Source organism: Physcomitrium patens, chromosome 1 (assembly GCF_059467195.1).
Source record: "Physcomitrium patens ecotype Gransden chromosome 1, ASM5946719v1, whole genome shotgun sequence".
Taxonomy (NCBI): Eukaryota; Viridiplantae; Streptophyta; class Bryopsida; order Funariales; family Funariaceae; genus Physcomitrium; species Physcomitrium patens.
The window spans coordinates 10,032,770-10,104,858 of record NC_143410.1 but is presented as its reverse complement, the minus strand read 5'-3'; the positions used below and the strand labels follow the sequence as shown (position 1 = coordinate 10,104,858).

The window sequence follows — 72,089 nt, the reverse complement described above, 5'->3', positions numbered from 1 at the left end:
TTGGAGCTGTAATAAAAACTACCTTCAAATCTTGAAAAGCCTTTTGTACTTAGGATCTTTATTTCAATTTATCTTTGGATATCAACAAAGTGAGGAGAGTAGCAACTTGGAAGTAATTCTTGATAAATATTTGATAAAAATTCAAAAATTTAAAAAAAAATATTATACATTCCATATTATCTTTAGAATTTTTTATTCTATTACAGCTTGAATTACTTTTGGATCCATCAACAAGCCTTCATTGGATATAATATATCTAAAAAATTATACTTTTGGTTGATGGAATATAAATTTTTTTAATTTGGCACATAATCCTATATCTTATAATCTTTGCAACGCTAATTATAATTAGCATTATATAAAGATCTATTTTGGTATAGATCTTAATTTGATCAAGTTACTTCAAAAGCTTTAATATGAATAATAATGAGTAATAATTTTTTATTTTTAATTTATTCATGCTACAATAATCAATACATATTTACAAAGTTCCATCTTTTTTTTCACAAAAAATATTGATGTATGTGTTGGAGATTTAGAATGTCAAATAAAGTTCTTTTGGTTGATGGAATATATCTAAAAAATTCTACTTTTTGTTGATGTAATCCTTGAATGCCAAAAACTTGTTCTATGATAGGTTGTGGATTAGACCAAATAGTCATTGAGCCTCTTCTTGAAGATTAATAGAACAATCACATGATCAATGCTTTAATAATATGTTAGCATTTTTTTTTTCAAAGACATTTTGAAATTCCTTATACTGCTTTGAAATAGCTAAAATCAAGCTTACTTCTTCACAAGCTAAAACTATATAAATAAAAAAATGACATTTCTTTTTTAATTGTCTTTATAAAAGCCTTTACATCCAAAAAAAAAAGTTGGGTTATTGATGACTTCTTGATAGATTCTGTCCAAAGGGATTTTATAGGAAATTCAATCTTATAACATTTCTAATTTATAGATGGAATATATCTTTGTAATCATAGAAGTCCTAAAATAATAGGATTAGATGGTATTTTAATAATATTAAATATTATTTTATTAATATTACCTTCAAATGATATTTTTAATGGTATAATCTTAAGAATAAAATTACTTAAAGATAAAAGTCAATCATCTATTACTTCTACATATATACATTTTGATTTTTGTACATGAGGAATTTTATGAAGTTTGAAAAATTATTTGTCTAAAAAACAAGAAAATATTCATAAATCTAATAAGGCATTTATTTGAAGTTTTTGTGGCCCAAGAAATAAAAGTATAATAAAACAACAAGCTCGTTGGACAAAAAAAAAAAAAAAAAACAAAAACAAAAACAAAAACAAAAAAAAAATGATGAATTGAAGTATTGAAATATCTGCATACACAATTTGTATTGTGATTGGAGGTCCTTATTTTCCAAAACAATTCCACTCCTAGTCCTAGTTGTATATTGTTTCTTTAGAAAATTCTTAGATTTGTGACCTTCTCTTCTATATTATAGATATAGGCCTTATTGAAATTAATGCTTCTTCTCTTTTATTATAAGAAGTTTAAACTATACTATATCAATTTTTATATCGTCAACTTTAAAATGTAGAAGTAAAATATTTATTGAAGCAACAGAGTATAAATTTCTAGTATGTTGTTTTATCAAAATCTACCAATGTTGATCTTGATAGTGTTGAAATAATCAATTATTACACTTCATATCTTGACTAATAGCTTCATTGAGTATTTAAATATTAAATAATGATAGCAATCTCTTATTTTTTTAATAGAATTTTTTAATACAATTATTTATACCAATTGATATCATATGCTAATTTCTTAAAATTAGATACATAAACTAATGCAAAGTGTGATCTTTGATGCAATAAATAAATCTTTATTATTTTCCATTGGACCTTATCATATTTTTTAAAAGCTTCTATACTTCTAAAAAAGCTTCAAAGTTGCTTAAGATTACAGAACTCTTTTTAAATAAAAAAGCAAACCATGATAAGGCTTATCTTGTAAAGAAGGTTCCAACTAAATTAATCCTCAATTCTTTTGTTGGATAGTATTTAAGTTATAAAAAAGCTACTTATTGAATTTGATTTAAAAAATCCTTAGAACTTTGAATGTGTGCCATCAAAAAAAATTCGAAGACTAATTTGAGGTTCTTTATATTATTGAACATGTAAATTTTTTTATTGAAATATAAATGCCACCATCTCCTTGGATGTAGAAACTTAAGAAAACATAGACTAACCAATTCTAAATCTTATATCACCATGAAATCTTGAAACAAATTTTTTAATTTTAACAATTTTATGAAGTAAAGTATTTAGTGTATTTATAATAATAACTACCTTAGGCTCAAGAGACTCAACCATATTAACATCTTTACTTCTAGCCATTTTGAAATATATATAAATATAATATGTCACGGCCATAATCATGTAAGCTAATAATTACATATACAAATAGGTAGAAGTAAGTAAAAGTAGATAAAAGTAAGTTAATTCTATAATATTTAATATGGAAGCTTCTTAGAAACTTCTTAGATACTGCTTTGACTTCATAGGTGTCTTTAATTAACTTTTTGGATTAGAAACGTGGTCAACAAGTTGGCCATGTGCCACACATGTTGTTAGCTTGAAGATCAAGCTAACTATTTGACCCACACGTAGAAAAACTTGCCTTGTAAGTCAAGGCATGTGCCCTACAAAGTCAACACATATTGGAGGTCCTATAGAACGTCGCCACGTAGCCCCTAATTAGATAGTATATATAGAGACAAGAGTGAAGGCTTCTTCACTCTTGTCAACTCCTTTCTTGCTTCTAGTCTAGTTTCAAGGGTCTCTAGTTTTCTTGTCTTTTGGCAATAGCCATTCGAGTTTCTCTTTCAATATATATACTTGTTTATATATATTTTGTTACCTCTCTTTGAGTGAAGGCTCACTTGTCTGAATTGTTTTTTCATCGAGTTCTTGTCCTTGACATAATATCATTTTAGAGGAGGATACTTTGTAATTTCTAAAGTCCTTAAATGCCCTCAAGATGAAGAATAATCAACTCTCTATGAAGAAGGATCAAGCTCTTGTATTGATAAGAAAGTAGTCTTGACAAACTATTATGGATATATTATATCTGAGACCAAATAAGAAGTTGAATAAAAAAGTTTCAATATGAAAGCTAATAAAGACTTTAGTAAATCAAATGAGCATATGATCTATACCAAGAAGATGAGCTAGAGCTCCAAGAGATGTGTTGTTGAGACTAAAGATCCTCTCATCCTTGATTCTTATATATTAGGTATTAGAAAGTTTTTCAAGAAGTTTCTATGTGGCTTGAAGATAAAGCTATCTTAGGAAGCTTCTTAGATAACTTTTGTCACGAGTAGATAATTGAAGAAGGTTCCAAAAGGTTTTAAAAGATCCCAAAAGATTCTAAAAGATTTCAAAAGATTCTAGAAGGTTCCAAAAGGTTCTAAAAGATACCATTATGTTCTAAGAAGGTTCTTAAAGATTCTAGGAGGTTCTAGAAGGTTTTGAAAGGTTCCAATAGATTCTAAGAAAGTTTTAGAAGGTCATAGGAGGTCTTAGAAGGTTCTAGGAGGCTTTAGATGACTTAAGAAGTTGTTGAAGAAGGATCATAGGCTTGCTTTGTTCTCAAATCTTATAGAAATTTTTGAAGAAGCTTCTTAGGACCTAATATATATAGGAGTTGAGGTTGAGGGGATCTTTAGTCTTAACAACTTACTTCTTGTAGTCTAGTCAAGACCTTCTTGCTTTGTATCTAGTTATTATTCTAACGTCTAGCTAACTTCATTTCTTGCACTTGAATCCTTATCTTGTATATGGTCCCTAACAGTTTGTCAAGACTTCTATAAAATAATATTAGGAGCTTGATCTTTCTTAAAAAAGAATAGATTAACCCTCTTTTTAGAAGTACTATAGCATTTTAAAGGTTGCGGATTACCCTCCTCTAGACTAATATTATTCTTTTTTTAATATTCTTTTAGTTTCTTGTCTTTATATCATAGATTATGTTTTTTTTTTTTTTTTTTGAAGTCATGTATTTTTTTGATTTACTATAACAAAAAGTAGAAAAGTCAATATGATAGACTCTAAAGAGATCAAGTTAGATTTTATTATTCATACTCTTAAAGCATTGAAGATTAGAATAGAGACTTTTTTAAAGCAGATTAAAGAACTATATATAACCATACATAATGGCTAAAGAGCTAGAGTGCCTCAACTATCACATCAAATTATAACAGAGGTTTCAAATTCTCAAATGACAATATCTACTTCAAACATAGAAGGTTCATCTATTCAAGGCAATGAATTGACAACAATAACAATAAACGAACCAAGGATCAACCTTCTGAAAAAGTTTGATGGCACTTGCTCAAAATTTTATAGCTTTGTAAACCAAATACAACTAATCACCTTACTTTAATATCAATAATATTCTACTAAAGCATCTCATATTGGTTTGGTTAGAACCTTGCTCTCAAGTCAAGCTTTATCTTGATTCATTCCATTATTTGAAAAGAATTCTCATATATTGCACAATTTTGAAGCATTCTTGGCAGCATTTACAAAAGCATTTGGTAAACATGATAAGGTTTATTTTTCAATAACTAAAATTTGAAGCCTTTGATAAAGAACATGCTTTATATCAATATATGCTTCAGATTTTTGACAATTAGCATGTGATATAAATTGAGGAGAAGTTACATTGATGAGCCAATTTCATTGGAGATTAAGATATGATGTCAAAGGCTTATTGTTGTCTATGCTAGATCTTCTAACACTCAATGAAGCCATTAGTCAAGTTGTAAAGTGTGATAACCATTTATTTCAATGATGACAAGATGAACATTCTTCAATTATGTCACATGTATACACCAATTATTTTACAATTTTTTTACCATCCAATTCTAATGAGTAATTGGAAGCAGAAGATATATAGATTGATGCAATTTTCTTCAAACCTCTTTTTGAGTAAGAAAAAAAGCATAGAAGGGAACTTAGAGTATACTTATATTGGAGAAAACTTGGCCATAATACTAATAATTATTTATAAAAATACTAGCATATATATCAAATATAAAGTACAACCATATCATCAAAAGCGTTGCAAGAAAATGAAGGTTTTTAGCCACAATAGGAACCATATGGCTAGATTTTTTACTATCACAAACCAAAAAATGTCATGTACTCTTTATTAGCCCTTTTTGTTGTTTTATTATACCCATACGATTAGGAGTCACAAAACTAGAATGTCATGCATTACTTGACTTGGAAGCCTCTGCATGTTTTATTGACAAAAAATTTTCTAAATCACTTAAAATCTGTATGGTCAAAAAATCCAAAGTTGTATATGTAGAAATAATTGATGGTCAATCTTTATCCTGTGGAGACATAATTCATGAAAAAATTCCATTAAAAATAATCTTTGATAATCATAGTAGCGAAGTAGTATTCAATGTCATTAGATTACTATCAAGTCCAATCATTTTAGGACTCTCATGGCTTAAAAAAATAATCCACAGATAGATTGAATATCACGAAAGTTAAAATTTCTTCTAACAGATCATGCAACCCCTAGATCTATGAAAAAGCTTCTAACACCTCATAAGCCAAAACTTAAATAATATTTATTTATTGAAGCTAGAGTATTTTTTAAGGCGGCCAAACAAAGTACTATGTTTGTTGTTTATGCAAATCTACAATCGAAACCTGTGGTTGCTATAACAACAATTCCAGAGGCCTATAAGGATTTTACAGATGTATATGAAAAAAAAATGTAGATATCTTCCTAAAGCATCGCCCTTATGATTGTGCAATTAACCTTCAAGAAGGTGCTCAACTACAGTTGATGGAGTAGAGAGAATTTGCCTCAAGAAAGCACTAGGCCCCTGGCTACCACTAATTACTCAATCAAGTCTTGAAATAAGAAAGACCAAATTTATATATATATATATACATTTATATGTAATACTTTTAGGTGCTATTACACCAAATATACAAGTCTTAAGTTCCCAAAAATACCCAAAATATGATAAAAACTCTAAATCCTTAAATATCCTTATGGGATATTATTTCTAAACTTCAAGAATTCATATCATCTAATTGGACCGTTCAAATACACTCAAATTTTATATGAAGTATTGATGTACTTCTAACAACTATCAAAACAAATTTCAATTGCAAATTCATCATGGATCTTAAGATATCACAAAAATCCTAACAGTAGCTTCAAATCCTAGTTTTTATACACATGCATACAATTTTCTTTATATCTCACAAACTAAGCACTCAAATGCCACTAAATTTATATATATATAGCTTTTTAATATAATAATATATTTTTTCCAAAAGACTTAAGCCAAAAATTCTTCTAAAAACTCAAGATATGGCTCCAACCATTACTATAAATAAAATCACTTACTTACTACCTTTGATTTGGATGCACTGATTTTAACTCTCTATAACTTCTTTATCTAGACTCCAAATTTATTAAATTTTATATAAACAATATATTCAAAAAATTCCTCTCTCCAATCCTAGTCGCTGATTCTTTGTTGCTTTCTGTAAACGTATGTTATGCTCCAAAGAGTGACAATAGGTATGAAATTGACACCTTAACTTTGAGTGCGAATAACTCCTTCATAAAAACTCCAAATTACACAAAATTTACACCCAATCCGTACCTAAAAACCTAAACTTGTTGATTCTAGCCTCCAAATCTCAAATGACCTTAAAAAAAACCCTAATTTCTATAAGGCCTCGGACAGCCTCCTTGAAGCCCATTGAGTATGGCCTTCCACCAATAGGAATGAAGATCCTCATTCCTTGCCTTCATCCAACCATAACTTACTTTCATCCCTCCCAATAAGCCTCCTACTAGTTAAAATTTTATTCTTTAGGCTTTAATCTCCTCTCAAGGCTTCATACTAAATATTTAGGTTCTATAATTTTATTAAATGCTATAATCAAAATAGATAAAATTTAAAATAAATTTTTTTATATCCACTCTCTTTAAAATAATCTATTAATCATTCTAACATATATCAAGACTTATAAACATATTATATGTCATAACTAATTTTTACATATTATAAGTAATTACAATACGACACCGTTTGGACCCATCTATAATTTATCTCAGAATGAGCTTACGAATTTAAAAGAATACATTGAGAAAAATTTGGCTAAGAATTTTATTTGATATTCCAAGTCACCAATTGATACTCCAATAATATTTGTAAAGAAAAAAGATAGATCCTTACGAATGTGTGTTGATTATTGTGGTCTTAATAAAATCACAATAAAGAATCAATATCCATTGATGTTGATATTTGGACTTCTTGATCAACTTAACCAAACAAAGATCTTTAAAAAGATTGATCTATAAGGTGCATATAACTTGGTATGCATTAAGAAGGGACATGAATAGAAGACAGTATTTTGCACCAAGTATAGACATTTTGAATACAATATCATGCCTTTTGGACTTATTAATATTCCAACCATATTCCAATACTTAATAAAAGAAATATTTTATAAGTATCTTGATGACTTTGTTGTAATCTATTTAGATAATATTTTGATCTTTTCCAAGAATCTTGTAGATCACAAAAAAACATGTTTGCCTTATGTTGGAAAAACTATGAAGTCCTAAGCTATATGCAAAATTGGATAAGTATCTATTTCATGTACCTCAAGTCAAATTTGTTGGATATATTATTTCCAACAAAGGCCTTTTTATGGATCCAAAGAAGGTATAAGCAATCATCGATTGGACAAAGCTAAAAATTGTATATGATATTTAATACTCTCTTGGATTTATAAACTTCTACAAGATTTTTGTTAAGAATTATTCCAAGATTGCTGCTCCACTTACACGATTGACATGCAAGGACAAATTAGACTGTGGCTCAAAAGCAAAGAAAGCTTTTCAAAGCTTAAAAGATACTTTTATAATAGTTCTAATTTTGATACATTCAGATTTCAACAAGCCCTATTTTATGGAGATCAATGCCTTAGACTTTGCATTGGGAGCAGTTTTGTCACAATATGAAGAAGATGACAAACTTCATCTAATTGCATTCCATTCTAAAAAATTCTCAGTGGCAAAAATCAATTATAAAATCTACAATAAAGAGCTTCTTGTTATTATAGATTCTTTTTAATAATAGTACCACTTTCTTGGAGACGCCTCTCATCAAGTAATTATATATACAAATCACAAGAATCTTGAATATTTCATGTCAGTTCAAGTATTAAACCGTCACCAAGCATGTTGGAGTATATTTTTATCACAATTTGACTTTTGTATCACATATCAATTTAGGAGCCAAGAAGGGTTATCAAATGCATTATTAAGACGTTCCTACTTCTAATTAAAAGAAGGTGAAGTAACATATGATCAATAATAGACAACCTTGTTAAAACTTGAGTAATTTCATCTTTGAGCAATCAATGTATCAATGCTTGTGGATTTAGTATTTCTTGATTAAGTTCGTAAAGCTTCAAACATTGACCTTCTTGTTCTTAATATCAAACATCTTACCAACAATCTTCTTGAAGAGTCTTCTAAATTCAAGTATGAAAACAACATCTTAGTTTATGGGCCACAATTTGTATCAAGGTTTTAGAAGGCACTTTTCAAGATTCTTAAGGTTGACATCAATCTTTTCTCTGCCTTCCACTTTTAAACTGATGGGCAAACAGAGTAAGTCAATCAAATTCTTAAGCAATATTTGAGGTGTACTATCAACTATCAACAAGACAATTGGACTTCCTACTTGTCGTTGCCAGAGTTTGTATATAACAACACAATCCATGCATCTACATAGTAAATTCCATTCTATACAAATTATGATCATCATCCAAAATTGGATATAATAGAGTCTTCAAAGTCGGTGTCGGGATAGAGAGAGTTTGCTTCAAAAAAAGCGATGGGCCTCTGGCTACTACTAAATGCTCAATGAAGTCTAAAATATAAAAGTACCAAGTTTATATATATAATATTTTCCCTTTTTAGGACAATTATATCAATATATAAGTCCAGGTATCAAAAAAAACATCCAAATGTATGATAAAGTATCTTAAAACCTTATATATCCTTATGAGAAATGTTTTCCGAACTTCAACAGCTTATAACTCACAATCGGACTATTCAAACAACCTGAAACTTTACATAAAGTACTAATATACTTTCAAAAACTACCACAAAAAAATTCAACTACAAATTCGATATAGATCTTGAGATATCACTAAAATCCTAACAGTAGCTTTAAACCCTAGTTTACATACACTTGCATACTATTTTCTTCATATCTCACAAAAGAAGTACTCAAATAACATGAAACTTTGATCTATAGCTTTTTTATCTAATAACTCAGACTTATAAAAAATTTGAGTCAAAAATTTGTCCAGAAACTCAAGATATGGTTCCAACTATTACTATCAACAAAATGTCTTACTTACTGCCTTTGAATTACATGTGTTGTCTTCAATGCCCTATAACTCCTTTATCTAGACTTAGAATTCATCAAAAAATATATGAAAAGTATAACAAAAAAAAATTTCTTTCCAACTCTAATTGCCGATATTTCATTGCTCTCTGTACGCATATGTTATGCTTCAAAGAGTGATAGTAGGTACAAATTTGACACCTTAACTTTGAATACCTATATCTCCTTCACAAAAACTCGAAATTGTACAAACTCTTCATCCAAATTATATTTAAAACCTTGAACTTGCTGATCCTAGCCTCCAAGGCTCAAATGCCTCCAAAAAAGATACCCTAATCCCTAATAAGGCCTCGGCCAGCCTCCTTGAAGCCCATTGGGCATGGCCTTCGACCAATAGGAATGAAAATCTCCATTTCTTACCTTCATCCAACCATGCCTTGCTTTCATCCTTCCCAATAAGCCTCCTATTAGTTAAGAATTTCTTCTTTAGGCTCTAATCTCCTCTCAAGGTTTCATACTAACATTTAAGTTTTATAATTTTTTTTAAATATTATAATTAAAAAGATAAAATTCAAAATAAAGTTTTTTAAATCCACTCTCTTTAAATTAATCTATTAACCATTCTAACATACACCAAGACTTATGAACATATTATATGTTCTAACTAATTTTTATATACTATAAGTATTTACAATATGACATCGATAAATCCAATAGTATAGGAATTTACTATGAAGATGGCCGAACTTCAAGCAACTATGAAGACTCACGTAGAAAGGACTCAATAATGTTATAAGATATTCACAGATGAATTAATGAAAGAACATCTTCCATTCCAAGTTGGTGACAAAGTATGGCTTCTTTGGTACAATATAAAAACCAATAAGTGTCAAGGACAAGAACTCGATGAAAAAACAATTCAAACAAGTGAGCCTTCACTCAAAGAGAGGTAACAAAATATATATAAACAAGTATATTATCAAGGACAAAGACTCGATGAGGAAAAATATACACCAAAAGGCTATCTCGATATAATAAGTCAAAATATAAACAAGTATGTATATTAAAAGGAAACTGGAATGGCTATTGCCGCAAGACAAGAAACTAAAGACTCTTGAACCTGGACTAGAAGCAAGAAAGGAGTTGACAAGAGTGAAGAGGGCTTCACTCTTGCCTCTATATATACTATCTAACTAGAAGCCACGTGGTGATGTTCTATAAGACCTCCAATATATGTTGACTTTCTAGGCCACATGCCTTTGCTTGCAAGGCAAGTTTTCTATGGATGGACCACGTAGTTAGCTTGTTCTTTAAGCTTCCAACATGTGTGGCACATGGCTAACTTATTGACCAAGTTTCTAGCCTAAAAATCAACTATAGACTCCTATAAAGTCAAAGCAGCATCTATGAAGCTTCTAAGAAGCTTCTCTAGAAGATATTACACAATTAACCTACTTTTATCTACTTTTACATACTTTGATCTATTCATATAGGTAATTATATGTATGTCCGTGACATTACCCCCCCTTCTAGGGACGAGTTCCACGAGGAGCGGTGATTATATATTGAGAAAATCTAATATGCGGCGAATTGTATTTGCTACATACTCTGATCTTTGTTCTCTTCGAAGATAGTTGATGGGTCCTCTTAGCCATCAATAGTGTCCCATTCCAGGGCGAGAAGACCACCCTGTTATTTGATCACTGTTGAGGCCTTCATAACTTCCTTCAAATAATACATTTGAAACACCATCAGGAGTCGTTCCTATCTCCAATAATATCACCAAACATCGAGAATCTCTTCCAAGGTCGTGATACCAAACGCGTTGTATCTCACCATCTATTCGAGGAAGAACATGTCATTCTTGAGGGTCTTCATCTCGGTTGCGTCGTCTTGAAGGTTGTGACAATCGCAATGTCTCATCCGGTAAGTCAGCAAACGAAGGTTCTTGAGTTGAATCCGCTGGTTGTTGGCTCTCCATCTAATTAGCGTCACAAAATGCAAAGAAGTTACAAACAAGGATAGGAAATTAAATGTTATCTTGCCTCAATCTTGTCTCTTTTATAAAAGAGGTTTTCATCTTGGTTTTGATGGATGTCGTTGATGAAAAACTTTGACTTTAGCTGATGCATTTGCTAAATTCCTGGATGGCTCCCATGTGCGCTCACTAATATCATATCCGCGCCAATGAACAAGATATTCCAGCTTATTTTGGCGCCGCCTTGAGTCTAATATCTCTTCCACCTCAAATTCTTCATTATTATCTACTTCTATAGGAGGCGGTGGCATTTGTCTTCTTCCTTGTATATCCACTGTCTTATATGGTTCAAGAAGAGATACGTGGAATACAGGATGGATCTTCATTGACTCCGGTAGATGTAACCGATATGCAACTGGGTTGATCTGTTCAGAAACAGAAAAGGGGCCAAGCCTACGATAGTCCAACTTATCACAAGGTCGAGTAGTCTTGATATTGCGACGAAGTAGCCATACCTTATCACCCACGTTGATTTGTGGTTACTCCTTACGATATAGATCTGTGTTTATCTTTTATCGTTCTTGAGCTTCCTTCAATTGTGTCTTCATTATTGCATGTAACTCTGACAACCGATTTGCCATATCTTCTGCTGTAGGATTATCAACTTTTGAAAAATCAAAAGTATCAAGTCGTGGATGATAGCCATAATTGGCAAAGAAAGGTGTTTGTTGCGTGGAAGAATGTACCGTATTATTATAAGCAAACTCTGCCAATGGCAGAAGGGTTGTCCAATCATCTTGTTAGTAGTTGATAGTACACCTTAAATATTGCTCCAAGACTTGGTTTACGCGCTCTGTTTGTCCATCAGTTTGAGGATGGAAAGCCGAAGATAGCTTTATGTCCACTTTTAAAATCTTGAAAATGGTCCTCCAAAATCTTGACACAAATTGAGTTCCCCTATTCGATATGATATCTTTAGGTAATCCATGATAGCGATAGATATTATCAATGAAAAGCTTAGCTGTTTCTTCACCTGTGATAGATTTTGTACATGGCACAAAATGTGCCATCTTGGTGAAACGATCTACTATCACAAATATAGAATCATAAGATCTTGAGCTTGGAAGATCTGTGATGAAATCCATAGAAACAGAAGACCATGGTTGTTCTGGTATAGGTAATGGCTGAAGAAGTCCGTAAGGTCGATGACGAGGAATTTTTGATCTTGAACAAATATCACATGATTGTACAAAGTCTTTGACTGACTTCCACATTTGTGGCCACCAAAAATCTCTTGATATGAGTTCCAAAGTCTTATTATATCCAAAGTGTCCTGCTCCTGGAAAGTCATGACGTGCTTGAAGAACACGTAAACGTGCTTCTCCTTCTGGAACATATAGGCGTCCTTCAAAATATAATAGATTATTCTTGAACTCAAACTTAGAAGGATCATGAGACTTGGAAGAATTATTCTCGATATCATAAACAAGAGGGTCTGAGGACATACTGGACTGGATTTGCTTGAGAAAAGTTGAATCAACAGTCAATGTTGATTTCATTGCTCAGAGATGAAATTGCTCCGGTTTCAAGAGGACCATTCTTTGTTGCTCAAAAGCTGCATCTCCTTCTTTTGGTGCAAAATAAGAACGTCTAGATAGGGCATCGAATAAACCTTGTTGTTTTCCTGGCCGATAAGTGATAATGAACTCGAATCTTGACAAAGACATACTCCAACGAGCTTGACGACGATTCAACACGCGTGCTGACATGAAATACTCGAGGTTCTTGTGATCTGTATACACAGTGACTGGACTAGAAGCGCCTTCTAGATAATGACGCCATTCTTGAAAGGAATCCACGATCGCAAGAAGTTCTTTATCGTGGATCTCATAATTGATCTCGGCTGCTGAGAATTTTTTTGAATGAAAAGCTATCGGATGGAGTTTGTCATCTGTTCCCATTTGTGATAAAACTGCACCCAAGGCAAAATCTGATGCATCTGTTTCCATAAAAAATGCCTTGGAAAAGTCAACACGATATAAGACTGGTGCAGAGACAAATGATGTCTTCAAGGCTTCAAATGCTGCTTCCGCTTCTTGATTCCATTGAAATTTATCTTTACTAGTCAAGCGTGTAAGTGGAGCTGCAACTCGTGAGAAATCTTTGATGAAGATCCTATAGTAATTGGCAAATCCCAAGAAACATTGGACATCTCTTACCGTCCTTGGAATCTTCCAATCCACGATTGTTTGGACTTTCTTAGAATCCATCATGAGACCATCATTTGAAATGATGTATCCTAAAAAATCAACTTGAGTAGTGTGAAATACACACTTTTCCATCTTGGAGTACAATCCTGCATCTCTAAGTTTTTGTAATACTTGACGAACATGTATTTCATGTTCTTCGACGTTCTTGGAATAGATCAGGATATCGTCTAGATAGCAGACGACAAAATTGTCTAAGAATTCACGAAATACATCATTCATGAGATGTTGAAAAGCAGCTGGTGCATTCGTGAGTCCAAAGGGCATGACATTATATTCGAAATGTCCATACCTGGTTCGAAACGCAGTCTTCCATTCATCTCCTTCTTTGATCCGTACTAGATTATATGCTCCTCTTAGATCTATTTTTGTATAGATCTTAGCTTGATTCAACTGGTCAAGGAGTCCTGATATCAAAGGTAATGGATACCTGTTCTTGATTGTGATCTTGTTGAGTCCTCGATAATCAACACACATTCGTAAAGATCCATCTTTTTTCTTTACGAATAGAATTGGAGCTCCTGTTGGAGATTTTGAATGGCGTATGAAATTCTTCGCTAAATTCTCGTCAATATATGTCTTGAGTTCAGCCATCTCATCTTGCGATAAACTGTAAATTGGTCCAAATGGTGGCTGAGTTCCTTCCTTGAGGTCGATTGAACAATCATATGGACGATGCTCAGGAAGAATATCTGCATTCTTTTTCTCAAAAACGTCTTGATACTCCTGATATTGACTTGGAATGTCACTTGAAGTCTTTACGTTTTCAGAAATAGGTGCAGCATAAATAGCAAAAGTTGATCCTTCTTTTGCTGCGTGTATAAATGCTTTTGCACCTATCAGTACGGGTTTTACTGTACTAGACTTATAATTTTTTACTTGGTTTATAGAAGTATTAATAATGCTTTTGGAAAAGTCAAGTTTACGCAAATTCCAATCTATTCGAGGGTTATATTTTTCTAGCCAGGATAAACCTAAAATAACTGGATTGGACGGGGATTTAATTATATTAAAAGCTATGTAGCTATCATGACCGTCTATTGTTACTTTTATAGGATGAGTTTCATGAGTGACATCTCCAGAAGACAAGGGACGACCATCTATGACTTCTACATGTACTAGTTTAGGTTTCTATACAAAGGGTATTTTACGACTTTTAACAAATTGTTCATCTAAAAAACATGCTGAGGCTCCCGAATCTAATAAAGCAGAGGCTTTGTAATTCTTAGGTCCTAAATATAAGTCTATTATAAAATAAGGAGAGGGTTCTGAGGAGAGGATAGGACCTTCATAAGGAATTGTACAAGGTTCCAGCTGCACGGTCCCTATTGTAGCTGGACGAATCCGTTTTCCGACATGTTGTCTTCTTTGACCGTCGTATCCCTCATTTTATAGTTGCGTCATTTCTTTGGACAATGTTGAGCAGTGTGCTTAGGTTCTCCGCAATACAAACATAATCCTTCTTGACGATGACGAATCTTTTCTTGCTCAGTTAGAGGTTTAAAACGTACCGCGTTAATTTGCATGTCTTCTACTTTCGAATGTACGTTTGGCAAAGATGTTGATGTTGCCATTAAGTAATAACATTGAGGTTCCCATGAATGATTCTCAGATCGAAATTCAAAAAGTCGATTATCACATTTTACCGCAAAATCGATTGCTTGACTCAAAGTTTGAGGATCAGGTAAGTTGAGCATTAATTTCTTTACTTTGTATTGCAATCCATAAAGAAATTGACTGATGAGTGCAGCATCATCCCACTTGATGTCAATTGCAAGTTGTCAAAATTGTGAAGCATATACTGTTACTGAGCGATTTCCTTGTCGCAGAATTCGGATCTTATTTGTTGCAACACGAGTTGCATCGTGTTCACCATACATAGATCGAAACTCCGCCAAAAAAGCTTCCAAATTGTCCAATATTAGATTTCGTTGTTCAAGAAAAGACGAAAACCACGATAAAGCAGAACCAAAAAGTAGAGTGCCAATAAACCTGACTTGTGATCCTGGAGTTGGATAGCTTTGCGGTTGAAGTTCAATTGCCAATTGTACTTGATTGATGAATCCTCGAAACTTTGATCTCGTACCATCAAATTTCTCAGGTAAGGCAATTCTTGGTTCTTTAGTGCTTATAGGGTGTTGTACAATTGGAGAAGGAACGTGATTTGTTGTAGATGTTGAAGCAGCTCCGATCATCTCTATATCTCCACTTTTTGCTATTCTTGTTCTTTCCTGTGTTGGTGAATTGAGTTGATGCATCGCAAGCATTAACTCCCTCATTTGCTCTTGCATTTGTGCCATTGCACTCTTCATTTCAACAAGCTCTGCCATAATGACACTAAGAAGAAAAATTTGTTTGATATTGATCAAGACAAAAGAAAAGAAAGACTTGATAACAAAGAAGATACTAAGAACAATATCAGTTTAGAAGTGGGTAATCCGCAAACTTCTAATACGCTTATGTCTTGTCAAGAGAAAGGGGTAATCCACTCTTACTCAAGCAAAAATAAAGCTCTGATATTGTAAGTGCACTCTTGTCAATCTGTCAAGGACAAAGACTCGATGAGGAAAAATATACACCAAAAGGCTATCTCGATATAATAAGTCAAAATATAAACAAGTATGTATATTAAAAGGAAACTGGAATGGCTATTGCCGCAAGACAAGAAACTAAAGACTCTTGAACTTGGACTAGAAGCAAGAAAGGAGTTGACAAGAGTGAAGAGGGCTTCACTCTTGCCTCTATATATACTATCTAACTAGAAGCCACGTGGCGATGTTCTATAAGACCTCCAATATATGTTGACTTTCTAGGCCACATGCCTTTGCTTGTAAGGCAAGTTTTCTATGGATGGACCACGTAGTTAGCTTGTTCTTTAAGCTTCCAACATGTGTGGCACATGGCTAACTTATTGATCAAGTTTCTAGCCTAAAAGTCAATTATAGACTCCTATAAAGTCAAAGCAGCGTCTATGAAGCTTCTAAGAAGCTTCTCTAGAAGATATTACACAATTAACCTACTTTTATCTACTTTTACATACTTTGATCTATTCATATAGGTAATTATATGTATGTCCGTGACATATACATATTGAAAGAGAAACTCGAATGGCTATTGCCAAAAGACAAGAAAACTAGAGATCCTTGAAACTAGACTAGAAGCAAGAAAGGAGTTGACAAGAGTGAAGAAGCCTTCATTCTTGTCTCTATATATACTATCTAACTAGGGGCTACATGGCGACGTTCTATAGGACCTCCAATATGTGTTGACTTTGTAGGACACATGCCTTGACTTACAAGGCAAGTTCTTCTACGTGTGGGCCATATAGTTAGCTTGATCTTCAAGCTAACAACATGTGTGGCACATGGCTAACTTGTTGACCACGTTTCTAATCCAAAAAGTCAATTAAAGACACCTATGAAGTCAAAGCAGTGTCTATGAAGCTTCTAAAAAGCTTCCATATTAAATATTATAGAATTAACTTACTTTTATCTACTTTTACTTACTTCTATCTATTTATATATGTAATTATTAGCTTACATGATTATATCCGTGACAATAAGCCATGGAATAAATTCGAATACCAAAGGCTGGGACCATTTGTAATTCAAAAATAAATTAATTACATATCTTATCGCTTGGAGTTACCTTCATCCATAAAAATGCATCCAATCTTTTATGTTTCACTTTTGGAAAGGTATAAAGAATCAAACATACCAGGTCAAAGATAACCACTACCTCCTATAATTGAAATCAATGATCATGTTGAATTTGAAGTAGAGGAGGTATTAGATTCAAGGATAAGACATAGAAGGCTTTAATATCTGATCCATTTGTACAGATATGATATCAACAATCACACGTGGGAACTAGCTTGCAATCTTATAAATGCACAAATAAAGGTTTGAAGGTTCCATGAACAACATCCATCTAGATTTAAAGTAATAAATTCAAAAACAGTAGCTTAGTAAGATGGCTTCACCATAAAGATTCTTAGTTCTTTGCTTCATAAAGAAGGAAAAGAGGCAACCTTTGAAGAAACAATTGTTGTCAAATGGTTAGAATAATATAAGTTAATAGTTTGAGTTCACAACCATAGCTTATTTATATTCTTTTGATCTTATTTACTTTATATGATATGGATAGTCAAGAGATAGATGCCTTATTGGTCATACCATCTCAACCAAGTAACTTGCAAAGATGATCCCGAGATGAAGAGCCACCTGAATTACAAAGATATCAAAAGATACCTAGTAATAGATCATTGATAATTATGTTTGAAGTAGAACCTGCCTATGAAGGATGTCTAAAAGGAGTGTTTGTAGGATAATTCCATAATGAAGATACTGAAGTTTATACTTGATCACAAGTAAAAGGCTTGAGGTACTATTGGTGGCTACAAGGACCTATTAACCATTTACTTTGCAAAAAAAAACTGAAATATATAGTAGACACTATGTGACAAATCTTCAACCTCTTGTGCATATATTAGCTTACTGCAACATTACTTCTTAGAGACCTCGAAGCTAGAAAAGGAGGTGATGTCATGGACATACAATTGAAGAAGGTTCCAAAAGGTTCTAGAAGGTCCTATAAGATTCTAAAAGATTCTAAAAGATTCTAGAAGGTACTAGTAGATTCTAAAAAGACTCTTGAAGGTTCTAGGAGGTTATAAAAGGTTTTGAAAGGTTCCAATAGATTCTAAGAAAGTTTTAGAAGGTCATAGGAGGTCCTAAAAGGTTCTATGAGGCTTTAGATGATTTAAAAAGTTGTTGAAGAAGAATCTTAGGCTTGCTTTGTTTTCAAGCCTCATAAAAACTTCTTAAGAAGCTTCTTAGGACTTAGTATATATATGAGTCAAGGCTAAGGGGATCCTCACTCTCGACAACTCATTTCTTGTGGTCTAGCCAAGACCTTCTAACCTTATATCCAATTGTTATTCTAATGTCTAGTTAACTCTATTTCTTAGACTTTAATCCTTATCTTATTTATGATTTCTAAAAACTTCTTTAATTTCTAAAATCATCTTATTGGATGTCTATAATACTATATGCTTTTATTTTAGCAATAGCATCAACTTTTTTGAAATTAGCTTTTATACTATATCTTCCTTATAAGTGTTTAACTACCACAATCTCATCAACTCCAAACTTGAATTTTTCAATGGACAAGGTTAGATCTACCTCTTCAAGTCTCTTCAAAATCTTCTTTACATCTTATATATAATCTTTTATAAACTTTTTGTATCCATCAATATTAAATGTCAAGTTTCTAGTCTTTTTTTGTAATCTTTAATAAGTATATCATCTATAAAAAGAATAGTCTTTTTAAGCATAAAATCTCTCAAGATTTGATTCATGGCATTCTTCATATCAGCTATTGAATTAGTGGCACCTTGAAATAAAGTATACATCCTCATAAGTCTCAATAGAGTCTTTATAGTTGTCAAATGTTTATTTTTTGATGCAAGCTAAAAATAATCATAACCAACATAAAAATCTCCAATATAATAGATGGCATGTCTTATAAAAGCTTTAACAACTTCATCTACAATCAATCTCAATCCTTTGTTTTTTATTGTCATCTTATTGATTGATTGCATGTCTTGAATGAATCTCAAAGCTCTAGACTTCTTTGACATTATGATCCATCAATTAGAGTATAGAACCATAGATAATTTAAATATTTCTATTTATATTTTTTTAATAGATTCACTAATTTAAGTAATAAAGCTTTTCATACAAGAATTTTTTTTGAATCCCAAGATATATGTAGAATAGTAAAAATGACCATTGGTGCAACAATCCTTAAATGAACACATCCAATCTCATTTGATAAAGAGGAAAAAAACTTATTATACCTAAAAATCATTTTTAGAATCTTTTCTTCTTAAATTTTTTTAAGAACTCACTTCTTTCAATGTTTAGCTTAGCCAATATCTCTTCCATGAAATTGTACCCAATATTTCTTATTTTTCTTAATTTAGGCTCTTTTTTATCTTTTTTAATATGATCTTTGAAGTCTAGTAGTAGTTGTGTTGCCATTGGCATCACCTTCTTTGTAACAGTCTTATACTTGGTATTCACTATTGCTTCAATCTCTAAGACATAATTCTCAATCAACCTTACATTAGTAGCTATCTTCAATATTATTTCCATCTAACTACATTAGTAGCTATCTTTAAGGCTCTATTTGAAAAACAAACGGACTTAGAGATTCAAAAATTATATAGTGACAATAGTAAAGAATACACATTTAAGGCCCTCAAATAATTTTATTTGCAATATAGCATTGAAAGATAATTTTTGACACCTTATATGCCTCAATAAAATAGAATTGTAAAACACAAGAATTAAACATTGTTTGAAAGTGCAAGATGCATGTTATAACATAAGCAACTTTCAAATGCATGGTGGATAGAAGCCATCAATATTGTAATATATGTTGTTGTGAGCTCTCAATTATACTCTAAAGTTTAAATTTTTATTATTTCATTATTTTATAATAATTGAGTATATTAGATTAGAATTTATATAAATAAAATTTAATTTTATAGAATTTTTAGGAGTTTAATCTTTGATGGTATAAATCATACCTTAATTCCTTAAATTAGATTAATTAGGACCAAAGTGATAAGAGTTAGAAAATTAGAATAGCAATTTAGTTAGTTTTAATAATTTAGAGGTTATTAGTCATTACTATGAAGGTTGACTAAGAGCCTATGAAATCATCTACAATCATCTCATATGATTTAGAGTGAATTAGAATTATAATTTTTTAAAAGATCTATTGAAGTTTAGCAATGATGGTTTTGAAGATTTTTTCCAAATTCAATAAATTCAAGTACCAAAGTGGTTCTTCTAATTAATAGAAACCTTTTGAATGCAATGGTAGCATTGGATGCACCTCATGGAGTGAAGAAGAAAAAATCAGCACCCTCTCTTTCAAAATATAAGAGGAGAAATGAAATTCTCATTTTTGAAGAAATTTACAAGAATTGTCAAAATTCTTATAGATAAAAACCTTCATAAAAATTACAAATGAACATGGATTGAAGCATGTGAGTAATTAATATTAGCATAAAAAGGTGTTTTGAATACAATAGTGAAGTTAGATTTACCAAAAAAGTGATTTTTTTGACCACTCACAAAAGCCATCAGCCTTAATAACGAAATTAGCTCTTAGATGAATGAAGACCATAGATCTACATTAGGGATCTTAGAGATCAAGGGTAGAGATCTGGCCGCCCTTCCACAAGCCACCACTCAATTGTATAAGAGTGGCTTGGTTTCTCAAGCCCTCTCTCTCTTCTTTGATGAAGGACAAAGCCATATCAAATTTTGGCTTTAAATCCTAATTTTAATCTCATTTTGGATTTTAAATATCATTGTGAATTTTGTGGATGTGTGCGCATAGATTTTGAGTAAGAATGATGGTCATTGGAATTTTAGACATACTTCATTGTAGTGGATAGTTTCCTTGGCCTCCGAAATATTCCTAGGATTTCAAGAGTTTAAGATTTCCCTCAATGAGTCTTTTGATTTTTTTAGTTTCAATATAAAATATTTTTTTAATTATAGCTTTTGGTGTTATCTTTCCAACAAGATAAGACTCACTCTTTTTAGAATAAGGATGATTTTTTGGTAAAATTTTGAATGCGAGGGGATTGGTTGCCTTGGTAGTTTAGATCATCCACCTTTAAAAAGGTAGTTCTCAGTGCTTTATAATTGGATTAGTATGAAATTTAAAGAAATAAGTTTATCTTTAAGTTGAGCTTCTAATGGAATAGATTTTATTAAATTTAAAGACGAATTGAGTTTCTTGCAAATTTCCAAGTAGAGGGAGGTTGCTTGCTAAAGTAGTCTTTGTCACTCAACTTTGAAGGAGTATTTCTCGTGGCTTAGATACTAGATTCAATTGAAATTTTTTGGAGTAAGAAAAACTTCAAGTTAAATTTGCAAAAAATAAAAAATATTTAATTTGAAGCTAATTAAACATTTTGAAAAAAATTGGAGTAGAAAGAGGTTGCTACCTTCAATTCTAGGACATTATTAAGATACCTTTTCTTTTATCTCTCTTTAGTTATATTTTTACTTTCATTTTTATATTAACTTGTAACTTTTATATTTCAAATATGGATTTTTAATTTTTAAATTTTAATCTTTAATATTTTCTTTTACTTTTAATTTTAATTTAAAATTTAAAATTAAAAGATTTTATTTTTATTATAATTTAATAGTAAGAAATTAATTAATTAATTTTACCATAAATTATTTAATAAGTAATAATTTATAAATTTTAATTATGAAATCATACAAAATTTAGTAGAGACCATGTGAATGGTCTTGAATGCTTTGTGAATGATCAAGTAGGAACCATATAAATGGTTTGAAGGATCTAATGGTGTAACAAGGTATAGATGAGATATATATATTGTTGACACATAAGAATAGATAGTTGGAACCATATTAAAGAAATTATGGAAGTTTCTAGAATTGAGGCTAGGTCAATGGACCAGATAGAATCCACTATAGAACATTCTAAAAAGAGTTTAGAGCAGTTATTTAAGTGATGCCCACTATGGAACTTTCTAGAAGGAGTAAGATAGTTATTTAAGTGGGATCTATCATCTAAGAATATTCTAGAAAGTCTAGGGTGGTAGAATAAAGTATAAATAGGACTAACAAGGACCTTTTAGAGTATCTGGTGAAGTATGGCTTTGGACCTTCTTTCTTAGTAAAGTTTAGTTTTGCATCTTTCTATTCAATTATTTTTTATTTTATTTTTATTTTCACAATTTTGTCTTTTGTATTCTATTATATTTAATTTTGTTCAATTTTGTTCTGGTCTATTTTGTAGTACTTTGTGATGAGGTTTTATATTGCTGTGGATTAGAAGAGTCTTAAACACTCAAGACAGACTAGTCCTATTTCAAATGGCATTTGAATAGACACCCTATGAATGGTGTTGAAAGAACAACCGTAGTTAAGTAGAAGTTATGAAAATATTCTTAAATTGTGTGAAGTAAATCCTAAAACAATCAACTTTCTTCTAATTAATTTTTTTCTATCTTCATTATATGTCTCTTTTGTTTTTTCCTTATTGAAAAGTATTGTGGGGCTTTCATAAGTTTTATTTATCTTCTTATTTCTTATTTTTATTGATAAATTAAATTATAAGCTTAATAAATAGGAAATTTAAGTAGAGATCATATAAATGGTCTTGAAAGAATCTATGGCATTTAAATAAAGACCATGCAAATAGTCTTAAAAGACCATAGTGAATTTTATAAAATCTTTTTATTTAATATCAATAATTATTATTTAGATGGCATTAAGTTAATTGAATTACATCCACCAAGATTTAAATTAACTTAATAATTACAAAATTGGAAGTTCCTCCACTCTACCTCCTAAACCTATTGTGTAACATCAATTTCATCAAGTAGTGAAATTTAAGCTTGCAATTGTTAATCAAGCTCCTACTGCAATTGTGGAAGAAAAAATACTCAAAGAAGTTTCTTTAAGTATAAAATCTTTAATACAACATCTTTGTATCTTTAGATGTGATATCTATGGACATGTTTTAGATGAAAAACACACAAAATTTGACTCTAAGAGTAAAAAATGCATATTTCTCGACTATGTTGAAGGTACTAAAAACTATCATTTAAAAAATGTTGACAATGGCTCCATAATTAAAAATAGTAATGTTAAGTTTTTTGAGTGTCAAGACTTTAAACAAATAGAAAAAACTTTGAAAGCTTCTATTAATAAACCTTAAGAAATAAGAGATAAAATTGAGCCTATGGAAACTTCATCACATTTGAAAAGTAACAATGAGAATACAATAAGAGATTTGGACATTGACAAAGGTCACCAACAACTAATTTTGGAATATTTATCTTTAGTTTGAGATATTCAAATACAAGCTCAAGCATTTAGACAACAACATGTAGCTTTAATCCCACCTTTAATCTCACTTCCACATCTATCTTTATTAATGATGATGTGTGTAAGAATCCAACTTTTGGTAGAACAACAAGCAATTGATGAATGAGCATTGGCTTGTATTCTTTTTAAATTATTCATATCTTCAACATATATAGCAGATGTTTGTTTATACAAGCATTGAAGAATTAGCTACTATTACTAAAGCTATGAGAAGGAATGATAGTAAGAAGTAAAAAAAAGCAATGGATTCAAAGTATCAAAGTCTCATTGACAACAAGACTTGGACTTTGATATCATTACCAACAAACAAAAAATCAATTTCTTGCAAATAGATTTTTAAAATCAAATATAATATAGATGGATTAGTGGAGCACTATAAGGCAAGATTCATTGCAAAAGATTATGCACTAAAAGAAAGCATTGAGTACAATGAGATTTTTGCTCCAATGGCAAAATTTTCCTTAATTCATATACTTCTTGTAGCATGAGTAGCTGCCACTCTAAAAAGTCCATATAATTAGACATTGGACTAGTAGTATAAAAACTCAAAACAGAAGCTCATTTTGGCAAGAAATTTTAGTTCTCTTTTCTTTATATATTTGTACTTCTATTCTAACAATATACTTCTTCATATTTTATTACACAAAATATTTTAATGAATTTATTATTTTAAATTAATTTTAATTCAATTTTAGCATATTCAATATTTTTTATAAAAAAATACATCTTTAAATCAAATGCCAAAATTATAGATATTACTTATTTTAAAATATTATAAAATAATTTATTATATATTTTATTATTATGAGCTTGTAATTTGAGGTAAAGTAACTTCGAAAGACCATTGTTATATCTTCAAAAATTACCTAAAATTTAAAAATTCCTTCAATTTGATTTCAAAATTTTGTTAAATTATTTCCGCTTAAAAAACCATAAAATCATAGAAGTTGTACTTATTTGGATCTTCAAAATTTATCAATCTAAGTAATTTACATAACTAATAGCATGATTTTGGATCTTTTTTTTTGAAATTAATAGTCTTATTATCAAAATAATTATATAAATTTTAAAATATATATATATATACATAAATCAAAAAATAATGATTTAATTTCTTAAATTTAATAATAATTTATTATTGAAAAATATAGTCTTTATCAAATATATGAATATGATATAAAAAATATAAAAATAAAAAGATTATATTTAAATGTGTCCACAATTTTCTTATATGAAGTAAATTTTAATATACTTTATTTTTTGTTCAATATTTTTGAAAGAAAAAAATAATAATTTGAATAAGAAAGAAAATGACAGATATTTTATTGATATAATATAACCAAATTTTTTTACTTTTAAATTATAATTTATATCAATTCTCATTGAGGCATCTTTAAAATCTATCAGTGATTATTTATATAATCTACATATGTTTTATATACTGATTAACATTTGTGTCAACTTTCAATTTTGTTTCATATATTTTTTACTTCAATCCTTAAAGAGCCTTTGGCTAAAACTGGAAATATTTTTGTAGTTAATTTTTTTTTTAATCTAGCATTACAATTATCATTTAGAATAAAAATACTATCAACTAATCCATTCCAACCATCATGAAGAAAGAAAATGTCTTCAACATTCATTTCTCTACTATTTGACCTGGAACTAATAAAAACCAATTACATTCATCATGATTACCATATTCTTCACCAAGTGTGAATCTATTTAGTAAAAACATAGGTCTATTTAACATTCTCTCTAAAATAAAAGTAAAAATTCTACATACACTTTTCTTGGTTTATATAAAAAAAAAAAAAATCACATAAAATATATCCTAGAATCACTTTCAATAAAAAAAAAAATTAAAGTATTTTGTTCTTTCTTATTTGTAAATTTTTTTTATTCTTTTAATTTTTTAATTTTCTATTAATATAGAAGTTGGATCTAATTTCAACCAACTCATCCAAGAAAAGAAAAAAAACAATAATTTTTTCTTTAACTATTATTTCAAAACTTAAGATTTTTTATTTTATTTTTTTATTGTCTTTAGATTCTATTGGTTTTCTAAAAATTACAAATAAACACATCAAAATAGGCCTCAAAACACTTAAAGCCTCAATCAAATTGCCACCAAGAATCAATTTCCAAATATAGCATTGGAAAATTTTTAAAACTTAAATCTATATTCATCCAAATGAATAGCTAGTGCAAGTCTTAAAACAATTCAGCATGTTTGCTCAAGTGAAAGTACCTACACAAAGACATATTTTCAAATATTATTGCTAGATTTGAAAAAGCAATACATGATAAAAATTCAAATTCAATCCCAACTTGGGTTAAATCAGAAAATTTCCAACGCTTTGAAAAGAAAAGAAAAAAACACAACAAACACACATAGCAAGTGCACAATTGAAGAAGAAAGAAAGAAGGGGGGGGAAAAAAAAAAAAAAAAAAAAAAAAAAAATCCCTTTTAATCCTTCACCAAACACCAGGTCCAGCAAGCGGGAGGCCATGTCACACTCCACACACGTGAAGTCCCCGTCACCACCCAGCATGAGGCACACACACAAAAACAGACACAGCCATGCGCAAAGAGAGCCTCACATGGGCAAAGCTATCTTTCGGGGCCCATTCCCATGCTCATTCTCATTCTCGCCACACCGCAATGGAATGGAACGGCTACGCCATAATCAGAATCAGATGGATGAAGATGAAGCAACGTTAGTATGAGAAGCAGCAGCAGCAGAAGAAGAAGAAGAAGCGGAAGAGGAAGATGCCCAATCGGAAGAGAAAGGCAGTGAGAGAGGTTTGAGCGAAGGGAGGGCTCACGGTGGTTATGCGAGAGCGGTGGAGTGGGGCTTACTTTGCAAAGGACAAGAAGGACAAGGAAGAAAAAGGGGAGCGAAGGGGGGGAGGGGGAGTCTTTACTTACTGATGGAATCCTCCTCATCACCACCACCACCACCATCTTCACCATCATCATCCACACGCAATTGGGTGCTTCCCTTTCGGATCCCCTCCCTCCCCTGGCGGTCGGTCCTCCGTCCACCTACCCACAGATCCACATCGAGGCAACTTGCGCAGATCCGTCACCAGCTTGTTGTTGAGGATCAATCTACCGGCAGGTTTTCCCGATTCGGTAATGGGAGTTGGAAAAAGCTTGGGCAGTCTGAGGGACACAGTGCTGGGATGCGTAGGTGTCGCTCCCGGAAAAAAGCTCACATTAGACCGGTCGACACGGAGTTATTTGAAGTCGTGTGGAGCCAGGTTGAGCTACGATGAGTCAGATCAACAGGGTCGCGGTTTCAGCGATCAGAACCAGGTCACGGAGTTGCTTGGTCAGATGTGTTCCTGGCGCACTACATCAAGGCCCAACACTACAGACCAAACGGAGCAATCAAAGCGATTCCTGGGATCGATCGCACCGACCAACTCTGCATTCACAAGTTCAGCAACCATGCGATGTTCGATTTGAGGGTGAGCAGACAAAACTAAGGCAAGGGACTTCAACTGGAGCACACTGCAGCAACAAATCCTGGTGCACGAGCGGAGAAAATTCCACTTTCGCGTTGGCTCAGGTCTAAATCCACCGTGAAGAGACTCTGTCACCGCCTCCAGCGCAAGTTAAGTTCTCAACTAGGCACATCTGATGTGATGGGAACCGGGTGAGATCCACGCCACCCTCTTAGATTTTCATACAGTTCGCTGATTGCTTCGTTTCTGAGTTCAGTTGCATGGGTCCGATTGCATCGGAGTTCATCGGCTGGGGATGGATTCAAACGCCGATGCGAACCACAGTGAACAGATCCGCCGTGGTTTGCACAGTTCTTCGATGAGGCCAGACGATGGATCTGATCGTTCCGGTTTTTGTTGCCATTGCTTCGTGAATGGCTTTCTGTTTTGTTGTAGAGCTTCCCAAGTGCACCTTCACAAGACTTCTGTTTGCGTTACAACACAATTTGTGTGTGTCTACAATCTACCGGCGGAAACTTTTGTGCAGTTATGAAACTGTGTGTGTGTGTGTGTATATATATATATATACATATATTTTGGAGATGTGCGTGGGCTAGAGTTCATACATTTCAATCTCGAATATGTTCAAAGGAAAGTTGATGTTCCAGTTGATGTAAAAGTAAAATTTCGGTCATTGAGGGAGAGGGTTAGTTTATGGTTTCACTGTTTTTATGTTTTTCATATAAAATCCTTCTTTCCATTTTGTGTAGATTGTAAACATCATACAACAGTTAACTTCTATTAAGTCTCAAATACTTTCAAAACTTCAATTTGTAGAAGTGTTAACTAAGTCAAAATGTTATTTTGTATTGTGATTATTATAAGCAAAAGAATTTAGTATAAATAATTCTAAATTGATTACGAGATCTCATCGTCTTTGTCAGGCTAACATTCAACAAAAGACAAGTGAATATCATGTTTATATCTTAACGTGATTAATTAAACCAAAAAATATGGTACTGTTCTGACATGGTTTTGAACATATCAATAATATGAAAATGGTGTAATTGTGTCAATTTTTCTATTAACATTATAATTATTTATTTCTTAAGATATTATAATTACAACATGTATTAAAATCTTTGAAAAGATCATAAAGTTTAACATTTATAAGCAAAAGCATGTGTCATGTTGTTAAATATAAAAATAGTTTTTATAAACTTTATATTTTATCTTCTATAAACACCATTTAACATTTGATAAAAACTTTTTTATTTTACAATTTAAATTATTAATGATATTATGTTCCAATTTAAATTACTAATGATAAAAATTAAAAATTAAAAATTAAAAAAAGTTTAAAAATTTGACCAATAAGAAGATTTGTTTGTATCTATGTCTTTCTCTTCAATTTTTATCTCACATTAAACCATTACACAAGAGCTGTGCCTTTTCAAATCTCTTTATTATTTGTCTTTCATGTAAAACTCTCATCCCTCTCATCTTTATGATACAGATAGAACAATTTGTTTGGAAAAACATACTTAACACTATACTTGTAATCATGTTAAGTATGTTTTTTCAAATTGCAATACTATCTATATTAATATATTATAAATTTAAATTAACTTGTGTAGAATTACTCACAAGCTCTCTTCCAATTAAGTTTTACAACATTTTAGAATATGCATGTACACCTTTTTGGATGATCTTGTATTGATAAAAAAAAGAGTCTCCACACTTGCAAAAGAAGGTGAGAGATCACAACTTATTAATTATTAGATTTGTTGAAATTAAAAACCTTATTTAGTTATTTTATATTCAAGAAAAAGCACTTTCAAGGCCATAAAAGGCAAATATGAAATTCAATACATTGTTTTTAGAACATAACACCAAAAGTGTTGTCCTTCAAAATTTGCAAGCCCTTTACAAAAGTGATATTTACAAAATTTTAAAAAAATTATAAATTCTTTTCTAAATAACCACTAAAATCAAATTCTGATTTTGTATGTTTATCTTAGTTGTTAGGATCAGCATACAAATTAACATATTGGAATTTTTAATTAAAAAAACAATTTGGTCAGTTTTATAACCTCTTCTCACTTTATACCATTCTCAAAAATCAATACTTCTAAAACAAAGTTTTTCCACACCAAGTGTAGGACTTTTGTAAGATTTTTATACCATAACCTTTCAAAAAAGACTTCTAGATAAAGATTTAATTTGAAAAAAAAAAAAAAAAAAAAAAAAAAAAAAAAAAAAAAAACTTTTTGAGATTCTGAGATTTGTGTCACCTTTAGCAAATGATATTATGGCACTCAAGCTGCTGAACCAATTTCACTGCAGGTCAAAAGTGGGTTTTGTCAGACGGCAATTCTGATTGGAATAGATATCAAGTCATTGTGCTAGACTGCTGAGTGCAGGAAGCATAGTTTGGCAATTGACCTTACTCGATTAGCATCAGCTAAGTGCTCACAGTTGTTGCGATTTCTGCGGGTTGTGACTGGAATTGACCCATCTCCGAAGCCCTACTCGATTGTGCGGAATCTTCACTAACCATCTTGATAGAGCAGAATCAAAATTAAACTACAATGAAATATTGCAAGTTACAATATTACCACACAGATGCATTCCAAAGAATGCGTCACGAAGGGCTTGCCAAGTGAGAACCACTTGATAACAGGACATGAACACTGTAGCAACCTTCTCATGAAATTTAGGTAAATTCCACTGCAATTCGAGATTCACGAAAAGAAAAGAAAAGAAAAAACAAAAACAAAAACAAAAACAAGCAAACTAACTCAAAATTAAAATAAAATAAGCGTAAGCCACATAACGCTTCTAGGGATATATTTTTGGTTTCCTTCTGCCTCATACCTTACAAGACTGGAGATTATATTGCGTCTCAGTGCTGGCATTCAGATAACTTGCAACCGAAGTAGGTTTTTATCTCTAATCAGACACCTACTGTCATTTCACGAGAGCACTTGGATCACATCCTACAAATTAACTGGCACGATGTTGTTGTGAAAGGGAGCTGTAGTCTTCAAAACTCCATCCAAACCATTTGGAACTACTTATCAAACCAACCAGTGTCCAAGAATCTAAGCCCGCCAATACTGTATCCTCAACACTAATTCTAAGTATCAGATGACACAATTACGATATACTAATTCCAGTCCCAGTATTCTTCATTAAAAATATCTACCGTCTAAAAGACTAATGGCTGGAAACCCCCCTATGAAGTATCTGTCATCTACCATTCTCACCGGAAGAAAAGCCTTGTGGTTTCAACTATGAGCATGACGAGTGTGATTCAACACCTTGGCTACCTGACACATCCATATGTGTGTCACCGGACTCCTCCCCATTAGGTACTACACCAGTATTTGCGTGATCTGTAAAATAAAACTCGATCCAATGAGTAAAGAGAATGTATCAAAATTTGCAATAGAAACCGAAACTATGGCATAACTGATTGCCAAACAATAAAGCAGCACCCTGAAAACAGAAGAGACTAGAAGACTACCGCTACTGTCAAACACACTTAGAAGTACAGACTACTTGAAGTATCAGGACATTTCATAAACCCTTAACGATGATGTCAGTTCCGTTTGTTTTAAATGATAATAAAAATGAAAAACAAAACTTCGTTACTAAGTGAATCCTCAATATCAATCCCTTCAAAGACCAAGATTCAGCAATTGAGTGTGTTTCCAAAGTATTTGCAAAAGAACACTAACAAAGCAATTTAAAGAAATGAGAAACATACAGGCATGGCTGCACCAAATATAATGAATTATATCTATCAACGTATTCCCTACAAGTGCTCAGACTTTCATTTGCTTTCCAAGTAGAATCACACGAATTATCAACTGATAAACAAAAGGATACATAAAACGTACCAAAGATAGAGACAATAGACGGTCTCTTAGGTTGGGGTTTCTTCTTAAGCTCAGCTGCTCAGAAAACACAGCATGAAGTCAGTGATATATTTATTTATTTATTTATTTATTTTAACCGTTCAAGTACGATCGTCGCACATCCAAATAGGATATCAAGAGATCCGACACAATTAACGAGATCCAAGACTTCAATGCAGGACTACAGTACATTGAGGTTGAGTTATCATACGTATTGGCGAATTCAACATCCCCTTCAATACATCCGAGTTCTTGTATGTGTAGCCCACAAAATTAGCATCCTTTGAAGTCAGCATCTGATGGCATCCAAGAAAACAAGATTCCATTAGATAGATGTGTGCGATATACCCAATCAAATGTATCAACCACAACAAGATGCTTCATATACCAAAGTACAGAGAACCTCAGGTCAAGTTGATGGGGAAAACATGATGTGAATACCTTTCGCCAGGGCCCTGGTTTGGAAGAAGTATGAGGCTGAGAATTCACCTGTAATTAACAACAACGTATAAGAAAATGCCCATGTGGGATAATTATAATGAATGAGACAGCATTCACATAGATTAAAAATTGAGCATATGCCATCGATAACGAAGAGTAGCCAGGAGTGCTTAAGAAGACCTTGAAAGCTCGAGTGCGATGAGAACCAGAAGTACCTCATCAAACTTCTCGAAATTTTGGGTGTCCAGCTCTCCATTCACCTCTGGTTTGTACGCAGCCTCCATTTCATAGAGCTTGTCCCATTGAACCCCCTTGAACCACGGGTGTGCCTAAACGAAAAGGGGAAAATGATGAGCAAAAATACAAACATCAATGCCACATTTGGATATTCACACCATTAAAGAATCAATGGGACCTCAATCAAATTTTCAACAAGATCGTTCAGCGTGAGGTCTCTAATTAGACTTCTGCTATCAATTTCACATCACTGAAAATCTACGAAAAACTACAAGTTCGAGTCAAAATATGTGGATATTCACCTTTATATCATCTCCACCTCTACTTCCTAAGCGATGGTCTACATCACAGAGCAATCTGCGGATCAGATCCTTAGCCTCGGGAGTCAACTTAGCTTCATCTGGAAACTTGAGGTGTGTTCTCCAATGCACTATCTGCGACACACCAAGAAATCAATCCATTTATACCAACTACTTAGACGAGGTAACTAGAAAATTGGACCACCTTTCGGAATAGTATTGAAATACACTCTTTTCTCCCCAAAGCTTTAATCATAATTTACTGATAGCCTCACGTGAAATATTTAAAAGTAAAATTTAAGGTGTATCAAAACAAAGCATCGCACACCTTTCTGCAAGTATGCATAGGGTCATCCGAGTAGAAGGGTGGATAACCAACTAGCATCTCAAACATGATAGCTCCAAGTGACCACCTGCAGAAATATGTCATTATCACAACGTCACGAAAAAACTCCTTTCTTCAATACTCTTTTTTGTGAATCATGATCAACTATACAGCTACAATCCAACGTCCACGATCTCTCGAGGAAACCATTCAAGTTCCTGTTCACAAGAAAATTTTCGTTAACAATACAGCAAAACATGTGAGGTATGCGATGTAATAATGATAATCATAGCCTCCGTTTCCGGCTGATAATCAGCGAAGGCGAGAACCCACCAGTCACACTCCATGCCATAGCCTTTTTTCAACAATACTTCAGGCGCAATGTAGTCCGGAGTACCAACTGTGGAGTATGCCTGCAGTTGTTCGTGAGCACACTAATTCAGTGTACGTGCGATTCACTAATGATAGCAGTCTACAACCACACGTTTTTTGAACGTGGTAGTTTGAATATATCTGAACATCATAAAGCACAATTCCAAATTCACTGCATGACCCAAGAATTACAACTCAACATTATCCTGAATGTAAGGCAGCCTCAGCCCAAACTGTAGCTGCACAAATCGACAAATCTTCCTTGAATGTATTATCAAAATGACCAACTCAATTTACAGCGATAAGACAACTAGAGGCCGTCTTTAAAAAAAAACAATATTTATCCAGCAAACGCTATAGGAAGGGAAGCATTGTACCAAATTACGCCGATTCTGTTGCCAATGTTGCAATTGCTCCTGCTGACTACGATGAGGGTTCCCACGCGTAGATGGTTGTAAGCGACCACCTTCTATGTTCATAGGCATAGGCTCCCGATATTCCTCGTCAGTACAAGGCTCATGTTCATGCAACGTTGTTAACGCACTACAATCTAAGGGTTTGCATAAACCAAAATCCGACAATTTCATATGTCCATTTTTGTCTAGTAACAAATTGTCGGGTTTTATATCCCTGCCACACCAAATGTAAAAGTATGACCACACCGTAAGATATCTTCAGAAAAAGGATTCAGAGAAGGACAGAGGAGGTGGACAGGATTTGAACTGACATCAACAAAATATAGAAGCTTTACAGACAATATACGTTGGAAAACTACTTGATCTGGAAGAGGACTGACCGATGGATGTAGTTGTGCCTATGGATAGACTGAATAGCCAAAACGGATTGAGCGACATAGAAACGAGCCTCGTCTTCTGTTAGGGTATCCTTACGCATCAGCAAAGTCATCATGTCTCCTCCAGGTAGGTACTCCATGATCAGGTATAAATATTCCGAGTCCTGAAAACTGTAGAGTAACTTTACGATGCAGTGACTGTCTACCTCTGCTAACAAGTTTCTTTCAGCCCTCACATGTTCAACCTGCATTGATATTGAACAGAAATCAACAACAAAGGTATAGATACACTAAGGTATTCCTTGCAGAAATGGAAAGTTACTAATCGAAACAACGAGAGAGGACGTCAACATAAAGTGTATCTGGTCCCTCGCGCCCGTACGGGCGGCTCTTTACAAATTTGCATAAAAGGCGAACAAGCAGCCCTCCCTACACAGTTCTAGGCAAGCTTATTTGCAACTTGACAAGCTATAGCTTCACTTTAAGCTGTCACAAGCGTACAATCCATCCCTGGTCGTATGATATTCTGAACGCTAGATAGACGATTTTGTCAATAAGTGGTTCTGTAATGTGGGGACAAGACTAGTCTAAGGTATACCTGCCCTCTTAACAGCATCTCTGATTTCTTCAATTTCTTCATGGCATAAACTTCTCCTGTTGCTTTCGCCCTGCAGAGCCTTACCTGCGACCCCAAGCTATACCGTCAATAAAGATCTCTTTACATACAACAACAAGCAGCCGTAGCATTCAGTATTACCAGAACAAGCAAGTGTATCAAACAAGTATATTTGGTGAGTACCAAATGAGCAAACCTGAACTGCTGACAACATCCAAAAGAAGGCAGATAACGCTTCATAACACAACCTTTCAAGAAGTAAAGGAAATGAGTGCATGAGATAAAAAGCTAGAGGGGGAAAATTTGTGAGAACGAACGGATGGATCATTTGAGAACATCTACAGTAGTAGATAACCAGAATGAGTGGATAAGCACATATGGCCTCAGGCCTATGACAGGCACTAGTTAGACTGTACGAGATAAAGGCTCGATTGGCCGGAATTGATATTTCCGAACCATCCATACCAGCTGAAATCGTTGGAAGTTATAAGTGTCATAACTCATCCAAAAACAATAATAAAACGTAAAAGAAAAGCAGAAGAAAAAAAAGTAGTTATGCTCTTGAAAAAACTGCACCTCTCCAAAGGCGCCACGTCCAATGATTGTTAACAGCTCAAAATCCTCCACCCCCATTTTATGACGTTGTAACCGCATAAACTCTGTCTCTTTACGCTCAAGATCCTTTAGCAAGTTATGTTGGTCCTCTGGGGACACATCCGCATCTTGTAATCTTCGCTCCAGGGTCCAGCGCCTGTCAGTAAAAGAAGAACGATGACTCAATGCTGCTGTTCTCCACTCTTACCTTTCGGATCCTATCTCTGGCACCATTGATGTGGCCCTCTCAAGCCAATTCTACCCCGAAAGAGGTCTAGAACCAAGTGCAGCTGTGCACGACATGACCGTAACTCCTTAGCATAACATTGCAATCAATGCCTTCAATTCATCTAAATGGTTGCATAACACATTTCGGCAGCATCGCATTTATGTCGAGTTGAAGGCAAGTGAAGGATGCCAGATAAATTGAGAAGCTGTACAATCCTAAAGGTGAACGAATTCTTCGTCGGCAGGATAAAAACTGAAGTTGACTAGCTCGATCAGAAATTCGGACGGAATATGATGACCACGGTCAGATCCGATCAGAAACTTGTAGGGTTTTCCATTGGAATGCGTAATGAGCTCTACTGCGCAGGGTGGGGAACCCGCCAACCTACGAACCAACTGGCTTACCACTGATACCAAATTCCGCCACGAAAATTCCCTCAATCTGCAACAATCGAGACGATCCACAGCAAACGAACAAACAGCAAGCTGCTCAAATTTTGAAGATGTCCAAATCGCTGTCTCTAAGCAGTATCGGGGTTTTCAAACATGTAGATACCGGTGAACTCATCGTTTCCTCTTCACGCTGTCCAAAGCCTACCAGCGGTAGGAGAAGGAGAGCATCAAATAGTAAACGAATCAAAAATCAAAAGTTGACAAACATATGACGCCATGAATAAAGACTAACGTCGTGAGGATTCGACGGAGACTACGAGATCTGATTTTCAAACTGCAATTGAAAGTGACGTCGCGGAAGGCTTCAAATTTTAGAATACAGGGTTAAATCTAGCCACCTGGAATGAACTCAACTTCCAACTACCATTTGATGACTGAGAGCACAGAAACTAACAAGAACACTTCCAATCGTTTTCAATCGTCACAAACTGAGTTCCATACGCTACGCGAGTTCCGCTCGGAGTTCACACCCAAATTGCAGTGTAAACAATTACATACTAAAAGGCTTTACCGGGCACTATGAATTAGGTCACAAAGACCCGTGACCACCAAGAAGATAGGTTGCACTAAGGCATATCCTGCAACTGCCAAATACTCGACGAAAAATTTGATGCATACGATTTAAACCACCGGGACAGACCAATCATGAGCACCGCCTAACCTCATGAGTCCTCACACACAAGGAAGCATAGAGAGAGACCAGGTACTTCACTAAATTCTTGTAATTCAATGAATGGCGATGTAGGGAGGAGATATAGAAATTCAAGCGAATAGTAGCACAAAGAGAGAATCAATCACAATGATAGCCAAAGACACCTTTAGCTGACACTGCAAATAAATACTGAATCGAAGTCATGATAGCAAAACAGAGTGAGGGATGAGTCGTCCACTACCTCTCTCTCCGCTCTTGCAAGCTCTTCATGTGCGCCTTGTAATGGTTCTCAATGTACTGTTTCGCTGCCGCAACTTTCTGGCGTGTGATGCTTGAGGCGAGATTGTCGTCGAGCTGCAAACCATCCGTATTTCCACCTTCCTTCCCCTCATCCGATCCCACGTCCAAACCTCCCATCCTGTCCTGCGCCGTAGACAAAACTGTCTTAAACGCCTCCGCTTGGTTCACAATTAAACCCCCTGCTCCTCCACCTCCTTTTAACCCCTGTTCTCCTTTCCAACCCCCGTCCTTCGCCGCCATCTGCCTCGTGCCTTTCCCTTGATCAACTATCCCGGAAACCACAACCTCAAACACGACCTCATCTCACCTCACCTCTCATCACATCACCACATATCACCTCACCTCACATCACATCACAACATCTCACCTCTTCTCATCATTCTCTTCAACCACCTCCCTAATCACACAATCTCACAATCTAGCAATCCCATAATTTGTCACAAAAGTCACTCCATCTCCTCTCCGTCCGAATCGCAACACCAGGAGCGCCAAGGCGAGGCGCTAGAACCGTCCCCTTTTCACAGAAAAAACGAGAGGGCAGTTAGTTCTAGTATTGGTCAACTAAGGCAGCGAAACCAAGCACGGCCACAGCTGGATGAGACGGAGCACGAAGCACTGAGCTGGACAGCACAAGGCGCCAAGGACGGCACTCTCATGTCCGCTAAAGATAGTCTCTCCTCCTTCAGCTTCTCCTCTCTCTCGGTGTCCCTTGCCTCGGAGCTCTCGCTTCCCCCGGCTATGGCGCTTGGGGCTTCCCCTGTGCCGCAACGACCAGGACGACGACGGCCCCACTGAAACCGACGATCGCCGCCCCTGCTACCGTCCAAATTCCAACGACCGACCTCGTCATCGTCCTCGTTCGTCATTCTACACCGTGGAAGTGGACGCCTATTTAGGACGAAACCCTCCTCTACAATATTCACTTATTGATAGCACGCAAGCAGGTACTATCTGATAATCCCATGTGGCCGCCCTATTTCATTGTGGGTGGGGATCATGGTTTGGACTCACTCATCTCCCAAATTACCCTCCTATTTAGTTCGTGGGACCCGCATCCATCCCGCATCCATCCATGCATTCATCTATATATCAATCCTAGTAATCCTAGCTCCAAGCTAATGTACATGAGGGTCCTGTATTTAGGAATGGTACCACCCCACAGTAGAAAATAAGCTACACGGACCACTTTAGGGCGACCATATTTCTACAAGGCAGGTGGATAAGATACTCTCTCATTGCATTCTCTTTGGTTTATTCCACTCTGCTGTCCCCCTCCCCAGTTTGTTTGTAAATCTTGTGAGCCACCACTGGCTGTTTGTTAATGAGCTTTGTCAGGTGGGGGGTGTTCACGAAGGAGCGCTTCTTCGTTTCAGATTCTGATTTGGATGATGAATTTCTCTCCGTTTCTTAGTTTTAACCCCAAGTAAAGTATTGTGGACTATGTTTGTGTCATGAATGTGATGCAAATGAGTAAAAGACATTAGGGTACAGTTTCCAATTTTGTGTAGGAAGGATAGTTTGGCAAAATGGTTTCAGTTTTCTTGCGGTTGAGTGAAATAGTGGATGATCTCTTTTGATCTGGCGAAGAGAACATCTCCATTAAAACCCAAACATGGTGGCCCTCAACTTCCCATTGTTAACTTATTCACTTTTATTTTTTATTTTTTTCTATTGTAATTAATGGAAGGGCTTTATCTTCTTCTGTTTTATTTTATTCTTTTTACTTTATTATCTTCAGGTGTGTGTGTGTAGAAAATAAGACTCTTGTGAAAACCTGCGAAAATCTAAGGGCTTCTCACATACCATTATTTCAGATGAGAAAATTAATTAATCAGCTCGTCTTCAGCCTAGTCACTTCAAAATGACAGTGAAAATAAATAAATAAATAAATAAATGGTGTCCAAGTGATGTTTGGTAGAGATTATACTGAAGAAACCCTGATTTAATTGTATTTTTTTATTACTTACTGGTTACTACAAAGATTTTGTGAAGAATTGTGTTCTGAGCTGCCAATCATTTGCCAGCGACGATAACCAATGTATAGTTTTTAAAATAACGTTAATTTATGATCTCAGAGATTGAGCTGATGCTCTCTGCAGCCATCAAATTGCCCACCCACAAAAAGCAAACATAAAAGTATAAAGTAGAAAGCGTGCATACAAGTGTGTGTGTGTGTGTGGGTAATCCAGAGAACTTACAGATTACAGGTTTGGTGAATTAAAGAGTCATATTAAAAGTAGGCAGAATCACTCACTTGGGATTGAAGTTCATATTCTCTTCAATGAATTTAGTTCTGGCTTTGACAAGGTCCTCATCAATCCCATGGACCAAGAGGACCATTTAAACTCAACCACAAAATTCCAATCCCCTTTGAGCTCCCTTTCCCCCTTTCTTAACCATGGAGAGAGAAAAAGAAAAAAGCAAGAAAAAAAAAAAAAACGAAAATTCCAAGTGCCATTCACTAACTCACTTCACTCAAACATTTTTTTCAAGAAACAAAGCCTCTCATTATTTTAAAATTAAAAACCTGGGTTGCAAAATAGCAATATTTGTGGTAATAATAGTAATAAATCTCGTACCCACAAACCAGCACGGGGGAACCCTAAAAACATAAGTTTTTTCAAGCTGTTTTTTTGTTGTTTAGGGTTGTTTAGGGCTGTTTAGGGCTTCCCATTATGGATTCATCCATGGATGAGAGCAAATACACCACACAGTGTCAGCCAAAGACCAAGCATGGCCACAGCCCTGGCCCTGTTGCCAGCCACACACACCTTTATCAATTTGCATTACTTCCATATTACTGGCCATCCCACAACACCCCATGCCCTTGCACCCACTCACCCAGCCAGTGAACAATGTTGAGATCATCCACATATTCAGATTGCGGGCAACTTTGTGCGGTCAGAGGTTTCAAAAGTATTATTTTTAGGGTTTAAGTATGAAGGTTTTGGGAACTAGGATTTGGGATTAGAGAGGGCTGGGGATTATGATCAGAGATTTTGGGGTTTAGGTTTGGGAGTTAAAAGTTTAGGGGAGCAAGCAATTTCAGGGACAGTGGGCACAACTATTTGTATGTGAAGAATTCTCCAGTGAAGAGTTTTGATTCCTTATCAAACTCCTTCCTTTTATTATGTTTTTGTGGAGTACCGAAACTGTTTTTGCAGTCATATATCTCTGCAATTAGAGGAAAGACCAACCCTAAACACCTCTCACATGAGGTTGTCACAATGTAAGTTATGTGCTGACACAATATCAATTAACCAATTAATAGGATCACCCACATGATTCTCTGTTACTGCTTTGAAAGTAGGCTTCTGAAACTGGGTTTTCAATGGTTGTGTTTGAAGCCCCTTTTGGAATGGCTTCCATGGAATCTGCTTCACAGAACATGCTCTTTGCTCATGCCAATTACTATACAAGAATGTCTACACTTTATCTTTTTCTTTTTTTTTGTTCTTTTCTTTTTGTTATTTTTTTTTACATAGGATTTTTGTAATTTATTGTCTGAATTAATAGTTTAACATTCACTAAGTACCTCTATTTTAAGACAATGTGACAGACATTTTTAGATTCAGTTTTTATATTTGTTATAGCTTCACATTTATTTATTACTTTTTCATTGGTAGAGTATATTTTCCTAAAATTTGTACGATATTATTACTTGTGATATCAAAAAAATTACAGAATCTATCAATGATGGTTATTATAGTAAAAAAATATATATGTATATATACACACACACAAACACAAAGGCTTTCATGTTTTCTTAACTTTCAACTTCATGAAGCCAACAAATTTGTCAAGGCAAAATAATTTAGCCATCCCTAAAATACTATCATAAGCAAAACCATTTTTGAAGATTTTTATAGCCACTCAACTTGGTAATTTGTTCTTGAATTTCTATGTATCATTCTTATTATATTATGTTTATTCCAAAAACAGTATATAAAGTGATGTATCTGTCATTTATATTAAGCCAACAATAACTTATCAACACAAAATTTACTTTTTAATCAAGACAATATTTAATTAAACTTGCAGTATCATGATATTTGGTTGTATGATTTCTATTGTGACTAGGATTTTTCTTTTTTCTTTTTCTTTTTTTCTTTTTTTTTTCATCAGCTTGTATACTTTTGTTTTATTTTCTTTAATAGAACATTGCATGCCTAATATAAATATATGTAATGACGATTTTTTCCGGTAATTTGAGCCTTCTAACTTGGTCATAAGTATGTATTTGTATATAGATTTAAAAATGTTTCTTTAATTATATTGCAACAATTTACATGTTGTAAACTCTAAATTACATATTTTGAATAAATTTCAAGTTTAATATCAAGATTTTTCAGCATTAAAATTAAATTTCATGAGTTATTTAACAAAAAAATAAAAAGATTTGATGGCATTTGATAAATAAATTAACAGCAGATTTTAAAAAATTGGAAAATTAATCACTAGACATGCAAAAATATTCTGATTGATGCGGAATTTAATTCTAAAAGTTACAGAATGCATTCTAATACCAATATGTTATATTACCACAAATCTTGAATTTTAATGGAGAATGTAAAAAATGGCATCATTTGTTTATACTAAGATCAAAAGAAAAAGGAAAATGTATCAAAATTTTCAAGAATTGGATCTTCTATCTCAAAATTGAAAACAATTAGGACGTTCTAGGTTAAATAAGTAAGGTTAAAATGTGCCAAGAATACAGTGGCAAAGAATAAATGAAGCAAAAAAAACAAACAAAACAAAAATCAAACAAGCAAACAAACAAAAACAATAAAATATACTAGAATCTACATTAAACAAAATATTACGAATAATATAAAAATTTAAATTATTCTAAAATTTGTGGTAGTTATTTTATTTTATTTTATTTCAGCTTTCCTCTTTGTTTATACTTAGAAAACGAAGTTTAACAGAATTGTCCATAGAAAAATCAAAGAGCTATAGAATATTCTAGAAGTTTAAATGATTTTCTACATAAATTTTTGAAAGAATATAGAATGATTCAAATGACTATGGAAGACAATGGAATTCAAAAGTTTGTCTTAGATCTTAAAGGTTGGAAAGACCTAAACAAATTGAACAGATATATCTAAGAGATCTTTGAAGGTTCTAAAGTACTCAAAAAATATACCATAGTTGCATATGTATGCAATTTTTTGTGTATCTAAGATGAAATTAATTTAAATCAAATACACTTGGTTTATATAACTTTAGCATAAAGTTCTAATTATACATTAATATAGGTTAATAATTTATTTTTATTTTTATTTTAAGTACCTTTACAAATAAAACTTATGTTTATGATAACAAAAGAAGTATTATCCTCTAAGCTACTTGTTATTAAAAAAATAAAATAAAATAAAATAAAATCCTTTAACTTGACATGACAATTTTTATTTTTATTTTTATTTTCTAAAAACAATTGTAGATAAAATATGGGTTTTAAAGTTAGGAGCATGGGTTCAAATTTTCATATGATATTCATCTAGTTTATTTTTGTATATTCCAATTTTATTATGTCTATTACATAAAACATGTATAAAAGAAGACAAGAAAATAAAGATTAAAAGTAGAAGAATTTATATCTTCATAAGATTATATTAGTTCTAAAAATACAATAAAGTTATTAAAGAAATGTTCTCAAATACAATAATTCTCAGTAATTAATTTATTTGAATAATTTAGATCTAACATATTATTTCAGTTAGTCTATAAATTTTTAAAGATATAATATAATACATTAATATATACCTTGAAAAAAAATTGAACTATTGCTAATAGATTAAAAAAAATTATCGTACATACTTTAATATGTAATAGTACTTTTACATATTAAAATTCCAAAAAGCCACAAAATTTATATTTTTCAGAATCTTGGTGATGTTTCAAAAAATATGTTAATTTTCTAAAGTCTTCAAGAGGCTTTGATATTGTACCTTGGATTTTTATTTTATGTGTAAATTAAAAATATTTTTATCAAACAAAACTGAGTGAAAATTTGTATATTTTAGACTCTTTTTAAGAAATTTTATAATTTTCTACTAAATATTTTAGAATTGTATGATTCTATTTGCAGCAATGTATTGGTATAATATATAAATTGAATGCAAAGTTTTCATTTTGTACTTTTGAGAATATTCCAACATAAATATAATAAAATTGCTTGAAGAATATTGAAGATTGATTTTAGTGAACCTTGAAACTATAAATACATCATTAGGAATATCATAGAAGTATTAAAGGAGTGGATTTGATGTTAACTTGGAGTATTTGTTAGGAGTGACATGACCAATTTAGAGATGCTACAGAAGAGATAAGGCTAAAAAGCTATTGACTTGAAAAATAATATTGTTTTAAATAATTTTTGATCTAGAGAAAATCTACTTGTTGTATTCAAAAAATTACTTTGAATCTAAGGAAATTGCAATTAAAAGTGATTGAAATAGAGCTATCAATTTTTATGTGTGTACAATACAAGTTTTAGTAAAATTTAGAAAACCTGAAATTATTATTTTTAATTTAAATTAATTAATATTTAATATCTAGTAATTTTATTTTAGGAAGAGTCTAAGGATTTTTAAGATTTTTAAACTTAAATTTAGTTAATTGTAATTCTACTAAAACAAAATAAAATTTCAAGGAATAGATTACATTGTATTAATGTCATTTTTTTTCAAATATAATAAGTTTTATTAAATTTATTCTTTTTTTAGTATATAACACTTTTATTGGTATAACTACCAATAGTTATTATTATTATAATTATTATTTCATAATTCATTAATATTATTTTAGTTGTCTACATACCAAACAACTATGGCATAGACAACTCTAGCTCATAGTTATTTGATATTGTACATTGTGTGAAAATAGAATTGTAAATTACCAGAAAATAACATTTTAATTTAATGATTTAATTTATATTTATTTATTTCTCCTTTAGACTATAACATAACTTTGGATTAAATTAGATAGAAAACTTACAATATTCATAATAATATTTATGTATTTTTAAAATAAATCAATAATCATAATTGTATTTAAGTACTACTTGACCTATCTATTATAATTATATTCTTATTCTAGTTTTATAATGATGTTATTATTAAAACTTAAGCATATGTAATGGAATAATAATTTAATTTAATTAATTTAAAACAAAGATATTTATATAATTACATCTTACACATGTTTAGTTTAAATATAAAAATCTGTAAAATAATTAATTTATACTTATTCCTTTATACATATTTACTTAAATATATATTTTATTCTAAAAATATATTACTCCATATATATATATATATATATGTTCTTTATACATGTGAAATTATACTTAAAAAGTTTTTATTTTTTATTTATTTTTTGTTAATTTTATAAGTATTTGATATCAATAATTGTAGCATAATTCGAGATATTTTATATAATAAATTTTTTTTATTTTTATTGCAACACCCTCACTAAATTACTATTTTAGGTTTTTTTATTCACAATCAAATTAAATGTAATAAATAATATTTGAATATATTATCATGATTGATAAAGTGATACAATTTTATTTATTATTATTTTTATTTGAATTTAAGAGTTTATTAAAAATATATAACCTTGGGATTGAATAAACTAAATATAATTAAAGTTTTAAACATATGGAATATTAGTTTTGAAAAAAAGGACTAAAAGTTTTAAAGTAAATAATAAAATTGGTATATTATAACTTTATATCAAATGATTCAATAATTATATAGTGTGATTTTTTAAAAAAATATTATCATTATTATTGTATTTTTTATTTAAACATTTGATATATATATATATATATATATTTAAATTGTTTTGTGATTCTAATTTGAATATTTTTTAAAAATTATATTTATTAGAACAAATAAATTATTTTCTTGCAAAATACATTTTGACATTTACTAGTTTTATTTAAATTTTAATAATAAGAAAAATTGTATACCTAAGGGACAAGATGAGATACCTTAATTTTTAGATGTTTGATTGGTTCAAATCGAAAAGCCTCCTCAAGTTGGCTTCATACTTAGATAAATAAGTTTAATGGCTTTGAGAAGAAAAAAAATAAAGTAAAATACAAGATTTTTTTTGTTGTATTGAATGAATTCTATTGTCTTTTAGAATTTCTATTGGATCCATCTAAAAGACGTGATTTTTAGGAAAAAAATAAAAAAAAATAAATTAAATCAAGAATGTATATTAGAAAATGCTTAAAATAATCATATGATTTATTCAATTTTTTTGTGAAAATAAAGTGTTTTAATTTTTATTTTATTTCTATATATGTTTATTATATATATATATATATATATATATATACATATGATTATGTTAATATGTATTTTTAATTTAGATTTTAGGTTTATTTCAATATATAGAAATTCTAATTTAAAATATCTAAGTTTTTTTTTTCTAGATTATTGATTTTAATGTATAATTTTAAACTTGGAAATTCTAATATTATCTTATTTTATTATTTTTCTAGTTTTTTAAAATTTAAAATCATGTATTATATTTGTATGTTTGTATAATAATAATTATAAGGATAAATTTTACTTATTATATTATAATATGACTCTTGTGTACAAAAACTAATTGATTGATTTCTCCATGGTTTAATAAGCTAGAAATAATTATTCTAATGCCAGATATTATCATGATTATAAAATCGAAATGCAGACATTTCAAAGTGCAAGTCACTTGGAATAATCATATTTTTATTATCATGAATCCATTATACAAAACATACAAACTTTATATTTTCTGTTGTTATCTAAGGTTTCAACAAGTAGAATTTAAGTCGCCTCGAAGGTTTACTTAAAAACAAAGACATTTTTATTGATGGAGCAGCTAGTTTGATTTTCCACGTGTACAAGGAAGTCACGGCTTTAGGATCGATCACGGTTTCACCCACCAGACCCATCGCCGGTCCACTTTCCAATACCGTGAAAACGACCTATACCCGCGCCGCCGAGAGAGTCGGCCGATGTCTCTCGACGCTCGCGTGTTGATGCAGAATTTTGCAACGAGGGAGGTGGAGTTTTGGTTGCCAGGATTGAGCGTGGGCAGGTATACGTGGAAGAGAAATATCGGTATCAAGGAAATTCCGGTATCGGGGGAGCTGTGTCCGAGGCGATGAATCACTTGGTAATTTTGTGCGGGCATCGCTATTGTCAAAATTATGCATCGTGATAGTTTGTGGTGTTTGAAATTTCATCACACTCGGTTTTGATTACATGAGCGGTCTGTGTGTAGACCTTGAATCGGGTCTGTGAGGAAGATGCCCCTTCTCGAATAAGTAGGAGTGACTTGGAGTGATATGGATACTTGCTGTGGATGCTCATTGATTTGATATTTTGTGGTCTTGACTCCATCGTGATCATCAGAACACTGCTTGTGAGTTTGGAGTTGTGGGTTGAGTTGGTTTGTGATGCGTAAGAATATTTTCGTTGAGCTGACGATTTTCGTAGTAAACTACAATCCAGCGTGTCTTGAACCTAGAGATATCTTTCATAATCGATGGTATGTACTCACTTGTGCTTTTGCTGTATGTTATTCTGTGAGGCATTCTGCAAAGAAATCGGATGCAGGAGCAAAAGCTGAACTGAAGCTAGGTCCGGAGTAGGAGGTGGAAAGGGCCAAGATGGATCTGCCAGAGGCACTGGCGGTCACCATTCCTGTGCTCAGATTGTGCCAATTTCATAAGCCGCTGTAGATTGGCGATGTTATATTTTTCGCTGGACAATTGGTGCGATATCAAGTCTCCTATCACATCACAATACTAGTTGGACAAAAGTGGTATGTGGTCTTTGCCGGAATGTTCACTCCAAGGCAAGGCTGTTAGGTTCACTGATAATGTCGTAAATTGCGACAGTTCTTTTGTGCAAGGATGTCGGAAGTACGAGCATAACTTTCAGGATTAGAATGAATAAGATCTCTCTACATTCCATCTCGTGGGGTTCTTGAATTGCGTAGCCAAGAGAATGATTGATATCTTTTGATTAATACTGTTGTCAAGGTCCTCTTTCAGACGAGGATGTTATTAAAGATGTGTGTGAAGGTGAAAGTCTTGTAGAAACAGGTGATTTCTGTGTCGCCTCTGCACGAAGCATGATTCTCCTACTTGACAAGGAACATTGTTGTTTGGTTCAGTACTATAGGTTTGGGAAATTTATCATTCTTTTTTACCACATCACTTGTGCAGTATCAGAAGAGGTTTTACCAGTTTGGAGTTCTCGCAATTTGTTTGTCCGTGTTTGTGCATCACTCAAAATCTTGGAATGTCACATCGCATCTGTGACAATTTGTGTGGAAAAGGATCCACTTCAGGCAAGGGTAGGAGAGGTTGAGATAACTGCAGACAAGGAATTCTCGATGCCTTGCCAGCAGGCACAGAACAACAGTGTAGCATATGCTTGTGTACATCGGGAATGCCAACATTTGTGGGTACTACGCATGCAGATATGGACGTTAGCTTCCTTAACTAAAATTTTGACAATTTTTTTCACATTGCTGATTGGAATTTTCTTTCACATAGTTTGACGTTTCAATGAAGCATGGACGAACAATTTTTGCCACCAAGCTCTAAGCTTCGACTTGAAAATGTCAGGAGGTATTTAGGATGGAGACGATCTTGTTGTTGATCCAGGATTTACGTGATTTTTCATTTGTAGTCTTTATTAATCCGTTTCAACTTTGTGTTTTGTGAACTCTTTATGCAAGTCGCCTGTCTTGCAGTTTTACCGTAGCAGTACCTGTTGTAATTGATGCTAATATTGACGAGACGTAATGCTTCTTTTTCAATTTGGAGTAACGTAATATTCTAAGTGGGCATTGCTTCTGGAATAGGTTCTTGGGATATCTTATCTGCTGCCAAACTCCAACCCACAGCAATCACATCAAACCTTTCCTAAATCGAACATGACCCGATTGGTATGAGCGCCTCAACAATCACAGCTTCGCTACAACGATAAACTGGAGCCCACAAACACGAAGCTGCAAATACTAGCACTGCAAATATTCATATGTCTTCTCACATTCTTCGTCGAAGGTAAACGCACAGATAAGTCCCGGCATAAGTTGCCTGAATTAAGATCCCTTGATACACTAAGCTACATCTGAAACCCTTGGAATCATCTTGTTACACTCTGTGAAGCACTCGTCGAGATTTAGCAACTGCGATATTCCGCTATATCCAACATATAATCACATTCTACCAACGTAATGTAATACGAGTTGATCACTGTTTATGTGTTATACTCCAGAAGTTGTGGATCAGATACACATGGTCAAGCTTCAGCTTCATGCACAACACGTAGTGAACTCTGTCTTGCTTTTGTGTTATACTCCAATCCATTTTTTTTTTTTTTTTTTTTTTTTTAAGAAGCCTAGCTGTGAGGCATACTTACAAATGTATGGTGTGGGAGTACACAAATCTTGTGCAGTTATTCCTTCTACACAGGTGCCACACTATCACCCTTATTTATTGCAAAAGTAATTGAAACTATACATCCATGGAGTTGAGGTGTTGGAATCTTTCTATTTTCGGAAGCGTGAACATGTAAATGGGTTGCAACCATGACATCTGTAGCAATACATGTACAAGTATCAGCTTCAATTATCTACACGGTAGTTAACCAAGTGAGATCAACCAAACGGAATCAACGTTTTCATGCCATTCATAGGATGCACAGTTGATTTCTTCACTGAACAATCGGTCAAGGAGGCTGCAGCTGTGATGAGGTAGTGGCAGTGAAGCTGCAGCGAGAGACTCACTCTCTTTTAACTCTGATAACTTGCACCATCAGCCTGTTCTGGATGTGCTGCTTTGCTGTTGCACAACTGGTACAGAACCCAGTAATATATATATATATATATATATATATATCTTGTTTGTTCACCATGAGGACAATCTGTCTGCGACAACGAAGAAAGGGACAACGGCATGCTTCCAAAGGAGTCTGAGAAGGGTGGAAAATAATTGTGAGAATGGACATGATCAATCCTCTGACGCTGCAGGTGAGAAGAATCCATATCAATCAAGCTACCTTGAAGGTGACAAGCTGTATTTGGAGGTGAACGTCACCTGTGTCCTCAGAATTGTCAAGAGGCTCTTAACCCAAGTCAGGCTTCAAGCTCCATCTCCACCTCAAATTGCATCATGGATAAGCCTTAAAACATTGATTGCTGCTGTTGTTGTTGTTGTTGCTGCTGCTAGCAATTTGTTTTGTTGTGGAATGAATGGACAGAGACCAGTGATAAGCTACTGGGTTTAATGTAGATGTGATGGGATTGTCGTCCAGCAGGAATTGCCACATATGCGCCAACTCAGCATTGTATTTTACCTTTTTAAAAAATAGTAATCAATTTTGATGCTTTGAATGTATTCTATCAACATGATATGTGAATTTTTTCAAATGCAGAAAAGAATTACAACTGCAAAAAAACTCTACAACTCATTGCAGGCACGTACACATCTTTATATGTCCTTAAATGTAAAATACCCGTGCACACTTAAAACTTGCAAGGAATTAAAATGTAGCATATTATCATTTTAATAAAGTTCAAAAAAATATCATATAGTTCTAAAGTTGTGAAGTTTCAATGTGCTCCCTTTGGAAGTTAAAATAAATTAGTGTCTGAAAGTTAGTGTAGAGCCTTTAAATATGATTTTTAATAATTGCAATTTTAAAAGCAAGTTTATAAAACTTTCACTTTTTTGATCAAATATATATTAGTTAAAAAAAAAGCTTCAATTTGATTTTCAGGTAATAAAATATAAGCTCACATGCATACATATTACAAAAATGTAAACATAAGTTTCTTTTTACACATGAATTCAAATGCTTACAATTATTAACCCAAGCATGTGATGCACATGAATATGGATTCAAAATTGCAATGAAGACATGTGTAAATAACAGTAATGTGTGCATGAGTTTCAACTAAGACATAAAAAACTAAGCTTGTCCTAGGTCTCATATAACATCTTGAAAATAAATGATATTTTTGAATCATGTTTCATTAGTCAACTTGTTTCGATTTCTTAAAGGATATCATTTTCAACCATGGTGTCCTCAACTAAAAATATCCATTTCTACATCACAAAGACATTAAATCACCTTTTCCAAATAAAAACTCTTGATTAGTGTTGCTCACAAGGTTTTTTTTCTTTTTTCTTTTTACTATGTCTTTATGCTTTTTTCAAAATGAAAAAGAAAATAAAATTACAATCTTCTCTTTGCCAACTTCTCCAAGAAATAGCTTTCATTGAAAAGGCTTTGATTCCCATAATTGTATCCAACCCATGCCACAAACTTTAGCTTTGATCACGGGTTCCAAAATATTCGGTGAACTACCCTATGACCACCCGAAATCACGGTCGGAGGGGGGAGACCATGGTCATAGGATCCCGTTCCAGTTCTGGAAATCGTATAGAGAAAGGCGTGGGACCAGCTTCACGCGTGAACCTGAAGAGAACGCCGTACTGAACGTGTCGGGGCGCCAGGGGAACGGACAAGGATCGGAGAACGAACGATACGTCGCGTTCGGTGGACGAAAACCACCCAGCGAACTCGGCTTTTCGTCGTGAGGCTCAACGAGGGGTCACTCCAAAATGTAGCTTCGACGAGGAAGGCGAAGAATGGGCGACGAACTACTCTCTGTGGAGGGTTCCGTCATCAGACATCCCACCGGAGGGGACGAAGATGATGAACGATTCGTTGGGTAGTATTGGACGAGGGAGATGGACGATTCGTTGGGGAGGAGGATGAGGAATGGGAACTGTGGAGCCTCTGCCCCGAGCATGGAGCTGCGGAAGAAGTCGCACAATCGGCTGCTTCGTTCCACACTTTTCCGCCCGAAATCGCTTCTCCACGATTGCGCAGACAGTTCTTGCATCGATCCTCCCGTCTTCGTTCGCCTCCCGCGATTTGTTACGACCTTTGAGACGCCGAAATCGGTGTAGAACTGGGTTCTGGAGGGGGGGGGAGGGGGGGTTGGTCTGACACGCCGCGCGCCCTTGATTCCCGCCACTGTTCATCGCTTTGAGAGCATTAGTGGAGGGGTTTTCGATGACGTTGGCTGCACTGGATTGAGGCTCTTAGTCCCAAAGGGCTTGTGCAGATTGGGTTTGTTTAGGTTTGTTTAGGTTTGTTCGGGCTCTCGGTCTCTGCGGAATTCACGAAGGGGGAATTTGTGTTTTGAAAAGTGCGAGTTGAAAGAAACAGCGTCTCGGAGCGATTGTTGGGGTTGGTTCGGCTTCTGCTTGCGCTCATTTTTTTTCTCCTCGCTCCCTCGCTCATCATTCATCTGAAACTGCTGATAATGAGGTGAAGCTTGAGCTCGGGTGACGTTCTATTTGAGGTTTTTTTTAGGGTGGCCCTTAACCCTCTGGCGTTACTGGATCATCCTGTTGATATTGGGCCCATTTCGCGAGATAAAACCCTACCCTAACGCTGCTGGGTTACTTGTTTCGGGACGGATTCATGAGAATAAGGTGAAATTATGAGCAGGTGTAGGTGGTTTCTGGACTACTGGATTTTGTGAAAGCTTCTGCCTCTGATTAGCAGACATTCTGGTCTTAAGAATTGAGTTTGCAAGTGCGCATTAGTACGGTCCGTGGTTGTTTAGGGAGCGCCGGAAGTTTTGGCGGTCTCTAAGCCTGCTTGCTGGCTTCGTGAACCTAAGAGTCGCAGGTACTAATGTGATCGTAAGTACCTACGCGTGTTACTGCAAATATCCTTCTTCGTCGTACATGAATATGTTTTCGACTGAAACACAGCCATGGTACTCGAAATATTTGCCGCTGGAGAAATTACAAGTGCGTCGAAGAGTTACATGTGCTCGGTAATTTCACCTCGCTAGCTGGATTTGAGACTCAGGTGTGAAAACCCCGGCGAACGATTGGGAGCTTGGAAATATCAATGCCATTGAGATTGCGCATGGGATTAGACCTACCTGAGCTAAGGGAAGTCGCACCTGCTAAGAAGTAGAGATACAAAGCAGAGAGTAGAGCATAGGGGTACAGAGAGATGGTCTTGTGGTTTAACCGTATAAAGGATAGAGAGCAGTAGATAAGGCCGCAAGTAGGTCTGAGATGGAGCAAACAAGAAGTTGGTTTAATCGGTTCCAGTCTAGAGGTGACAGGCTGAAGAGCAGTGAATCCAAGAAGAATGGCTCGGGATCAGACAGTGGCAAGGACCTTGTGAAGACCGCTGGATCCGACCTGGATGCAGGTGAAGAGTTGCCATCTAGTATCACCAGGCAGAAAGTGGCAGCTGCGAAGCAGTACATTGAAAACCACTACAAATCGCAAATGAAGAATCTGCAAGAACGAAAATTACGGTAACATTGCTGAAATCAATTTCTTCTTTGTTGGCATTCTACCCCATGAAAGTTCGGTTCGTCTTTATTTTTGGGATCTCACGCTGATGAGACGTGGGTGTAAGGAGCACTTTCTGCAAACAGTGAGGAGGCTGGAGGTCCATGGGCTGCTTATTCTATTTCGTAAACACAAGATAACCCGGTGTTGAAATATTTTACATGATGAAATATAAACAACCTTATGAACACTGAGATATCTTAAGGGTTAAAGTTCAGAAGGCTGTTTTCTTGTGAGTCTTACTGGGTCCTTTTAGAATCTTAGTGCTCACGACAGTTGATGGGTGGACTTCCTCAGACGTTGGTCATTGGAGCGCAAGCTGGCAGATGCCGATGTTACAGAAGAAGAACAAAACAATCTTCTCAAGGACCTGGAGAGGAAAGAAACCGAGTATATGCGCTTGCAGCGCCACAAAATGGGAGTAGAAGATTTTGAGCTGTTAACTATTATAGGTCGTGGTGCATTTGGCGAGGTATCCTGTCCCTACACTACTTTTTTATTGACATGCCCCTTGGCGCTGTCAATAGTCCGAGTCCTGAAAGTGTTGCGTCATTGTTTCTTCTGTTCCAGTAAGAGCTTCGTCAGACTCTGTTGAAATCTCGAGCTTTTTTGTCGGAACCTTTGAAGCTATATTGGTTCATAGGTAATGTCTTTCTCAAGTAAATTAACTTATGTCTTATGTATGCTCAGGTGAGATTATGCAGGGAGAAATCAAGTACGACTGTGTATGCTATGAAAAAGCTGAAGAAGTCTGAGATGCTACGAAGAGGCCAGGTAATTCATGTGTATACGTTTAAGTTGTCTGTGTGATCTAATTTTTATTTGAAGTACCGGTTGCTAGAAGCATGGAACATTGAAGAAGCTGTAAAGCTCTAATCTTCACCTATTCCGTTGTTTTCATGCTTGATATGCATACAAGTTCTTAGGGAGTTTACCTTATCCTTCTTGTACTTAACCATGTGCTTTCAACGCAACGTGGTCTTGGCAGGTAGAGCATGTTAAAGCAGAGAGAAATCTACTCGCTGAAGTTGACAGCAACTGTATTGTGAAGTTGTATTGTTCATTTCAAGACGAGGATTACTTGTACTTGATCATGGAATACTTACCAGGAGGAGATATGATGACACTCCTTATGCGTAAGGATACACTTACAGAAGACGAAGCCAGATTTTATGTTGGACAATGTGTTTTGGCTATCGAGTCAATCCACAAGCATAACTACATACATAGGTATTTTGGGATGTCGTAATCCCTGCTTATAGTCATGAGGGGCTTAACTCCATAGGTTGTGAATAGCATGCTAGATTTTATCAACAGTTTTCTTTCCAGAGATAAATATAATTGCGTTGTTAGTGATCTTTTTAACTTGGACATTTTTAGAATCCCCACTACAGAATGCAGTTCAAATGAAGCTTATTACAAAGAAAATCCTGAGAATGTAGAGCTCTCTCGTACACATTGTTGCCTGCTTGTCTGAAAATTTTGCCTTGTTTCTTTTTACTCCTGTTTTCACTCCAATTTCTGCTGGTTTTTGTACCAGAGATATAAAACCTGACAACTTGCTCTTGGATAAGAACGGGCACATGAAGTTATCTGATTTTGGTCTTTGTAAGCCTTTGGACTGCTCAAACTTACCTGCGTTACAAGAGTACGAGCAAAGTCAGGATGTCGCTAGGGATCCCTTAGATCCCAGGCAGCACAGATCTGCATCCCCTGCACCAAGGCGAACACAACAGGAGCAGCTTCGACACTGGCAAAGGAATAGACGCATGCTGGTATGTTTACCTCTTCTTTTTCTGCGCATTCTTCTTTCCTCCAAACTACTCCTTGATCGTATGGTTAATAAATGGTATTCCAGTACCTGCGCGCGAGAATTCACGCGCGTACATTCTTTTTAGATATATGACCTGTGGTTTTTATTTTTCGACCACTAGTCAAACATCAAGTATTAATTCCAGGTTTTGCTCATCAGGCCTATTCAACAGTCGGCACTCCAGACTACATCGCTCCTGAAGTCCTGTTGAAGAAGGGTTATGGGATGGAGTGTGACTGGTATGTGACAAGTCGTTCTCCTGAATCTTTCTCTTTTTATCCTTGGCTCATGATGTACTTGCTTAGCTTGATAAAGTTCTTGTTGTGTTCAAAAAGGTTGAACGTAAGTTTTCCTACAGGTGGTCACTTGGAGCAATCATGTACGAGATGCTAGTTGGCTACCCTCCATTTTACTCTGACGAACCTATGACAACTTGTCGCAAGGTGTGCAACAACCTTTACTCATTTACATGGGTTCATTCATTTTTTCCAAAAGCTCTATAAATGGATGTGGTGCTTTTAGTTTTGCAAATCTCAGGTTTGTAACCTGAGCAGCGTATTACCAAATTTCTGGTATGATCTTAGCTGCAAGTATTAGACTGTAAGCATTGGGTTATGCTTGGTGCTTGAAAGTCTGGGATATGTGGGATGGAGTAGATTGTCAACTGGAGAAATAACTTGAAGTTTCCGGACGAAGCGAAGCTAACACCAGAAGCGAAAGATCTTATCAGTAGATTGCTGTGTGACGTGGAGAACCGTCTTGGCACCAGGGGTGTCCCTGAGATTAAGGTGTGTTGGCTTTGTGAAAAAGCTAACCTTAACACAAATATTAAAATTTTATTTTTTATTTCATGTAAGCTGACTGCTGCAAACCTGCGTTGTGCTCTTAACTCTTGGAAACTGTCTGATTGCGTAAGGTCCGATTAAGAATATAGCATCTTCTTTTCTGAACACTTCTGTAATCCCAAGTCTCACATACCACTGTGATTGTGGTGGCCGCAGAATCATTCGTGGTTCAAAAACCATGGATTGCCTTGGGATAAGCTGTATGATATGGAGGCAGCTTTTAAACCCGAGGTGAAAGATGAGCTGGATACTCAGAATTTTGAGAAGTTCGAAGAGGTTTACCATCATTCCTGTCCAACCTAATCGATTATCTTACACATGGCCTAGGGGTATCTGATACTGGTCTAGATTGTGCGCACCGATGTCTACTCACATCTTAGAAATCTCTGGTTCTTAAACAACCTTGTTGTGGTCCCATGTTGTAGTGAGGGAGTATAACCTTCTCTAGTACTCTATAATGATCTGTTTTTATTAGACTAAGCTCAACGACGCTCATTGAAACTTGATATTTGCAGAGCGACTCTCAGATACCATCATCTACAAGATCAGGACCATGGAGAAAGGTACACATATCTCTCAAATATTCTAAGATTTATCTTACCTAGGCTGCTGCAAGTTGAATAGCTGGTGGCCTTGGTCAGCGCCACAGAGCACATTTTAGGTTAGAATTGCATGTTTGTAAGTCACTGGAGTGTCGAATGGCTTCAAGTCTAGAGGAATAGGGAATATTCAACATCAGGGTTTATGAGCGCAGATGCTGTCATCGAAGGACGTGAACTTCGTGGGGTACACTTACAAGAATTTTGAGATTGTCCAGGATGCCAATGTTCCTGGAATTGGTAGGTTCCTGAACACAGTTCGAAAATCCTGAAGTTTGTTTTCTGCTGGAGCCGTATTGCAGAGTCTTGCATGAATCAGAGGAAATTCATTTTTTTTAGGTCGCCTGCCTACTCTGTTTATTGCAGTGACGTAACGCGTTTTTTTTTCATATATCTTTGTCTAAATTTTTGTGTTTCTTGTTGGGCATTGTTGCTAATTGATATATTTCTTGAACAGCGGAGTTAAAGAAGAAGGGCAAGCCAAAGAGGCCATCCATCAAGACACTCTTCGGTGAGATACTTCTCTTTTACACGCTGGTTTGTGCGATGTCCTTTTTTAGTAATTGGATCGTTCTTTTTATTTTTTCTTGGTTTTGTTTTGTTTTTTTTGTTTGTTGGAATAATGTTATACAATGGGCTCCTGATCTTATCTGGTTGTTGCAGCTTAAACATGTGCACGTGTTCTGTTTTGTAGATCCAAATGGAGGTCCAAATGGCCACATTCAAGGCAGCTTTCTCTGCCACTTACCTACACCTATTGAGATATCAGAGAGTCCAGAGACTTCACCATCTGGCAGCATTTCATCTCCCGCCCATCCGAACTCGAGCTATTACAAACCACCACCTCCGTTGTATCCATATCAAAGTCATGCCCGATAGCTAGTTTTCTACCCCTCTATTCATTTCAAAGCATTGTGCGATTGCCAGGCACCCAGTAACACGCCTGCATGCCTACTTTACTCTGATGTTCACAGTTCTGTATCTCGTTCCAAAGGGCTCACTACAGGACTGACATGAAGATGTATTTAAGACTTAATCGATATGACAAGTGGGTTGAGTGTAAATGGTCTACATTTAGGTACAATCTTTCTTTCAGGTTGATTCATTTGAAGCGATCTCTGTCTCTGAAGTTGGCCAGAGCCAGTAAATAAAGTGCATCAAAATACAATCATAGACGCGACCGTGTGATCATGGCATACTAGACTGCCGTGTGAAGTAAATTTGTGCATAAGTCTTTTGCTCCAAGCTTACACCCAGGTCCTCGCAATGCTCTTGCCACTTGCTTTTGTCTTCCATTGAAATCATCGTTACCATTAGAAATTGCGTGTTGTGATGGATGTTCTCAATCCACGAAGGTTTCTGTACTTGGCTAGTGCGGACTTACATCTACAGATGTTTCGAACATTTTTTTGACTTTAGCGAGTTTTTTTAGCTCATTACGAACCAAAGCACCAGCCAGGTTGCAGGCCTCGGACAGCTGCAAACCTGCAGTTCCAAGAGCTTTCGGAGTAGTTGGTAAGCATTACACTTGATGTGCATGTGGGTCCGTACTCAACAAAACAAAATCTTCTGTGGGACCAACTCTTATGTAGGACAGAAACTACTCACCTCAAACTCCTGTTTTCCCCTCCATGATGCAGCTTCGCAAAGACCCTTTCTACAGACTAATGTATTGTCTCACTCCCGCGTTTCTTACCGCATGAGATTGGACTTCCAGTTCCACAGCCCAATGTTGAGAGTTGAATCTTATGACCTTTGCATGCACTGTGTGTGGTGCTCAAGCTCAGCACACAAATTTTAAGCCAACCCCATAAGAGTTTCCAGACAGCTTTGTGTTGGCATTCCCGCGCTAATCACAAAGCGAAGTGAAGTCAACATTCACCTCCAAAGTGGCCTACAAAGTTTGTATACTTTGGTGGATTGATGAAAGAGTTATTGGGGAGCGAAAATGCGAAGCATGAACAATTGGCAATTTACGTCATAAGGGTGAAACGAAGCATTTGCTTCATGCTGCGGAAAGACTTGGCAATGGATTAGGTAGAGTAGATATATATAATGTTTTTTTATGTATAATAAAGTTATTTATTCAATATTACTTAATATTAACTTTTAGACTTCTTTTTTAATACATTTAGTTAAATAAGTTGACATTTACAATACAGCACAGATGTGGTTCAACTATATTGCTAGTATTTATCTATTCCCAAGAACAAACACATTGTTTTTTGGTTTCTTTAAATGAATATGACACCATCACATACACACCATCTATACTTCCAAGTATGTCAATTTTAGTATGTATATTTTTTTATAGAACATCTATCTGTTTCATGGTTTTAATGTCAATCGGACAAATCATCTCCGCTCTCCGTCAGACTGCCTAGACTAGAGTTGTTCGTCTTTCGAGGGAATTCCAACCCAGTTAATGGCTTCATTTGTGACTACCACACCACACAGATAAATAGATAGAAGCATTCATAGGTAGACAGATACACACACACACACCCATGGACATGGACAGATAGATAGACACATACACAGATAGCCAGAAAATTAGACACATACACAAATGGACAGATAGATATACAGACAGATAGATACCTACCTGCACGGATTCATAATCGAGAAGGATGGAGATCCGGGAAGCTCTCAACAAACTTGGTTGCACGGGAGCTACCTGATGCCCTTTGTTGACTTGGTGACCAGTGCACGATTCTACATTTCCCATTTCTTTTTAACTTCTGTTGCTCCTTTTTCTCTGGCTTTATTACAGGAGTCAGTGAGATCATACCCATCGCCTGCCTGCACAGTCTGCGAGGAGAGGATGTGGAGCTACGGCCCCCAGGTTTACCGAACACAGTCGTCAGGTCCACCTGGTATTGCTGACTGCACAGGCTTCGATGGAATTATGCTCCCGTCATTCCACAACTAATCTTATCTCATCGTTGCTTAAACTACACCCGAAATGTAGATTTAAAATTGGGGTTATCTTCTTTCCCTCAGCAGTAGGGATCTATTGAGCAGTGCCAACAGCCTCTTTCCCATGAAGTAGTTCAGTTATATTTTCTTGGGATTATCAGTGCAGCTATGGCGTCTGCAGCTGTTAAACTAATCCATAAACAGTGCAGCTAAAAGTATCTTACAGTTTTTTCGCTGACTCTGCTACAACTTTCTGTGTAACCAGTTCCCGAGGGGGAGAGACAAGGACGACAAGACAGGCAAGCATGTTGAAAGCAAGGACATCGGAAAGCGGAGGCCAAACATGGAGGTCTGTATCGGTCATTGATCAGAGGAACAAGGTGTGTACACAAGAGGAAAGACCATGGTGTAGAACTCGATGGTCATCCGTTACAAGGACCTAAATAATGACCTCCCCTCCGCACCTAAGAAATATATGATTACTCCTGAGTTCCTAAAAGCTGGCAATTCAGGAACTCCAACCTGATGTACAGCCCGTCATTGAAGCGAGTACGATTTAACTTCGCACACAAACCAAAAGATTTCTCACTCTATCGCCCAAGGAGCCTGCCTCTAAAATTTTGTATGGGAGGGGTTGAGGAGGTTCGTCACCCAGCCACATAAAAGGGTAGGCTCCGCCTGGATCGGTCGCTTCACTTAAAAGATGGAAGAAACCAGAGGGAAATGTAAGCGTGTGTTGTCCAATTCTAAATATAAAAAAATATGATAAAGTACTACATGCACATATTGCAAAGAATTCTGAGAACCTAATAGAGTCAATGGCACGCCATTGTACAGGGTGTCATCTCATCTGGCCAAAACCAGTGGATTGTTCCAGGAAGCGAAGGCAGCACGTGGGGACTTGTTGGCATAGTCAAGATGATCAATTGATACACCCAATGTTGTCAATGTGTCCCTGAGCTGCTGGACTCTGGATGGACAACTTATGACTGCATCCACACCTGCTTCTGCATCCCTCTGCTTCAAGCATTCCATACTTGACATGTCCCATCTGCACATGAAAATTTCAAATATCATCCACTAATAAATGACAGCTTTCCTGAAACAAGGAATAACGTGATCAAATCTACCATTTTCTAGAGTAAAATTCTTCAACAGTACTGCATGCACCCTGATCTTTAACATGAAGAGCATGAGAAGAATTATACCTGTCTACATCAGTAACAGCCACGATGAGAACAGGTGTAGTCAAGCAACTGTTCCCCGGTTCAGACTGTTCCTTGCGACGAATCTCACGAACTAGGCTATAATTCTCAGATCTTGCAAGAGAGAGACTGACGAAGATTACAGAGAAGCCTTCAGGATCTTGCATACTCTGCTCAAACCGCCACTTCGCTTCAGTTCCACTGCACGCGCAGGAGACTTCGAAGCCACAACGTTCCAGCATAAGAGTAAGAGATTTGCGACCACGCTGTCGTGGATCCACAACCATCACCCGGGCACGGGTCAAGCTGCTTGGTTCTAAAACGCTGCCGACGTTCACTACCATGGACTGGGAACCTTGATCACTCTTGCACCAATCTTGGGAGCACACAGACGTGCCCTCCCCTTCCAACTGCATACGCACTTGGTCAGCAAATATGTTCCTCTGGGCAGCAAACATCTCCATAGAGCAAACACCCTTGTCCGAGTATGGAGAAGGAGGCTGCTCCAATGCTGCCAGGAACTGGTCCTCGCTGTCTCGCGGGCTGCCACCGTCGTTACTAAGCTCATCATCTGCGGCAGTAAGCGAGTAAATATCAGCGACTCGTCGTGCTGTAGCGAATTTATGCAAAGTTATATGCAGAAAACATGCGAAGGGCCACTCTGAGCACGACAACCACAATGTACAGAAAGGCACCTGTCCTTTACCTTCGAGATCGAGGTGGCTGACTTCGTCTACGGCCTTGACGTTGCAATTCACCTCAAAGCCAGATTCTTTGGTCTCAGGTGCGCCAATAGGCATAATAACACAGATCGTTCCAGAAACCGCACGCTTGCCAACACCTGGAGGGCTCGCAGATACGAGTACTTTGATGTCGTGTCCCCATTTCGTCTTAAGATCCCAAACTTCCTGAGAATTTCTTTGGTCATCAAGTGCACCTTTAAGAATACACTCCCCCAAGTTTCTTCGTCTGGAAGAGGGGACACCAAATAACACGTCGAGAAACCTTGGCATGGCAAAAATTTCCGACTCTGTCCACCCGGTCAGATCTGCCGCACGTCTGCAAATAGGGTACGAAGGCTGATTTCAATACACAGAATTCCTCCACCAGAAGCACAATTACTGTACCCGAGCAACAAGAAACACCAAGGGAAAGAACTTAAGAACCACCTTGCGCCGCGAGAGACTACGATCCCATAGTTTTAAAGACAACAGTAAGAGCCCAAGGTTGCGATCTAAACTATCTGCGTTGTTCAACACTAAGAACGAGGAACACTAAGTAACTGATAAGTGCAGTATTTATTCCTTGTAGCAGAGAGATGCTGAAGCACCACGAAAGATAGAAGCTATCGAGAGAGCAAGGCCAAGTTTACCCAGATTCAACGAAAGTGGTAGGCCTAGGAGTCACTTCGGACCACCCGTAGCATGACAATGCTTACTTCATCTACAGGAAAACTACGCATCCTCGGATAACTAACCCAGTGGCTTCCAGAGGCAGAAGTCTCACGACGAAGTAGCCATCATCTCTGTGTGAGCGATATCGCTGTAGACCAAAGCAAACAGAAGCGCGTAAGAACACAATAAATGAAGCACTCACTTGTTCCAGAGAAGGCAGCGCATGTCGAAGTCAACATTAAACATGGGCACGGGTATCTCGTCGCCATGGAGGAGAGAATGACAACCCACAATTTTTTCAGACACAGGAACCGTGTGCTGACCCGCGAGCTCCATTACAAATTCCACTGCAGCCCGCTGGTGGTCTCCATCATCTGCAACCCTGGGACTTCGGTTCTCCATGGCAGGGAAAGGTCCTCCCCAGGTAGTGCGCAGTGCACCCACCCGCTTGTACCCTGTTTCGAGAAACATCGCTGGATCTCTTACCAGAATCCAAAAATATTCGCGCCACACAATCGCGGGTTCAAAGATAATCTCCTCTTCAGATTTACCTCACTCTCGATCTATCACCTCACTTTCCTCACCCCTCACACGCAACCCGAGTCTCACACCTCTTCTTTCCTGGCAGCAAGAATCCACGAACTCTCCCTTCGTATAGGCGTTGCGCACGCTGCATTGGTAAATTATGAACCATTCGTCGATCACTGCATTGGTAGATTGAATATTTTGTGCATTCGTGCATTGGCTCGCCAACTCTTCTCAAAGCCCGGAACCCTCTCTTCCTCGATCTCCAACTCGAAAACAAGAGGGGAGGGGGATTTGATATATATGAACCCGAAACTCAGCCTTTGATAGAGAACTGAAATCTGATCACCCAGACGTCGTGCAATTCCTCTAAGAACGTCAACACGGCACACAAGTCGGATTGTACCACGCGAACCAAGCTCGCCCACTTTCGTCAACTAACGTGAAACGCTCACTGAATTGGCAAATTCGATCACATTCAAGTACTCGCAAACCCAATGCCTCACAAACCCTTCCACCCACTTCGTCCTCGATTACCACAACACTCTCCTCCCAATCCCTCCCCTAACAAACCACCCATAACACACAAACCGCCAAGCAGCACAACCTCCTATCCTCACACACACGCTCCCCCCACGTTCAAACTATCGCAAAAAAACGATGGAACGGGGAGTGCCCTAGCCCGCACTCGTCAGCTAGATCTATGCTTCGCACTCCACAGAGCTTCTCAACTGAGCCGATCCAGGGCTCTCTAAGATGTGCTATGGAAACGATATCAACGATGAAAGCTATGAAACCGGGCGAATTTGCCGCAAAGCTGGGGGGGACGGGGGGATGCAAGCAAAGTATGCAAAGTAAGCAAACAAACGATGAAAGGGGGGCTACAAGACAGACAGAGACAAGTGAGTAAAGATAGATGTGTAGATCAAGTGAGACACAGGTTTCCGTGTGTGCTCGTCCTTATAGGCCCCCCTTCCTTCTCGTCCAACGCCACAAGTGTCGCCCAACGGGCCCCCAAAAATTTCCGCCCCTGCTGCCCGGCTGCCCAGGCGTGTGGCCCGGCGCTTCACGACAAGCCATTTGCCGTATTATTATTCAGTTTGCGGCTCTTATTTTAACCCCGCCCGGGTCCCACCTCGCCCCCTCGCCCGCGCAGCCATTCCAGCCCCCAACCGACGAACAGAGACGCTCGGATGTCGTCGACGACCACGACGACAACGACGAATGTTGTTTATTCCGCTTCTCTTCTTTCTTTCTTTTTGCTTTTTGGCCTGAATTTTATTTTTCCTTTGCCTTTTGTCTTTAACCTCGTGGGAACAACCTCCTCGCCAAGTAACCTACAAAAATCAACGAAAAAAGGAAATGTGGAGTGGTAATAGAAAAAAAGAGAAGGGACTTGATTTTCTAGGAAATCTTTTTGTTTCTTTTTTTGTCTTTTTGTGATGTGGGGTGGTTGGAGATGGTGGTTTAGGGAGGGGTGGGAATTTAATGGCTTGTTATTGGGTCATTGGATTCTCTTCCAAAAATAATCGTGTTGGTCTCTTTACTAATGAAACAATTTGTATTGTCCCACATTCTTGCGCTCATCTCCTTTTTACATTTCCCAGTATGTTTCATAATTCACCATGTGTTGTATTCTTTGTTGTTTTCTTTGTCCTCATATGCTGGAACAGTCTTTTTGTTGTTGGCCTTGCAAGATAGTTTATGAGCAATTCTAAAGAAAAAACACAAAAGAAGGTGCTGGAGTGTGCCACAAACTAGTGTGGGACAAAAATATACTTGGCTATGTGTGAAAAGATCAACTATAAATAAATAAATGCATAAAACTGGTTGTTTGTTTGTGTGAAAATTTGTTCTCTCAATTGCAATATAAAATAATTGGTGGTAGGATTTGAACGAGCTATTGAGCTTGCCAAATACTAGACCATGCATGAATGATTGGTCATGATTGGTATAAACAAAATTTTGTTTTTTAAAACTCAATAAAAATTTCCGTCAAATGAGTTTGTTTTATCTTTCTAATAATAAAAAGTAGCTAACAAGATTCAGTGGAACTTCTTCTTTTCTTTTCTTTCCCTTTTCTTTTACTCTCTCTCTCTCTCTCTCTCTCTCTCTCTCTTTATATATATATATATGATGCGTACCTCCAACAACATCACCAAGCATCAACCATATTTTTTCTAATTTCATGATACTAAATGTATTACATCTTATTACTTATCCAAGAAAAAATATATTCCTTTTAGAGATCTTCATTTCGAATTTGATTATACATGTTGAAGGTTGTAAAGATCTACATCATTTTTTAATTACTTATTAAACAAAAAGTTTTCAAAATAATATATATTGATTTCTATTTGATATCTTGTTGAAACAAAATCTGTAACAAGGTTTTTATTAAACATAAAAATAAAAATAAATTTTTTTCTTTTGTACTAGCTTGCTATTAAATCTCATTGATGAAATACCCAATTTGATTCTTTATAAATTTGTACGATTTTTGAAAGGTTAGTATGTATGTTAATTAATATCATATGTGTAGCGACATACAAGATATTATAATTTGTTACAACACCACCTTAAATCTAAGATTTCTTTCACCTTAAAATCTCAATCAGTATTTATTTTAACAAGAAGATGTAGTGGTTTCTGCTTTTTTGGTATTTTAAATTATTTATAATATTTTGAAGATAGAAAAAATTAAGAATTATAAATCTTAATCTTCATTGATTTGGATAATCACGAATAAAAATAATCAGTGCAACAAAGTTCCACTCCAAAGATGGCTTCAATTTTTTATAGTCTAATTTGTTGTATAAATTGGTTGTTTTTTCACAAAAGGTAAAATTAACTATATTTTCATAAAGAATGTATATATATATATATATATATATATATATATATGATTAAATAAAAGGAAAACGTTAATTTTTTTTATTAGATAGATTTGTAATCCACATTAAGGTTATGAAAATTGCCTTGAAAAAATCTTTGATTACAAGATTGTGAACTTGCAAAATGTACAAAATAAATTTATTTAAAAAAAAAAAAAAAACAAATAAAAAACAAATAAAATAAAAATGTTGTTTTTAAATTTCCTTCTTTTTTTCTTTTTTTCTTTTTTTGTATATACAATACTATACAAATTAATATAATTAGCTTCTACATTTGATGCTATATCTTTTTCATGAAACAAGTTCTAAAGGTTTTGTTGAATGTAACATATCATATTTTTAGGAAGTCATATTGAGCTTAAAATGCATGTAGTAAGACTTTACTTTAAAAAATTAAACATCTTTTTAAGAAAAAATTATTTTTCTTTAAATGAAAATATATTTAGTTTATAATAAGAATTACACCAAAAAAAAATTAAAAATATTAAGAATATTTTAAAAATATTCTATTGAATCTTATTACAGTATAGCTTTAAATTTATAAATAAATAAATAAGTATGTATATATATATATTTATTTATTTATTTAATACAAATTTACAATAATTATTTTAAAAAATAAATAGAATACAATATAAATAATTATAATTATAATCTAAAAATATTATTAAAGTCTACATAATTAGAAGTCTACATGAAAGTTTTTAAAGAACCACAAAATAATAAATGATAAGTTTTCAGAGTAGAGGATGTTTCTAAAGTAATTTTCTAATTTTATAATAAATGACTATAGATTCGTGGTATGTCTTAAGACATTTGTATATCTGACATCTTTTTAAAATCTTCTACAAAATTTTATAAAATAGATGTTAGCAAACTAACATATTTTTATTTAATTCTACTTATTTAAGTGGTTTAAATTTTAATAAAAACTAAATAATATAATCCAAATATAGTTATATTCTTTAAAATAGATGTCTTAAAGACCTGAAATATAATAAAAGCAAGTAAAATTAAACCATCTTCATTTTTTGTGAGTAAAATCACTTTTTAATAATTTCATTGCACCTTTTAGAAAAAAAATATTTTACTAATGATTAAGACTATTTACACACATTAAAAAAACTATTAATAAAGAAATATATAGCATAATTAAGATTAAGATTTTAAAACTTGTATATAAATATAAAAAATAAGAAATTAAACTTTTTATAAACAAGCAAAAAAAATAACATTAATTTTTTAAAATTCTAATATCATATATAAAGTTTTTTGTTCTAATATGTAAATCTTTACTTATTTTATTATAATATTAATAATAATAATAAATAAATAAACAAATCAAAGATGTCAAGTAATTTAAAGCATCTTTAATATGTGTTGTAAATAAAGATGAAATTTGGAAACTAAATTTTGTTTATGAAAGGCATTATTTTTTATATTTATATATAAATTTTTTTCATTCTAACTAATTAATTTATTTATTTTTTACTAATTAATTTAAATTAAAATATTTTTAAATTGAAAATAAAAAAAATTTCATAAAAATATATTGATAATATTGATATTATTCAATTTCTCAATTTTAAATAATTAAAAAAATTACTATAAATTTACAAATACATCCAATAGTATTTTTTTAATTATTTTGCAATGAGTTTTAGATACATATAACTTAAAATATGTTTTTTGTGAGTTCTAATTAAACCAAAATAATTAATTTACTGCCAGAATATTATGAAGTCCTCCAAATGTAGAAAAATATATTAAATAAGAAGAAGATGTGTCTTGATTCTTTTGTATGGAGATGTAACACATGATAGAATTTTATTTTCTTTATTTGTCAGTATACTCTTCAACCAAGCTTTTTGATGTACATTATTAAAACACATTTTTTTGATGAAATCTTGCTTAAATTTGTTTTTGTTTGTTTTGTAGAGGAAATGAGAGAGCAAAGAAAAAATATAAAATTTAGTAGAATACAAGAAATCTAAGTCCACTTCAAAAGATAAATTTAATACTACATTTATTAACTATATCATGCATCCAGTTTTGATATTGATATTTTATTAAGGAAGTTATACTTATGTTGTGGACATTGCAAATAGAAGTTAATACTTCTTAATTTTAGTTTCTATTTAACAATGTTTTTAGTTAGTGGCAAAAACATAATGGAAGCTTGTTGGTTGGCTACTAAATTTCAAGATCATACCAAACTTGTTTATTTGGTACAAGTTATGACCAAATGTATTAGAACATACAAAGTTTTATATTTGTATGTTGTACCAAAGTTGTATTTATATACTTTGCAAAATTTAAAGTAAACAAGAATCTCTTACAAAATGGCCAAAACTCGGCAATCCAAAACCTAAAAACATATGTTATTTTGCTGCTATGAAGAAGCCCCACATGGTACAATCCTATTATCATGCTTTTGTACTTGGCATCAATTTATGCCAAAGCCATTTGAGAGGGCATTCATTCAATTCTCAATCCACATCCAATGACTCACATAGAATAGACTCCCCCCCCTGTGTTCAGGTTTGTGGAGCTTTTACATGAATTGGTATTAATAATTTCAAGTGTTTGTTATAACAAGTGTGCAAGGGATGGGAAAAGAAAGGTACCCTAAGCAAGCAAGCAAAGCAAGCTCAAAGAATGTGTGCCCCACCACCACCCCCATTTCCCATTAATAATCTGCTACTGAGGTACAACCCAATATCAATATCTCTCTATCAAGTACATTCCCACATTGCCATCACTTTGGCCTTCACAATTGCCATGAGAATTACCACCTGGGAAATTTTGATGTGTTTGGTAGATTTCACATTTATTGGCACATGCAATGTTTGGAGAAAAAACACACACACACAAATAAAATAAATAGACAAATGAATGAATAAATAATCACACACACACACATGCACACACAAAAATCACAAGCAATGTCATGGCAAGAGACCTTCCATATATATATACATATATATATATATATATATATATATTCATAATCAACACTATTTTGTTTTCTCTCTTTCTTTTTCTTCCTTATGGGCAGCAATCTTCATGTGGCTCGTTTGCCCTTGTGGGTCCAAGATTCACTACAAGGACATATTATTCTTTGCTAAACCCGACAAAAGATTTTAAAAATAATAACAATAAAATTTAAATACACCAATGTGGGACTCTACAGAGGATGTCTTTCTGAGACAGGGAGGGTTTGTCAATGATTCTTCAGGGCATGTCTGTGACAAGCTTTCTGTTTCTATGAATCCCAATGTTGCTTTCATTTTCAAATATAAACTTACAAATTTGATTGTAATGAAATATATTGTTCAGATGAAGAAAACAAATATGGAGGAACAACAGCAGTCTCTTAGCTTTCTGCTATTTGTGTGGCCATTTCTAATTATATTTTAGTGGCAACCATGTTTAAGATTATTACATGTTATCCTTGTCCACAGCTAGTTTTGAAAGTTGAATTGTGTTATTCTACCTTATCATGGAATGGTATTAATTATTGTATCACTTAAAATTTGACAAATAAAATTCTTGCTCATTAAACATATGGAAACTATCTGAAAATATTTCCTATGTCTTTTTATCATTTTATAAAAACATATGTTTTGATACCAATGTGGCATATCATCAATGGTTATGTTTTTATGCTACCAAATATAATTATAGGGGATGGAATGAAAGTATTATGGATGAACTTGAAACTTCCATAGAAACCTGTGTGTGCCTTTCAGTAAGTTATCATATAGATTAAAATGAGAAATTAATTAATTAATTAATTAAATTGTGGTATGGGGTCATGGCCCCTGAAGTTGAAACATAAAAATCTGTTCTTATTTTAGATAACCAAATAATAAATGCAATTGTTTACCATACTTAATATTGTTACATTATCATACCAGAAAAAAAAAAAAAAAAACGCCAGAAACGATAAAATATCTATTTATTTATTTTTAAATTGCAAACATTATATATCAAAGGATGTTGGGGGCATCAAATTTTACTGGTATAGATTTATATGGACTATTTGGCTCTTATAACAATAAATAAATAAAATAATGAAATTTATTTAAAGCCCACTAAGGCTGAAAAGCTTTATGTGATCAAGTCTCAAAGATCTCAAACATTAGTTGAGCTTTCATTTGGTCAATAGATCTCACTGCATGAGAGCATTTTTTTGTATTATTCTGTTTGTTTGTTTGTTGGTTTGTTTTTTTGTTTTTGTTTTTTGTTTATTTTGCTTTTGGGAGACATTATGTACAATGAAGAGGAAGATGGCTCTGAATTTTGGGAACATGAGAGCATCCTTCTCTTTTTGTTTCAGATTTTGCCTTTTTGTGGCTCTTTGGAAGCTGAAGGATATTGGTGCCCTGATTCTATTTTTGAATAATTGAGAAAAATATATATATATACATATATAATAAATGTGGCTGAAGTACTAGAAAGTTAAGCAATTGTATAAATAAATTAAATTGGGCTATCGTTTTAGATAAGTTAATTCGATATATATATATATATATATATATATGAAGACAGTCCTGTGCACATTTCTCATGAGGACGGAGGTTGAATTCCATGGCTACAATTTAAAATTACAACCCTGCATGTGGTGTTAATTTCCAATGTTATGTATTAACCCATTTGTTTATGCCTCGATGGGTGTCGTTGTCATATTTACAAAATATCACACACCTACAACAATAGCCGGGCTTCATTTATTTCCATCCCTCCTGATTGAATTTGGTCACCTTGAGAATAAAAGATCAACCCCAGGTAGCAGCCAAAACGGTTTTATTTGATTTGTTTTATTCTGCAGACATTCATTGGGGTTCATGACAGCAAGAGGCTTTCACTCTTTTAAAAAAATTATATATATATATATATATATTGATATTTGCAAACAGCGTGTGAACAGAGTGACAAACAAGGAGAAGAAACAGATGGATTGATGGATGGATGAAAGTGTGGGTGTGTAGATGGATGTATCAATGGATGGATGGATGATTTTGTGGGTGACTTCATTCCCTCCTCTGCAATGTTGAAGCTTATCCACAATTCTGCTTCAATTGGGGGGGTGCATGCTTTGCATGTTTTATGAGCCAAATGGGGACAGTGCCATGTGGCATAATAAGCATAACTATGCCCCCCCCCCTCTCATATAACTTACTTGCCCTTCCTTCTTCATTTATTCACTGACTGACTGTGGTGTCAGTCCCAAGAGAGAGCATGGTGAGCATCAGGTGAGCTTTTATACACTTCACGAATGGATGTAAAACATGGACTCGTTCATCCATAGGATGTAGAAGAAGAGTCTATGGGGTTATTGGGGGGGGTTCAACGCCTGGTCTGCCCACCACAGCCCCATTTTCATTGGAGTCTATGCCCCACACACATACACTCATACATTCAACCCTCCCCCCCCTTTCATAAATTCTCCCTTCAATCATAAGACTCTCATCAACTATGACAACTTAGATGTGGTCATACCCCCTACAGATGCTTAATTTTTACCTGCGAGGGGGGTTGTGTGAGGACATGTGGAGAGACTTCATTTGGAACTGGCTGTGGTTCAGTTGGAGCATTTATGTAAGCAAGTTTGTGTGTATGAATGAGGAGAATGGGGGAATAACAATAACCCCTAACTGAAAGCTAGAAAATAAATTAAATAAATTGAAATAAACAAAGGGAGACAGTGGTAGCCCTTTGCCGCAATGAAGGGTCAAGCCTTCGAAACACAAAACCCACATCCGCGGGCCCACAAGACTGGGTCTCCTGCAGCCAAGGAGGCAAAGAGGAGGAGGAGGAGAAGAAGAAGGCGAAGAAGGAGAAAGTGTGAGTTTGAAGCAAGCGAAGCTCCGGGCAGACGAAAAACGTTTTCCCCATTCGGGCAGTCCGTCTGGAATCTGGTGTCACCGACAGCCGTTAGATCATGGCAGCCGAAATTTGTGGGATCGAAACCGTTGGAAGGCGCGGGTGTATGATTGCCTGAGGATAAGGATGCAATCCGAGGGCTGAGCTGGATGGCAAGGACGGAACAAGCTCTCACTCAGGGTCTATTCGTCTTTAAAGCAAAGTAATCTTTAAATTATGCACTGGACCTCCCCCCCCCAGTTTGACCCCATCAATGGCTAATCATAAATGGTGTGCTAGTTATTAAAATTACTCTGAGGATTGTTCTCCTTTCTACTATTATATATTATTATTATTATCATTATTTTGGGTACTTCAAAATTTTAAAAAGGATTTTCGTTTGAAAATGTAGTGTTGTGTTGTTATTGTGGCTGTTTGCACTTTGTTTTACAGACAACAACACAAAAATCATGCACAAATCAAAAACATTTGTTTTAAAGGGACACTGCAACATGTATATATATATATATAAATGATTTGATAGTGCATGTCAATGGAAACTTTGTTTCTGTTTTTGTTCTTTTCTTTTCTTTTCCTTTCTTTTTCTTTCCTATTGCTGTGTGCTTCACTATCATTCTCTGACTGTAAGGTTACACTGAATTAAGACAATTTACAGTATTCGAAATTCTTGGAGTATAAATCCATTAAACTTTTGTTAAAGTTCTCTTCATGGATTCTCACAGTACAAAAAATCTGGATGTAAATTCTTATATGACACTTTCCCATATAAAGCCCCAAGAGAATTGCTTTAGGAGCTACAGGTTTTTTTTTTCTTTTTTTTTTATTTATTTAGTTTGAAACAAATCAAAGTTTATTTGCAATTTGTGTGATGAGATAGGTACGAGTACATGTATCTCAATGAGCAAAGGACTAATCATCCATTCAAGCATTCAAAAAAAGTGCACGAATGTTGTTATCCTCAGATTAATGTTTAGTCACGATGTTTTGTAACGATTTAAAATTAAGTGGATAATCTCGTAAATTTTCTATAAAAAAATAAACAAAGGCCCACCATGTGTGGGACCAAATTATTGGTATGGTACAAGCGCCCAACACATCTCCCATCTCGAGAAATATTCTTGGCCTACTAACCAAGAGTGACCTCACTCACTTCATAATCTTACATGTAATACAATAACAAAACAACATTGTTTTAAAAATTAATAATATGACGTGGCTTGAAAGCCTATCAATAAAAGTTTGATTGCAAGAGGAACATCTTAGACAAATCAGAATACAAAAAATAAACAAAGTTCAATTTGTTAACTAGTTCAAGTTGCATTACTTCATCTGCAAACGTTCCACATCTAATTTCTTATTATGAATATGGAATCAATTTATATTATCATTATTTATTTATTTTTACCCCTTGGGGGCACATGAAAGAGAGTATGTTCACACAAAGTGAATTCCAACCCCCCCCCCCACGCCCATTGCTTTTTATAAAGGAGAGAGGTAGTGAATTGCTTGTAGGCTTGGTAGACACTTGCATGCTAATGCCAAAACAGACAGACAGACAGACAAAGCCAAAGTCCCCCCCCTCCCCAACCCCCCAATATTGCATGTTCACCACCACCTGGTCCTCCTAATCTATTCGTTTTTTCCATACATTCATCCACGCAACCCAGGGAAATGAATTTGAATTTTAGAAGTTTCCATGGCTGAGGTGGCGAGCATGCCTCCCTCTACAGAATGGCGTGGGCACTTGGCCCACATTATGGATGAATGTCGTCATGTTATGTCGGGGTTTAAAGGATGAATGAGTAATATTTGGATGAATATTGGTCTCGCTGGAGGATGAATGGGTGCATGGGTTGGTATTGGTGTGTTTGACTTCATGTCATTATGGTCGATTTGGTCGCGTAATGGCATTTAGTAATCTTTGAGAATCTCAATTGTCAAATGTCATGAATTGTCAAGAAAGAAAAAGAAATACGAAGAACGGGGAAAAGGAAATGATTTATTAAAACTTTTCGAGCTTTTTTAGGGGAACAGAGCTTTAAGTGAAGAAAAAGGGTGGTATTATGAAGCTCCCTCCCCTCTTTGCAGTTGAACTGAGTGCAGGGAACTTGGTTCACCTCATTTGCAAGCTAGCAAGAATGCATTGTCAAAAGCTGGGGGGGGAGGGATAAAGAAACTATACAAAAAATGCCACAATGATGCTTATAAGGGAAGTAAGCAAGGATGGTGCTGAGCCCAGAGTCT

General features: G+C 34.7%; 4 protein-coding genes and 1 long non-coding RNA gene across 5 annotated transcripts; 3 read left to right on the top strand and 2 right to left on the bottom strand.

Moving 5' to 3' along the window:
• The first annotated feature begins 28,732 nt into the window (after nt 1-28,732).
• LOC149989863 (uncharacterized) lies at nt 28,733-29,223 on the top strand. Its single transcript, XR_016502584.1, has 2 exons — nt 28,733-28,864; nt 29,133-29,223. It is a non-coding gene; the product is annotated as an uncharacterized LOC149989863 (long non-coding RNA).
• A 695-nt stretch (nt 29,224-29,918) lies between these two features.
• LOC112286071 (uncharacterized) lies at nt 29,919-37,252 on the bottom strand. Its single transcript, XM_024527622.3, has 13 exons — nt 36,286-37,252; nt 34,694-34,868; nt 34,100-34,183; nt 33,505-33,746; nt 33,086-33,338; nt 32,670-32,749; nt 32,340-32,424; nt 32,015-32,146; nt 31,691-31,804; nt 31,476-31,523; nt 31,246-31,330; nt 31,017-31,070; nt 29,919-30,509 (listed from the first exon to the last, which is right to left on the bottom strand). Exons 1-13 carry the CDS (start codon nt 36,582-36,584, stop codon nt 30,406-30,408), a joined length of 1,755 nt encoding a protein of 584 aa, XP_024383390.1. The 5' UTR covers nt 36,585-37,252; the 3' UTR covers nt 29,919-30,405.
• A 1,913-nt stretch (nt 37,253-39,165) lies between these two features.
• LOC141045731 (uncharacterized) lies at nt 39,166-46,570 on the top strand. Its single transcript, XM_073536086.2, has 3 exons — nt 39,166-39,251; nt 45,356-45,527; nt 45,958-46,570. Exons 1-3 carry the CDS (start codon nt 39,166-39,168, stop codon nt 46,003-46,005), a joined length of 306 nt encoding a protein of 101 aa, XP_073392187.1. The 3' UTR covers nt 46,006-46,570.
• A 3,622-nt stretch (nt 46,571-50,192) lies between these two features.
• LOC112289048 (uncharacterized) lies at nt 50,193-56,190 on the top strand. The gene is made up of 13 exons (XM_024533980.3): nt 50,193-51,725; nt 52,060-52,234; nt 52,453-52,536; nt 52,751-52,992; nt 53,303-53,537; nt 53,735-53,814; nt 53,934-54,018; nt 54,232-54,363; nt 54,577-54,696; nt 54,936-54,983; nt 55,175-55,259; nt 55,477-55,530; nt 55,714-56,190. The coding sequence occupies exons 1-13, from the start codon at nt 51,478-51,480 to the stop codon at nt 55,896-55,898; spliced, it is 1,773 nt and encodes a 590-aa protein (XP_024389748.1). The 5' UTR covers nt 50,193-51,477; the 3' UTR covers nt 55,899-56,190.
• A 2,071-nt stretch (nt 56,191-58,261) lies between these two features.
• LOC112289053 (uncharacterized) lies at nt 58,262-61,981 on the bottom strand. The gene is made up of 4 exons (XM_024533992.3): nt 60,740-61,981; nt 59,850-60,202; nt 59,147-59,714; nt 58,262-58,989 (listed from the first exon to the last, which is right to left on the bottom strand). Exons 1-4 carry the CDS (start codon nt 61,006-61,008, stop codon nt 58,785-58,787), a joined length of 1,395 nt encoding a protein of 464 aa, XP_024389760.1. The 5' UTR covers nt 61,009-61,981; the 3' UTR covers nt 58,262-58,784.
• Nucleotides 61,982-72,089: the final 10,108 nt, after the last annotated feature.

What these genes read in the sequence shown, in the direction of transcription:
- LOC112286071 (XM_024527622.3), bottom strand. Translation starts at nt 36,584, where the DNA reads ATGGCGGCGAAGGACGGGGGTTGGAAAGGAGAACAGGGGTTAAAAGGA. An exon ending in TTGCAAGAGCGGAGAGAGAG is followed by an intron (nt 34,869 to 36,285) that starts GTAGTGGACGAC and finishes TTTTACTGACAG; the next exon opens with GCGCTGGACCCTGGAGCGAA. An exon ending in ATTTCGAGAAGTTTGATGAG is followed by an intron (nt 31,524 to 31,690) that starts GTACTTCTGGTT and finishes TGTTAATTACAG; the next exon opens with GTGAATTCTCAGCCTCATAC.
- LOC141045731 (XM_073536086.2), top strand. Translation starts at nt 39,166, where the DNA reads ATGCCCTTGCACCCACTCACCCAGCCAGTGAACAATGTTGAGATCATC. An exon ending in GCAACTTTGTGCGGTCAGAG is followed by an intron (nt 39,252 to 45,355) that starts GTTTCAAAAGTA and finishes CGCGCCGCCGAG; the next exon opens with AGAGTCGGCCGATGTCTCTC. An exon ending in CCGAGGCGATGAATCACTTG is followed by an intron (nt 45,528 to 45,957) that starts GTAATTTTGTGC and finishes CATTCTGCAAAG; the next exon opens with AAATCGGATGCAGGAGCAAA.
- LOC112289048 (XM_024533980.3), top strand. Translation starts at nt 51,478, where the DNA reads ATGGAGCAAACAAGAAGTTGGTTTAATCGGTTCCAGTCTAGAGGTGAC. An exon ending in ATTTTGAGAAGTTCGAAGAG is followed by an intron (nt 54,697 to 54,935) that starts GTTTACCATCAT and finishes TGATATTTGCAG; the next exon opens with AGCGACTCTCAGATACCATC. An exon ending in TGCCAATGTTCCTGGAATTG is followed by an intron (nt 55,260 to 55,476) that starts GTAGGTTCCTGA and finishes TTTCTTGAACAG; the next exon opens with CGGAGTTAAAGAAGAAGGGC.
- LOC112289053 (XM_024533992.3), bottom strand. Translation starts at nt 61,008, where the DNA reads ATGTTTCTCGAAACAGGGTACAAGCGGGTGGGTGCACTGCGCACTACC. An exon ending in CGCTGCCTTCTCTGGAACAA is followed by an intron (nt 60,203 to 60,739) that starts GTGAGTGCTTCA and finishes CCCTATTTGCAG; the next exon opens with ACGTGCGGCAGATCTGACCG. An exon ending in CAGCCACCTCGATCTCGAAG is followed by an intron (nt 59,715 to 59,849) that starts GTAAAGGACAGG and finishes TTACTGCCGCAG; the next exon opens with ATGATGAGCTTAGTAACGAC.